The 60,948-nt window shown below is 55.8% G+C and overlaps 4 protein-coding genes and 2 long non-coding RNA genes across 10 annotated transcripts in view; 3 read left to right on the plus strand and 3 right to left on the minus strand.

Annotated features, from left to right (window-relative positions):
- The window catches only part of AEN (apoptosis enhancing nuclease), a 3,649-nt gene extending 1,375 nt beyond the window's left edge, over positions 1-2,274 (minus strand). The window contains exons 1-2 of one of the 3 annotated variants that reach the window (XM_038185176.2): positions 1,056-2,274; positions 100-707 (exon numbers count right to left, since the gene is read on the minus strand). In XM_038185176.2, the coding sequence (XP_038041104.1) occupies positions 100-707; positions 1,056-1,254 (807 nt within the window). In that variant the 5' untranslated portion in view covers positions 1,255-2,274. The remainder of the gene's footprint in view (positions 1-99; positions 708-1,055) is intronic. The other 2 variants (XM_072043333.1, XM_072043332.1) reach the window with 2 other exon arrangements.
- Positions 2,275-14,625: 12,351 nt separating this feature from the next.
- On the plus strand, positions 14,626-26,776 carry DET1 (DET1 partner of COP1 E3 ubiquitin ligase). Of its 2 annotated transcripts, XR_003499773.3 has the most exons (5): positions 14,626-15,961; positions 18,679-18,869; positions 20,496-20,687; positions 24,164-25,069; positions 25,157-26,776. XR_003499773.3 is itself a non-coding variant. In XM_005017114.4 (4 exons), exons 1-4 carry the CDS (start codon positions 14,879-14,881, stop codon positions 24,351-24,353), a joined length of 1,656 nt encoding a protein of 551 aa, XP_005017171.2. In that variant the 5' UTR covers positions 14,626-14,878; the 3' UTR covers positions 24,354-26,776. The 2 variants fall into 2 exon arrangements, 1 of the variants encoding a protein (XP_005017171.2); XM_005017114.4 differs by having other exon boundaries at positions 24,164-26,776.
- Positions 26,777-33,731: 6,955 nt separating this feature from the next.
- MRPS11 (mitochondrial ribosomal protein S11) lies at positions 33,732-37,491 on the minus strand. The gene is made up of 6 exons (XM_027466208.3): positions 37,334-37,491; positions 37,158-37,253; positions 36,946-37,035; positions 36,099-36,228; positions 34,553-34,618; positions 33,732-34,082 (listed from the first exon to the last, which is right to left on the minus strand). Exons 1-6 carry the CDS (start codon positions 37,384-37,386, stop codon positions 33,975-33,977), a joined length of 543 nt encoding a protein of 180 aa, XP_027322009.1. The 5' UTR covers positions 37,387-37,491; the 3' UTR covers positions 33,732-33,974.
- Positions 37,492-37,496: 5 nt separating this feature from the next.
- MRPL46 (mitochondrial ribosomal protein L46) lies at positions 37,497-39,925 on the plus strand. The gene is made up of 4 exons (XM_027466207.3): positions 37,497-37,673; positions 37,802-37,994; positions 38,631-38,804; positions 39,484-39,925. The coding sequence occupies exons 1-4, from the start codon at positions 37,497-37,499 to the stop codon at positions 39,732-39,734; spliced, it is 795 nt and encodes a 264-aa protein (XP_027322008.1). The 3' UTR covers positions 39,735-39,925.
- An 8,115-nt stretch (positions 39,926-48,040) lies between these two features.
- LOC110352230 (uncharacterized) lies at positions 48,041-51,949 on the minus strand. 2 transcript variants are annotated; one of them, XR_002400878.4, is made up of 4 exons: positions 51,342-51,949; positions 50,002-50,092; positions 48,770-48,963; positions 48,041-48,643 (listed from the first exon to the last, which is right to left on the minus strand). It is a non-coding gene; the product is annotated as an uncharacterized lncRNA (long non-coding RNA). The 2 variants fall into 2 exon arrangements; XR_003499798.3 differs by having other exon boundaries at positions 48,041-48,963; positions 51,342-51,947.
- A 277-nt stretch (positions 51,950-52,226) lies between these two features.
- LOC119718011 (uncharacterized) lies at positions 52,227-60,704 on the plus strand. Its single transcript, XR_005268589.2, has 4 exons — positions 52,227-52,315; positions 55,165-57,579; positions 58,670-59,035; positions 59,276-60,704. It is a non-coding gene; the product is annotated as an uncharacterized lncRNA (long non-coding RNA).
- Positions 60,705-60,948: the final 244 nt, after the last annotated feature.

The raw sequence follows: 60,948 nt of genomic DNA on the forward strand, positions 1-60,948 counted from the left end.
CCAACACCCTTCCCCTCCCCTTTTCGCCAACACACCGTGACCACGCACCCTCCCCAAGCTCATTTTTTGGCCACTGTAGGACCCCCCCCCATGGCTCACCTCGGCCTGGGCGGCCCTGAAGGGGATGGCGTTCCTCAGGTGCCCCTTGGTGACGCCGCTCCAGCGCGTGCGGTAGTCGACGACGGGCAGCTGGGGCCGCACGTACTTGTCGTAGATGACGTCCCCGTGGTAGCCCACCACGCTGCAGCGCGCCAGCTCGCTCTGCCGCCCCCGCGGGCCCGTGCCCACCATCTCGCAGTCGATGGCCACGTATTTGGTGGGGCGCAGGGGGGGCACCCCCGTGGGGGTGTCGGTGCCGGTGGCGTCCTCGGCGGTGCCATTTGGGGACGTGGCAGTGCCATTTGGGGTCTTGGCGGGGCCATTTAGGGACCTGGTGGTGCCATTTAGGGTCTTGGTGAGGCCATTTAAGGTCTTGGCGGTGCCATTTGGGGTCTTGGGCACCTTCCCGCAGCTTGGGGAGGTCTCGGGGAGCCCCCGGGGGGGTCTCAGCAGCCCCCTGTGCTCCAGCAGGGCCCGGCGCTCCAGGTAGCGCTGGTGCCTGCGGCTCCGCTTCTTGCTGCCGGGGGGGCCCTGGGCACCCTTGGGGGCGGGTGGGGGGGCTCTGGGGGGCGGCAGCGGCACCATCTGCCCCTTGCCCGGAGGCATGCCTGTAAGGGGGGGATATAAAGGGGGGGGTCAGTGAGCGCCCAGCAGCCCCCCCACACCCCAAATCCCCCCCCCCCAATCCCATACAGGCCGTGCGGGCAGGGGGTGGCGGCCACCGCCCGAAGCCCCCAGCCCCATTACCGACCCCAATGTGCCCCCCCTTAAAAAAATGCCCCCCCCCAAAAAAAAATTGCCCCCCCAAAAAACAATTTGCCCACCCAAAGAAACAACCTGCCCCCCCAGGACCCTGTCTGCCCACTGCCCGGCCCCATACCCCTGCCCCATACCCCTGCCCCCCCCCCATATACCCGGCCCCATACCCGGCCCCATTGCCCCCCCCCCTCACCCACCGCCTCCCCACGTGTCCGGCCCGGAAGGCGCCGCGCTCACATGCCCGGGCAAGTCCTGCGCTGGCCACGCCCCTCTGCGCTCCCATTGGCTGACAGGGAGGGGTGATTTGCATGCGGGGGGCGGGGCCGGTGACGTCAGGCGCGCCGGGGCGGTGCTGCGGGCGCCCTGGGTGTAGGGGGACCGGGTATAGGGGGACATGGGTTTAGGGTGACCCTGTTATAGGGTGACCCTGCTATAGGGCGACCCGGGTATGGGGTGACCCGGGTATGGGGTGTCCTGGGTGTAGGGTGACCTGGGTATGGGGCACCCCAGGTATGGGGCGACCCGGATATAGGATGGCCCAGATATAGGGTGATTTGGGTATAAGGGCACCCCAGCTATAGGGTGTCCCAGGTGTAAGGCTTCCTGGCTACAGGGTGATCCAGGTATGGGGTGTTCCAGTTATAGGGTGAACCAGGTATAGGGTGCCCTGGCTATACGGTATTCTGGCTATAGAATGCCTTGGCTATCAGTCATCCTGGCTATAGGGCGTCTTGGCTGTCAGGCATCCTGGCTATAGGGTGCCCTGGCTATAGGATGCCCTGGCTATAGGATGCCCTGGCTATAGGGTGCCCTGGCTATAGGGTGCCCTGGCTATAGGATGCCCTGGCTATAGGGTGCCCTGGCTATAGGGTGCCCTGGCTATCAGTCATCCTGGCTATAGGGTGCCCTGGCTATAGGGTGCCCTGGCTGTAGGGCGTCCTGGCTGTAGGGTGCCCTGGCTACCAGGCATCCTGGCTATAGAATGCCTTGGATATAAGGTGCCCCAGCTATAGGGTGCCCCAGCTATAGGGTGCCCCAGCTATAGGGTGGCCCAGGGATGAGGTGTCCCTGGCTGTAGGGTGTCCCGGCTATAGGATGCCCTAGCTATGGGGTGCTGCAGGTATGGAGCACCTCGGCTACTGGGCGTCCCATATATACGATGCTCTGGCTGTAGGATGTCCCGGTAATAGGATATCCCAGCTGTAGGATGTCCTGGTTATAGGATGTCCTGGCTGTAGGATGTCCATCTCCGGCTGGGGCAGATGGCACAGGGGGTTTCAGACCATCCCCTCATCGCTCCGCTCCGGAGGCTGACGGAAGCAACACCCAAGGTGATGAGAAGCGAGGGGCATTGGGCAGGGCCCTGGCCGCGTCCCCGTGTGCCTCCTCGCCGCTGCGGCCGTGCGCCCTAGGGCAGACTGTGACTTGTTGTGGGATGAGCCATACAACAACAAAATCACTAGTCTTCCACAGGGCGCCCAGCCTCGTCCTGTAGGACCCACGCCGGCTTCTCCGTGATGTAGGGACTCAGGGCGTGTGTCCCCCGTCCGTGCCCCCAGGAGCTTGCTGGGCCTGGTCAGGAGGAGATTCGAGTCACCCTACAAATTATATTTTTCCTCCCCAAACCCTCGGGGCTGGGCGATGGAGGTGGCTGCTGGCACCTCCCCTGGATCCCTCTCTGCTCCGGCAGCTTCCTTCCCAAACCCCACATTTCTCCCCCATGCCAGGCGCGAGGATGGAAGTGGGAAAAAAGTCAAAATGGCTTTAAAGGGGTCGACGTGAGGGCTGTGAGCTCCTCTCATCCCGCTAAGCTCTGAGCTCGGGGTCACCAGCAGGGACATCTCACGGCGCAAAAGGGGGCTGCTTCTGCTGGGGGGGGGGGGGAGAAACAAAGGGCACCGAGGGGGTTGTGCTGGGAAAGAGGTGCAAAAAAAGACCAGCGGATATGGGGGCAAATATAGGGCACTGCGGGAATCGGGGTCAGGGCCTGCAAACAGCGTGCGGGTGCGAGGGAGGTGTTGGGTGGGAGCTTTGTGGGATAAAGGCGAAGCAAAGCGAGGTGCCGCTCTATGCAGCCGTCCTCAGCCCCAGCCCCGTCCCTGTCCCCGTCCCCTGCCCCCAGAGCAGGGACCCTGGGGAAGGGCGAGGAGCCCAGTCCCTGCGCTGGGAGGCGGCGGTGGCCAATTAACGCGATCGTGGTGACGAATGCGGATCAGTAATTCCAGGTAATGTCCCCCGAGCGCCGCGTTGAGGCAAACAAAGCCGCCCGGCCCGGCCAGGACCCCCGCCAGCAGCAGCAGCCCGGCCCTGCTGTGCCTCCGAAATGCCTCATTTCCTGCTGCCAGCCGCTCCGTCCCCATTAACCTGTTCTGTTCCCGGCCCTGCGCAGGGGGGACATCACCCCCTGCCCGTGGGGACGGCGGGTGGGGAAGAGGAGCTCGGGGTCAGGTATCTCGGGGGAGGACGGGGTGATTGGGATGGGAAAGGGCATGAGTTGGTACCCAGGAGGACCTCGTTGGGGGTCTCCAGAGGGTCTCGGGCAGCTGGGTCCCAAGGAGAGCTTTCCTCACCCCTGCTTTATGCCCTCGGTGCTGTGCATTTCCCACACTGCCTCGTGCAAATCCCCCAAGAGACCACGTCCCTCCTAGGAAATCCCTCTCAGAAGGCACAAACCCACTGCCCTCCTCCTCCTCCACCACCCCTCGGGCACCTCCTGTCCCCCGTGCCTGCACCCCGACCCCTCCATCCCACGCAGACCTCCTCCTCCGCCACATCCCAACGGGTGCCACTGCTTTGGGGACACCTCTGGGGACAAGGAGCACAGGGACGGGCTGCTTGGGATGGGGACACGAGGCAGACCCTGGGGCAGGAGGCAGAGGGATGCTCCCCCCCCTAACCCCGCTCCTGGCTTCCTGGCTCGCCCCCAGGAGAGCAGCGAGCAATTACGGCCACGCCGAGGCTTCAATTATCGCTCTGTCGCGGCCTGGCTTGACGAGACGTTTTATTGCCAAACTTATTAAAAGTGAAACGTGCCGTTTCTGCGCGGCAATTTCCTGCCGGCGGCGATAAGCCGGGCTGTGCCCACCGCGTGGGGAGCGGCTGGGTGCACACACGGCCCCGGCGGGGGCGGCGAGACGGAGAGAGGTCCCAGCTCGTGTTAATTGCCACGGTTAATGAGATCTATTTGGGGCCTCAGTGCTGCCCCTGCGCTCCTAGGGGGGCCTCCGGTGGCTTCGTGCTCCTGGTGCCAGCAGCGGGGACGGGGTTGGGTCCCCCCTTTTCCACCCTCCCAGCTCTTCCTCCTCCTCCTTCCTCCCCAAAAACACCGAGTCCCACCCTGCTGGCTGTGCTCCCGGCTGGAAAAGCACCTGCCTGCCCTGAAACCTCCCATTTTCCTCTTGCTTTGCTCAAGGAGCTCCTCCTGGAGGGGGCACACCACCAAAAATCACCCCTGTGTCACCCAGGGCAGTCCCAGCACCCCTGCTGTGTCCCCCCCAGCCCCTCTCCCTGCGGGCTGCCCTCCCTAAAAACCCCTGGCAAACATCCTCTCCTTCTGCCAGAAACAAAATGTCCTCTCTAGGTGTGCTTTTCGCTTTAATTCCACCTTTCCAATATGCTCTGGATGGCAACTTCTCTTTAAAACAGAGCAGGTCAAAACAGATTTACAAAAATCCCGATTTTTATTTTTTATATTTATTTTTTATCACCCGGCCGAAGTCATTCATTGAATCCGACCTGGGTCCGCCTCACTTTTTTCCAATAACCACCTTGCCAGAAAGGCTCCTCCTGGCTCAGGGAGCAAAGCAAAGCGCACTCCAGGCTCCCCCATCCCCGGCTGCCACCGTTATGGATATTTTACCCCAATTTGCTCCCCGTGCTGCCATCCCCAGCCAGGGAGACCCCTCCAGGTCCCCCGTCCCTGTCCCCAGCCCCTTCCCTGCTGCCCGGCTCAGCCTCTCGCTGGGTGAGCTCCCTCCGTTGCCAGCCTGGGCCCTCGTTAATTTGTCCTGCGGCGTGTGTCGTGGGCTGACGTGTAATTAGAGCTCCTGAAGCCTGTCTCATGCTGTAATTGCCGTGACAGGGGCCACAGCATATCCGCTTGTTAATTAGTAAACCACAATATCCCGGGGGCTCGTTGAGAGCTGCCTTAATTGTATTTCAGCTGGAACAGAGGGATAATTACCCTGCGCTAGCACTGCCACTTTTTAATTCTTCGATAAATAAATAAATAAACACATGAAAGCCCCCAAATGGAGCTCCTCTTCCTCCTCCCCTCGGAGCACGCCGACCTGGGTTGGCTCCATCCTCCGAGGCGATGGTGTCCGAGCTTCCCCCACGAGGGGCTGGCTGTGTGTGGGCCAGAGGTCTCTGACCAACATTATTTTCCGTGCCAAAATTTGGAGGGATTCGGGCAACGGGATTCCTCAAAAAAAAAAAAATAAAAAAAAAATAAAAAAATAAAAAAGCATCCCTTCTGTCTGGGCAGGCACCGAGCTGAGGCTGCTGCTCGGGGTGTTGCTGTGTCCCCAGGCATCTGGTGCAGCCCCGTGTGCTTGTTGGGAAGGCTGTTTGCTGGGAAGCTTCTCCTGCCCGGTGTTTTTTATCCCCAACACGCTTGGAGCACCTCGAGCAGGACCTCAGCACGCTCGGCAGATCATCTTCTAACCTCCCAGAAGAGGAGACCTGCCTAAAAGCTTTTCCATCCTTCAACCTCCAGGATTTTGGGGAAGGTTAGCTTGGGAAGCGATGCTAGCCCACGACATCCATCCTTTTTCTTCTGCTTCTCCCCCAGCCGGCACAAAGAGCCCAGCCGCCATCAGCCCTGCGGATTCCTGCTGTTCAAAAAAATCCCATAATGGGCAACTGGCCTTCGGGAGACGCTCTGTGAATTGGTTTAAATAACAGGCCTGGCTCTCTCCTGGGAAGCCGCGTGGAGGTCAGCCTTGAAGAAAAGCTCGGTGCGGCGAGCTCCAAGCATTAGCCAGGAGAAATCACCGAAGCAAAGAGCCTTGAACGTAATTACAGCCTAAGAGCTACGGTGGGAGCTCAGCGACCTGAGCCCATCTCCCTTGGACTTGGGCGCAATCAACAGATTGACACTGCCGGGTCCTGGCGGCCAATTTTGGGGAGCCTGAAGGCCGGAGCAGGAGGAGCAGCAGCGCGGGTGCTTGCTCCAAAGGCTGGAGCTGGAAGAGGGTCTCAGATGCCATGAAGAAGCAGGTGGAGGCAAGCACCGGGATGCTCCGTGCGGAATTGAGGGCTCCTCCGAGGCTGAGCAGGAGGGGACGGAACCCTTTTGAAATTTGTAGGGTTTATCGCTCGGGGATGGGGGTGGGTAAACCTCTCCTTGGGGCAATCATTGTGCTGTGTGTGCGTGTGCTTGAGTGTGTGCTTGCACGTGGGTGGGCGATGCCATCTCCTCTGCTTGGAAACCCCTTTGTGTGGCAGGGGATGACAGGAGATGCGCTTGTCCTCAGCACGGGGGCCGGGGGATTTCCCCTGCTGGCATCTCAAGCCCGCTCCGTCATAAAACATGCTTCGAAAAATCCGTATTTGGGGGAAGAGCGACTTTTTCGTCGTTCCACGCGGCGCTGTGTGACTGCAAATAAATAGGAGGGCCCCCTTTGAAAACCTCCGAGAATGCCGGGTTGTATTTTTAAACCAATTTCCTTCGACTGTGTCAGGGCCTGTTTTGTGTTTGCTCGACAATTATGTGGCTAATGAGGACAGCCACAGCTACATTAGGCAGGATTAGGAGGAATAAGGCTACAAATGCTTCAGTGCTTAAGACAACCACTAACTAATGGGGGGTAGGAGGCCATGCCCCAGGAGCAGGCGGCTCCCGGCGGGGTTTTGCTGCCGTTTGGAAGGAGCCGGAGCGGGCACGGGGCAGGCTGCCATGGGGTGACGGCCACGAGGCCGTGACGACCCAGAAATATCAAGATGGAGAGCTCAGCTGCCATCGGAGCACACTTCTCTGCCAGTTCTTGCAGGGCTGGGATGTTGTTGTGCCGGGGTGCAGAGCAACGAGTCTCATCCTCAATCCCCTCTGCACTCAGAGAGCGTTGTCCAGTGGTGGAGCTGTCGGAGGGACAGCGCTGAACGCTCATCAACCAGCCCAAAAAAATGATTTCTGGGATCTTTCCTTCCCTGCCAGCACCATCAGGGATCACAGGCTCTGCAGAAGGGGCTGGGGATCAGCCTGGCCCTTGCTCTTCCTCCACTCTTTCTCTTCCCATCGTGGCTCATTCTCCAGCTGCTCCTTTTGGTCCCCATGTCAGTGTCGTGGCCCTGCAGTCTGTAGGGCCGTGCACAGCCAAGGAGAGGTGCCCGCAGCCCATGGGGACCCCACAGGGACCCCAGCCCATGGAGATGCCGGTTCCTGGGATCCCAGCTTGTCCCTACCATGTCCCCAACGAGGCCGCCGTGCCCACACCTGCAACCCGTGTACCTGGCAGAGGACGGCACGCGTGCTGAGGAGCCTCCCCCCAGCACAGGGACTGAATTGCACTCCGGATGACTAATTTGTGCCCTAATTGGTGTGGAAACGAACGCCAGAAAGCGCTGGAATACCGAGAATTGAAGCTCTCCATCTTGGCTTCCTTCAGGGAAACGGTCTTAATTAAGAGCCTGCCTTGCAAAGAGAGATAATTCCCAGCTCCGTGTGGCAATGGGAGCCCCACGGAGCCTGCAGCTGGGAGCAGCACCTCAGCGGGCCTGTGGGCTGGAGCGAAGCCTTGGCCAGCATGGGCCCCTCCATGCCCAGCACCCCACAGGACACCCCCGTGGCCCTGACGGCTCTTTTAGGGTCCTTCAGCCCCCAAAACCCCGCTTGTGCTCCCTCACAACCAGCCCCAGCAGCAGGAGAGGCCTCACCACTTGCAGGAGGCCCTTTTGGGGCCGGTGCTGACTCCACCAACAGCGTGGTCATACAAACTCCATGCCACCGGGGCCTTTCCCTGGTACATTTTTGTGGGATAAGCAGCTATTTCCCCACTCCCCATGGCCAGCAGCCCCAGAAACCCCCTTCCCCTTCCTGCCCCACGGCTCACAGAGCTGCCAGCCCCATCTCTGAGCTCGGCTGGCACCATGCGCCCCGGCCCCTTCCCCACGGCCGCAGCTGCTCCCATAGAAGTGGCTGTTGCCATGGTTTTCCCCAAGAAAACACGGCCCCCCCCGCTCCCCACCGCCTTAACCTTGTGACAGCAGCGACGAGGATGACGTGGAGAAAGGCCACTCGGCGTAGCCATGGCAACAATTAGCTTTTTCTTGTGGGTTTTTATTTTTTTATTATTATTTTTTTATTATTTTCGGGGGTGAGGGGAGCCAGGCAGACCCATGGCTTCCCCCCCTTGGTGTGGGGGCTGCCCCCAGCACACGCCTGCCCCATTCCCAAGCATCCCATATAGATGCCTGGCTCGGCCACGGGGATATCTGTGGGGTTTGTTTGTCTCGTTTGGCCGGGGCACACCTCGGGACACCAAGCAAACCCTAAATATCTCAATAGGGTTCTGCCAACCAGAGCAGGAGGTGAAGGTGGGGAGCTGGGGAAAGGCACCCCTGAGACCAGGAGGGGTGGGAGCCCCCCCAGCAGGGAGGAGGATGGAAAGGGGCTCATGGGGAGCTTGGGATCCGGGTGGGATTTTGGCCATCTGTATTCTGGCTGTGGGGTAAACCCTCCGCGAGGCTGCTCCCTGGGTGTACCGGAGTCACAGCTGCCGAGACTGCAGCGCCTAAAATAAGCGTTTGCCTGCTTTTTATTCCTCCGAGCCCGGCAGAGCCCACTCAGCTCCGGGAGCGGAGCCGGAGGCTATTCTTAGCCCTGCAGAGCCTCCCGGGAGGAGCGGGAGTCCCTGCGCCGAGCGGGGGCCGCCAGGTCCCATTCCCAACACCCCCAGAGCTGATCCCATCCCGAGGGTGCCCCCGGGACCCTCGCTGCTGGCCGAGGAGGGTTTGGGAAAGGAGCAGCAGCGGGGATGCTCCAGCACCGCTCTGAGCATCGCTGCAGGATTTGGCAGCACCGGGGAGCGGCTGCAATGCAGGAGGATTTTGGAGAGGTCGGCGTCCCGGCCGAGCTGGGCATCCCGCTGCTCCAGCCAGCATCCCAAGGGGACGAGGGCAGGGAATGGGGACAGGCAGGGATGAGGAGGGTGCTCGGGGCCGGGCGGGCGAGGGGGAGAAGCCCCGACTCCATAGCAACAGGTACTCGCCACGTAATGGAGTCCTTTCCGCCAGCCTGCTTCGCGTGGCCATAAATAATTCAATTTTCTCATTCACGCACATGAATGCTGCGGGCCGGGGCTCTGGGCGCGCTCAGCCTCCATCTGTCTGGGGGGGGGGGAAGGGGAAGGCAGGGCTGGATAATAGGCTCCAGCGTTTGTTTAAGGTGGATGAGTGTGGCCAGATGGCCCGGGGATGGCGAGGTGGGGACGGGGAGGAGGAGAGGGATGCTCGGGGCTCCGTCCTGTCCCCAGAGCCCCCAAGGTTTGGCCCCGTCCCCTGTGCTGAGCCCCTGGGGAGGAGAACAGGGGACAAGCTGTGCGGGGACAAGCTGTGGCACAGCCACATCAGCCTCTCTGCTGGCGACATGGATGTTGGGGCTGGAAGGGGGCTGGGGGAGTGCAGGTGCCCTGCTCTGCACCCTGCCTTTGGGGTTTCCCACTGCGGAGCTGCTGTAAGGCTCCAGACTGGTGAGACACTGAGGGAGCAGCTCCCAAAATAAGACCCTTTGGCTGGAGACCCCCGAGGCCATGCCACGGGCGCTGCTCCCCACACCCCACGCTGCCAGGCTGGGGTGTGCAGCCCCGAACCCTGCTGCAGGCACACCGCAACAGCCCCGCGGAGGGAGAGCCAGCCAGCACCTCGCTCCTGCAACCCCGAGACACCGACAGGATTTGTGGGGTGCAACTTCTGGGGTTTGTGGTCCCCCTTTTAGGCTTGGCTATGCTGAGCCCCCGGGGAGGCGAGCAGAGCCTGGGGAGGAAACGCATCGAGCCTCAGCTCTGCCTCTCTCGCGCCCAGCCGAGTGGCAGCAAGGTCCCCACCTCGCCTGCTGTGCTTGGCCCCATATGGAGGCACCATCTTGGGCTGCAGCCTACGGAGCAGGATTTAGGATGCCGCAAAAACAGGGGGCAAGAGAAGAGCCCGAGCCACGGCGTCGCTGTCTGCCACCAGCACCGAGTGGTTCCCCGTGGGAGTGAAGAGCGGCGTTTGCAGGCTGTGTTTGTAGGGCCGGGGAGCGCACCCAGCTTACACGGCGGTGCTGCTGAGCGCTGCCACGTATTTGGGTATGGCACGTGTGCATGGGTGCGTGTTTGGGTGCTCTCACGCACGCACACGCTCCCCTGGTCGCACCGGGAATGGGCTCTCGCAGGATTTTGGGGCGGCGAAAGCTCAGCGAGGCATCGGCATCCCCAGAGCAGCCGTCGTGGCCAGCCGCCACCCCACAACTTCTCCTGCCCATGGTATTTCCCTGCCCGCTCCGTGCCTGTCCAGACAGACCGCGGGTCTTTTCGGCTCGACTTCAGCCCCTCGCACATGTACTATGTCCTAATTAACCCCTAAAATTACCCCCTGCCCATGGCCGGGGGGGCAAGCAGAGGGTGCCTGGTGCATTTGCTCACGACTGCTCGGCTGCTGCAGGACCTGTGAGCTCCCAGGTGAGATTCCCGCCCACCCGACAATTTTTTTCGCCTCTTCCACTCCAAACCCAGGCCCAGCCCAAGCCCTCCACATCCTCTGCCAGGCTCCGGGCAGAAAGGCCCCACAGCCCCTTCCTTCGTACCCCAGCAGCAGCACGCGGAGAGCCCCGCAGCCGCCTCCTCTCCGCGCGGCCCCCTTGGCCGGGCAGTGGTTTTTACCCCGTTTCTCAAGGCTGGGCAACGCATCCACCACGCTCCTCATCCCCGGCTGCCTCGATACCTGCCCCCTGAAGGCTGCAGGGGCAGCCCAGGGTAGGACTAGCCGCAGGTTTTGCCCAGGTGCCACCCCTCCGAGGCCACCAACATGGGATCCAATGCAGCCCCTGTAGGGCTGCACCCCCCGGCACCCAGGGGAGAGGCGAACTGGGGGCGCAGGGACCCCCGAGGTGCCCAGGTGAGGAGTTTGCCGACTTGCACAGTCCCTGCTGGGGTGGGACATGCCCTTAGCCTCACCAGGAAGGAAGGTGCCCGTCCCCATGCGCACATCCCCACCCCGCTGTGCTTTCAGCTGCTCCCGGACCCTTTTTCCACCCCGCACATCCAAGCGGCGCCGACATCCGCAGCTGGAACGAGGGTACTTACCTGCTGGAAGGACAGCGGGACACAATGCCACCACCCTGGGGACCGGGCAGAGCCCGGGGGAGGACGCAGCCCCTCTGCCCCTGCTCCTTCACCGTGCCCGTGGCTCCCACAGCACCCACCGGCACCCGGCAAAGCCCTCGGGGCTCAGAGCCCCGGGTGCGTGGCACAGCGCCGGGGACAAGGAGATGCCCCCCGGGGGTGCCACAAAAGGAAGGTGGGTGCCTGGCCGAGGGGGTGAGAGCTGGGTGCCCGCAGGGGTGCTCGGGGAAAGCCAGCGTGGAGGCGAAGGGAGCCTGGTGCTGCCCAAAACACGGCATCCCGGCCCTTGGGGATAGCGGGGCTCTGCCACCCCGGGGTGCCCGCTGTCCCAGGGGTCGCCCTGTCTTCTGGAATAATCCCCGTGCCCTGCGGGGAGGCGAGGGGAGGGCAGGGAGGCGGTGGGAGCATCCTTAAGGCTGGATCCCACCGGGTTCCCGGGGGGCTGCGGGCTGGGGGTCCCGGCACAGCGCCCTGCCACCTCCCCTCGGTGGCACGGAGCGGCCCCTTTGTCAGAGCTGGGCCCAGCGGGTGGGGGGCTGCAGCGGGGTCTGGGGGGGCTGCCGGGGCCACGGAGCGCAGCCTTACCTTGGTGGGAGCTCTGTAGGGGCAGCAGCCCAGCCTCGGTGGCCCTAAAACCGAGCGGGAAGCGGCTCGGAGAGCAATGGCACAGGGGGAGCTGCGGTGGTGGAGGCGGTGGTGCGGGGATGGGTGGGATGTAATGGGATGGGTTATATGGGATGGGATGGGTTATATGGGATGGAATGGGATGGGATGGGATGGATGGGGTGGGGTGGGATGGATGGGGTGGATGGATGGATGGATGGATGGGGGGGGTGTGTGTGTGGGGGGTCTGGGGGCTGCGCGTCCCCCCGCTGCCAGGGGCGCAGACAATAGCCGGGGCTCCCGTCGCCGCCGCAGCCGGGCTCTTTAAAGCCCTCACAGCCCACAGGTGGCCCTGTCACCACCGTGGTCATCCATGACGTCATCGGGAGGGAGGGATGAAGAGGAGGAGGAGGAGGAGGAGGAGGAGGAGGGGGGGGGGGGGGGGGGGAGAAGGAGAGGCGCCATCCCCCTCCACAGCAAAAGTCCCCGGGCACCCATGGCAACTGCCTGCAAATGGCAGCGTGCCGCAAATGGGCACCCACGGGGGGGTGACGGGGGTGGCACCCCATAAGGGACCCTGCTTGGGGTCTGTCTGACCCCAAAAAGCCCCCCCTGGCACCATGCGGGCCCTGCGTCCCATCAGATGTGTGCCCAGATGCCCCTGGAAGGGGCTGCAGCCGTTCACGAAGTCTCCCCTCCAGGCCTGGGACAGAGCTAAACATCAAATTAAATTTTAATTTTTAGCTTGCAAAAAGAAAAAAAAAAAGAAAAAGTGGAGACCTCTGCTACCTGCCTGCCCTGGGCTCCCCCCATGCCCCCGCAGCACCCACCCCAAGCGGGGTGCCCATCGCTGGGGTGGGCAGGGAAAAAACCCCACAGAGGCGGCTCGTTTCCCAAGGAAAAGCAACGCCAGCAGGGATTTCTCCTGGAGGAGCCCCCCCAGCTCCCTCCCCCGGAGAAAACACCCCCGGGAGAGGTTTCCCCGGGATTAACACCAAGCCCCCGAGCGCCCTTCCCACTGGTCTCAGGTGCTGGTCCGCAGCTGTGCACATTTGGGAACGCAGATCTGGGAGCCTTGTGCTGGAGCAGGGCCGTTTGCACAAACTTTTGGGGTTTTCCCAGCCACCCCCATGCCCCAGGGTCTTCCCCTAAATGCCACCCCGACCAGCCAAGCGGGGGGCTCTGGGTTTGGTGCCCCCATGGCTCCCCGAGGTGAGGACGGTGACGGCCTCGTGTCCCCGTCCCCACCACGGCAGGAGCCCCGGTGCTGTGCCGAGCTGGGAGCGAGCACTGTTTTGGGGAAAAACCCCAAAAAAGCAGAGCAGCCACCCCAATCCCACCTCCTCCAAACCCTCCCCATACCCGAGCCCTTCTCCCAGCTCGGGGTGCCTGCCGGGGCCCACCCTACAGCCCCAGGAGTGGGGTTTGCCCCCAGCCTCGGCCAGGTGAGGCCTCATCAAACCCATCCCCGCTAATTAACGAGCCCGTCCCCGCCGGGGGAGCGTGCCGGCCGCGGGGAGGTTGCGGTGATGAAGTTATTAGCCCGGGGAGCGCTAATTGCTGCCATATTAATGGCCCTTTTGTCTGTCCAGCCGCCTCTCTCCATGTGCGGGTTGGGTTGTTTTCCTGCCAGCTGCCGTGCGGTTGGATGCTCCTTGGTATTTAGTGTGATCCTATTAAGGTGGAGCCCAATTAATTACATGATGGGGGGGGGGGGAGAGAGACAAAGGGAGGCACCGAGGCTGCTCAGGGCAGGATTTTATCGGGCCCCTGGTACTCAGCCCTAAAGGGCCCGGAGAGGGACCCTATGAGCCCCCAGCCCTTTTTCCCCAGCTGGTTACGGGGTGCAGGGGTTACAGATCCCCTACAACCTGTCGCAGGGGATAACCCTGCTTGGGGCGACGTCCCCAGGGTTTTGTGGGGATGTCACCGAGTGCTTTTTTGGGGTGAGGCGCCCCATTTCTGGCTGCGCTCGGGTGCCAGGTGAGGCCGGGTGTCCCCAGCTCCGTGGCACTAATGCCACCGCCTGGCCGCTGCTGTCCCCGTCCCCGAGCTTCTGCAGGGACCCCATTTGCTTGGGGACAAGCCCAGTTTATGGGATTGGGGGGGCACAACCCCAAAAAACACTGAGAAGCGGGAAATTGCATTGGCACATGGCAGGACACGTCAGTGCCACGTTGCATGGGGGGGAACACGGCCCCAGCACCCCCTGGAGCACCCTGTTTCCTGGTGAAGCTCACAGTGAGGGGACACCAAAAGGATCTCGGGGTCCCCTGAGCCCCCCTGGTGAAGGATGAGGGGTGTGGGGTGGGCACAGGGGGCTGCAGCTTTTGGGGGTGCGGGGTTAGAGGGGTGCAGGGCTAGAGGGGTATGTGGCTAGAGGGGTGCAGGGCTGCAGGGGTACATGGCTATTGGGGTTCGGGGCTATGGGGGTGCAGAGATATTGGGGTGCAGAGATATTGGGGTGCGGGGTTGTGGAGGTGCTTGGTTACTGGGGTGCAGGGCTTTTGGGATGCCAAGTTACGGGGATTCCAGGTTATCAGGGTGCTGGTTTATGGGGGTGCAGAGTTATGGGGGTGCCCCGTTATGGGGGTGCCGGGTTATGGGGTGCAGAGCTTTGGGGTTGCCCAGCCATGGGGGCGCTCCTCCCGCCTCCAGGGGGCGCTGTGCCTCCCCCTGCGGACGCTCTACCCCGCCCGGGCCTTTCTCACTGCTCCACCGACCGGAAGCGGAAGCGGGCAGCGGGGCCGTCGCCCTCCGGCCGCCGCCGTGGCGGAAAGATGGCGGCGGCCATAGAGTGAGCGGCGGCGGCGGGCCTGGCGGTGAGCGCGGCCTGAGGCGGGCCCGGGACCCCCGGGACCCCCCCCGGGACCTCCCCGGGACCCCCTGGGAACCCCCCGGGACCCTCCCGGTTCCCCCCGGTTCCCCCCAGACCCGCGGCCGGGCCCCGCTGCGCCCCCCCCGGGCCCCCCTCAGCCCCGGTCTCTCCTCAGCCCCCCCCCGGCCCTGTCCCTGTCCCCCCCCAGCCCCCCTCCCTCCACAGCCCCGTTGTGCCCCGGTTGGCGGCGGGGCGAGGATGCTGTAGGGCGCTGGCCATGGCCCATGAGGCCCCCACCATCCGGCCCCGCCGCATCCAGAACCAGAACGTCATCCACCGGCTGGAGCGGCGCCGCATCAGCTCGGGCAAAGCCGGCAGCCACTGGCACCAGGTGCGCGTCTTCCACCAGAACGTCTTCCCCAACTTCACCGTGGTCAACGTGGAGAAGCCGCCCTGCTTCCTGCGCAAGTTCTCCCCCGACGGCCGCTACTTCATCGCCTTCTCCTCCGACCAGACCTCCCTGGAGATCTACGAGTACCAGGGCTGCCAGGCGGCCGAGGACCTGCTGCAAGGCTACGAGGGGGAGATCCTGGCCAACGGCAACGACCAGCGGGCCGTCAACATCCGCGGGCGGCTCTTCGAGCGCTTTTTCGTCCTGCTGCACATCACCAACGTGGCCTCCAACGGGGAGCACCTCAACCGCGAGTGCAGCTTGTTCACCGACGACTGCCGCTACGTGATCGTGGGCTCGGCCGCCTACCTGCCCGAGGAGCCCCACCCGCCCTTCTTCGAGGTCTACCGCAACAGCGAGTCGGTCACCCCCAACCCCCGCTCCCCGCTGGAGGATTACTCCCTGCACATCATCGACCTCCACACGGGCAGGCTGTGCGACACGCGGACCTTCAAGTGCGACAAGGTCATCCTGTCGCACAACCAGGGGCTCTACCTCTACAAGAACATCCTGGCCATCCTCTCGGTGCAGCAGCAGACCATCCACGTCTTCCAGGTCACCCCCGAGGGGACTTTCATCGACGTGCGGACCATCGGGCGCTTCTGCTACGAGGACGACCTGCTCACCCTCTCCGCCGTGTACCCCGAGGTGCAGCGGGACACGCAGACGGGGATGGCGAACCCCTACAAGGAGCCCTTCATCAACTCCCTGAAGCACCGGCTGCTGGTGTACCTGTGGCGGAGGGCGGAGCAGGACGGCAGCGCCATAGCCAAGAGGAGGTTCTTCCAGTACTTCGACCAGCTGAGGCAGCTCCGCATGTGGAAGATGCAGCTGCTGGACGAGAACCACCTCTTCATCAAGTACACGAGCGAAGACGTGGTCACGCTGCGGGTGACGGATCCTTCGCAGGTACTGCCTGCCCCCTGCGGGCGCTGTGAGCTGCGCTCCTTACCTGAGCCTCTGAACGCTCCGTGCAGGAGCTGTTAGGACCCCGTTGCTTCGCTCTTTTGTGAACGTTTGACGCCTCTGGTATCAAATAACGTCGCTGTCTTTGGCTCTCGTGATTTCACTGCACCCTTCTCGACTCAAAGTGAGAGGGAGAAGATCTGAGGTGGTTTCTGAGTCCCATTTCTCCAGGGATTGTTCCCCGTGCTCGTGGATGCTCTTCCCCTCCCAAATCCCCAGCTGATTTTTTAGCTGTTATTTCATGTAATGTGCTTGTATTGCAGACTCTCCCCCTTTTCTCCTGTATTTTCCAGCATAGTTTTCAAACATAATGGTCTCCATTTTCCCCCAGTAGAATCACCTTCTCTGCTCTGCCTACGTACTTACTCTTTCGAGCTTCTACCAGAGACAGCATTTGTGATCTCTCCCAGTTGGGGTTGCAGCTCTTAAATCAAGCTCATGTCCCAGTTGCTTCTCCTTTCCTCTTAGTTCTGAAGAAGTCAGAGGAGGGCAAATGCAGCCCCGGCAGTGCCGAGGCCCTCCAGATGTTTCGCAGTCCTTTCCCCACTGCTAGCTCAGAAACCCAGTAACACTGAAACCGAGCCAGGTCTTTTACGTCTTACCATAGCCTGCTCCTTTAATTTGTGCTTTTTTTTTTTTGTTTGAAGGTATTTAGCGAGAAATCTTAAATCTCCACTGCTGATCTGTTCTCTAGGTCCTTTTTTTATTTCCACACCCGTCCCTCCCTCCCCATCTCTGCCGGTTCCAGCCGAGAGACACCAGCAGAAACGGGCGGTCGTTCTCTGCAAGGTCCCTCGGCCTCATTCACCCCAGAGAATGACTAAGAAGTCCTTCCTCTTTTTCCTCTTGAATTGTCCTCCACATTTTCCTCTTAAATTGTGCGTTTGTTTGGAGGGAGTTGTTCTGGGAGGGAATGGGTGAGGCTAAACCTCACCTCAGTGCTGGTTTGAGGCTCTCTGCTGTGCTCACCGAGGCTTTTGTGCCCGATTTGCTGCAGCGTGTCCTCCACTCACTTCACCTGAAGTTCCCTTTTAGATGGGAATTCGGGCTTGTTTGTGCCGTTTGTGTGTTTTCTGCTGAGGACAAAGCGTTTTATTTGTTGTTGCTTTCAGAAGCTAATTCCAGAAGTCGGCAGGCCCGACTGCATTTCGGCTCTTTATTAGGGCTTCCTGAGGAAAGCTCTAGTCACGGAATGCCTAAAGCTCCCGTTTGTCTTTCTTCTATCAGACAAGAACACAAATTTAATCTGATTTCAGGCTGCTCCTGTTCCAGGGAGGCTGAGGAAGTCGCTGTTGGAGCTTGTTTGTATTGCCAAGGTCTGCGCCGAGCCTCCCAAGATCTTTAATCGCGTGCTGTGGATCCGTAGCCTGGGGGCTGTTGTTCTAGGCTCGTGGTTTAGCCTTGCTGGGTGCTTCTTGCAGCGCTCAGCTCCTGCCCTGTGTGCTGTGAGGGTGCTGTGCCTGTCCCAGGTGCTGCTGAAATGCGGCGAGGGTGATTCCTGACGTTAAGGGCAGCCTGTTGGTGTCTCTGTGTTAAACTGGCAAAGGCACCTTTTTACTGCAGGACACCCCTTGCGATTTCCAAAGCTGTAACCAGTTTCTCCTCCTGCTGTCTCCTTGCGTTGTCTCTCTGTATTTCAGGAGGGCTTCCCTCTCCTCGGGCAGCAGTTCAGTGAGTAACCTCCTCCTGCAGCGCGTGGGGGCCGGATTGTGTGAGCAGGGCTCATTTTGGGCCTGTAAAACAAACAAACCTGGTGATATTTACGGACAGGTGGGGTGGGCACAGCGCCTGCTGTCATCGCTGGGCGTTGCTCGGGAGCGGGAGGCGAAGCCTTCACAAATTGCCTTTGTGAGCAGGAGAATTACCAGATACGTGCATGTACCGGGGGAATTAGTTACCTGAGAAGCAGGGGCAGGCCCTGAATTTGGGGTGCCGGGATCTCAGCCCTCTTCTATCCAAGAAATTAGCACCGTTGATGCCCAGGGGATGGGGATGTCCTCCCCTGGGTGCAGCTGGTACAAACGTCACATTCTCCCCCCCCGCCTCTGGCTCGTTCCTCCTGCAAAACGCTGCCCGTCTGCAGCACAGTGCCTGGGGCTTCTTGCACGGGAGCGCCGATGTTAAAAAGCTGTCATTAATGCCTCTCAGATTTTCATTTCTGTGCCAGCAGGGTACCTGGAGGGCACAACTCTGTCGGCAGTGCTGCGGCGCGCTGAAAAGGCTCATCTCTGTGTGGCGGCAGCGTTAAGAAGGGAGAAGCAAATCGTTTCTCTGCATAAAGGAAAAAAAAATAATTTGTTGCCGGCTAGCATGGGTTTGAGATCAGTTTGTCAGCAGGAATGGAAATTAAATTTGGCACTTCAGAGAGCATTTTGGAGTTGGTGGAGGGTAGAGAGAGAGAGAGAAATACCGACATCCAGTTTGAGGGGGAAAAACTGGAAGTCCATCCAGGTTTTTTTTTCCATGTGTAGTCACATCATAGTTAGCAGGTGGGTAATTTGGGACCTGCTGAGGCATTTGGGTAGCAGAAAGGATTACCGTGGGGCTGTGGGATTCTCCTGCACTGCAGAGAAATTTGGAGAGGGTCTGGGATGTCACCTGAGGAGCAGGAAGGGACATCTCTCCCCCGGGGTAACCGCTGCCTCTGCCTCTCTCCCCAGCCCTCGTTCTTCGTCGTGTACAACATGGTGAGCACCGAGGTCATCGCCGTGTTTGAGAACACGTCGGACGAGCTGCTGGAGCTGTTCGAGAACTTCTGCGACCTCTTCAGGAACGCCACCTTGCACAGCGAGGCGGTCCAGTTCCCCTGCTCGGCGTCCAGCAACAACTTTGCCAGGCAGATCCAGCGCCGGTGAGCCCCTGGGAGCATGCTTTATACCGTGTAGGCACGCGCTGCCCCCCGCCAGCTGAAGGCTAGTATCAAATAACAACGAGGACCCCGAGAAAAGCAGCTCCTTCAGGCCCTGAGGGGTGCAGGAGCCCGGCTGGGACGCGGTTCAGCTTGCAGCTTTGTGCAGCTGCTCTCGTATTTTGCAATATCTGTGCAGGAAGGAAAAGGCAGTGGCAATTCGGTGCTTAGAAGGGAAAGGAATTTTAAGGGCAAGATGTTGCTGGCGCTCCTCGAGCGGTAACTCTTCTGGAGGTTATTGAAGCGGTAGCTTCGAGCCCTGCAGATAAGGTTTTATCAAGATGCTACATCATTTATTTGGATGTATTTTGCCAAGTGCCCTTCTCTAAATTTAGTGTGCAGCAAACTGCGTTCTGTAACATCAGTAAACAGCTCGTGGTTCTCGTCAGACGCTGCTCGGGGGAAGGAAGCTGATCTGCCTAGAGCTGTAGTGAAAAGCGAGCAAAATACCAAAATAACCAAGGTTTCTAGAATGTGCTTTAACAGTCTGATGTGGTTTTAATGAGGCAGAGTGTGTTATTTCTTGTGGAATATGTTTTTATGTGACTCAGGGTGTTTTGTTCTTCTAGTGACTTGTTTGACATCATCCAAAGCACTTGGCAGTCACTAAGGGGGATGAAGCTTCGGCTGATTTTAGGTTCGTGTCCCATAAGTTAAAGGCAGTTGGCTGCCTGTAACTTTTTAGAGCTCCCTGTCGTGAATTCCATATTGCCTGGGGGGAAGAGAGAATGAGAGAGCTTACTGCAGGTACCTGCAGAACAATTCCTGCCTTGTGCTAAAATAAAGAGGAGAATCTGCTCATCCACGTGGCTCTAAGAGCCTGTAACAGGAGTGTTTAGCTTAAGCAGCAAAGTGTAACAGTGCTGTGGGCACAGCAAGCTGGCTTCTGGCTGTGTTTCTGGCCTAAGGGGAAGGTTTTCACTGTCCCTGGTGTCTGCCATTTGTGCAGCTGATCTGACTCTCCTTTGCTTGTGGAAAGTTCAAATTATATTTGGAAAGAGAAATCCAGCCTGCGTTAGTCTCTTCACCAGGAAGAACTTCCAGCACACTTGTTTCTGAAGAGCTTTATGCTTCTCTCCAAGGTTCTGCCTGGTCTCAGGTTTCTCCCTTTACGTGTTTCAAACACTGTGGCTAGAGAGAGGGGGATTCTTGAGTCAACCTTAAGGGCTCAACTGTTACTGTGCAACCCTCCGGCTTCTGCTGATGCTGTTTACAGGCTTCACGGTAAAACTTGGATTGACTGATAAGCTGCTAATCCACCTCCCCCTGGTTCTGATCCCGTTCATTTCCTGTGCTGTGGAGCAGCTGGGGCCAGGCCTTGTGGATAGGCACAGCCTCGTCCTTCTCGGTTTGGACTCTGAGAGCAGAAACAGTAACGGTGAGGGAGGAGGAAAAGGTCACCAGAACTGGCTGGTGGTTGAATCACCATGATGCACCATTCGAAGGGAACTGTCGTGGTTCTTACACTGCTGCCGTTCCTCTTTCTCTCTCGGTTTTCCACCTTAGTTTGTTTAAGCTGTGCCTCTCACCCGGGGCCTTTGTGAGTAAACCCTTCTTGTTCTGCTGCAGGTTCAAAGACACTATTGTGAACGCCAAGTACGGAGGGCACACAGAGGCTGTGCGGAGGCTGCTGGGCCAGCTCCCCATCAGCGCCCAGTCCTACAGCGGCAGCCCGTACCTCGACCTCTCCCTTTTCAGCTATGATGACAAGTGGGTGTCAGTCATGGAGCGTCCCAAGACCTGCGGCGATCACCCGATAAGGTACGGAACGGGCCAGGGAGATGTGTGCGAGGAGAGCAGTGTGGGAGTAGCTAAATCACCTCTGCTAAATCACCACCTGGTGACAAATTTGCAGGAAGACCGAGTAGATCAGTGCTTTTCTCTTTTGACATCCTTAGAGCAGAGCGTTTGTTTCAGTAGTCCCACAAAGTTTGGCATCTCTCCTTGTGATCTCTTACCTTGCCTGAGCCTTTTCCATACAAATGCTCTTGTTCCTCCTTTTATTGCAGCCCAACGTGGTTCTGGATGCCTGCCTTCCTGTGCTGGAGGGATTCCTTTTGAGCACGTAGGGTTAGCTGGTGAGGATCGGCTGGTTTGTCCTATGAATAAAATATCAGCCGGGTTAGGTGTTATTCATAATGCTTCTGGTATTGATTTTGCTATTTTCAGACTTGCCTTGTTTACGTTTCTCACACAGAAAGCTGCACTCCTCTTCGTGCTCCCCTTCTTTCTATGATCTATAGGAAATTAGTTTCTGTGGTGGGAGTTGAGCCAGGTGTAAGAGCTGTTCTGTGCCTCTTACGTCTGAGTCTTCAATGTTGGCAGCAGGAATAACTCCAGGCTGGAGAATGAGGAGGTTTGCAGTGCTTCTTGCAGAAACACCACGGCTGTTTCTTTTTGTTGGCTGCAGCCATGGCTGCAAGTAGTAGCGTTTAAAAATCCAGCATCTCTCTGGCCTGAAAGGCTCAAATCAAAGGGACTGAGTTCTCCAGGCAGAATAGTCCTTCCACTCAGAGTCCCACAAAAGGGAAATGAACCTGTGCTCTAAAAACAAAGAGAGCCTTCAATCTCCAAGTGCTTTGTCTAGCGATTGCCCACATGTTGGGGGCTCCGGCAGCCTAGGGAGACTGTTCTGGCCGCTTTCCCAACTTTATTTTCATCAAAACCGGGCTTCATGTCTCCCTGGCCCTGACTCAGGTGGCGGGGAACCTCTGATTATTCCTGCGCTCTCAATTCCCAAATTATGTATATTTAATTAATTTTCTTTTCCCCCTGCCTGTATGATTTGGCTTTGCTCTCCGGCTCCGTGCTATCTGCGGAGAGCCTGCCCTTTCCCCCTTGTCTGAGTTGGGAAAACTTGGGGAGCAGTGGTTGTCTGGCAGCGCCAACCTGCTTCCATCTCCTGCAGACAAAAGGGAGCGGAGCCGCAGTCATTTGCTGCAGTTACCGGCTTTGTAGTAAACAAAGCCAAGTGCCACCTTTCCTCCCTCCCCTGAGCAGAGCGGCGGTTCAGCGCCAGCCCTTTCAAAGCTCGGAGCTGTGCAGAGTCAATTAGGGCTTGAATAGGGTCTGAAAGCGGCGGGGCTGCTGGTTTTTGGGAAGTAAGTAGAAGGCAAGGCGCTAACCTTAACCATTCAGCAGCTGAAATCGTGCTGCTGCGTTTCTCACCTGCAAAACAAAGGGATTAATAAAGTCATGCAGCTGCCCGGTGAGGTTAGAGAGCTTGGAAATGAGGGGCGGTGGGATTTGTAATCTAAGCCCTGCGACTGGCTGAAGTGCAAAACCCTTCAGCAGCCAAGGGTGTTAGGATCAGTTGTGATCTGTAGGTCGTTTCCTAGCAGGATGGCCATGATGTGAAAGCCTCCACCCCTTTTACACACCGGTTTCAGCACCTCCGTGCGTGGTCTCCCTTTAATCCTTACTTTAATCCTTGCTGCCTCTCCGTGTCCTGGTAGGTTCAACCCTCATCTCCAGCTGCTCGAGAGACCAGTGGTGGTTTGCTCTCGGGAGGGCAGAGCTTTAGGTTCCCCATCCCTGCCATCTTCCAGTGTCTTTTCAGGAGGCTTGAAGAGACATTCAGTGGGTGAAATGGTGGGCCTTGGGAGGAAGAGGCTCTAATACAGCTTTACCTCTAGCGGGGGGTCTCTAAAATCCATCTGGATGGCTAAGAAGGAGCCATTTAACCAAAAAAAATTGGTCTGCAGATAAATCTTCCATTTTCATACAGTTTGAAAAGGCTGGTCTTGCTGTTTCTGTTGACATACAATTTTATATTGCAGTGCCTAATTTATCCCCAGAGTGAGAGCCCATGGAAATGGCCTCTGATTGCAGAGCACTTTTAAAAATAGATTTAAAAATACCAAACTGAACACATCTTTGAGATTACAGGGAGCTTCATCTTGAGTAGTAAATTATTGTGAATTGGGGAGAGAGAGGAGCAGACCAGGGACTGTGCTTTATTTAAAGAATGACCCTCCACATACCCAGCCTTGTGTAGGAGGGAAAGGGCTTTTTGAAAAGCCAAATACCAAGATTGTGACTCTCTTGCTGGGTTCTTGTGTGCAATTTTCAGGCAGGGCTGGCTAGCACTTCGATTCAGAGGAAGGGAGAGGAGAGTGGCCCTCCAGGAAGAACATGAGGATCTCAATAGGCTGTGCTGTTAAAACGTGGAGTGTGTCTGCTCCTGAAACAGCATCGCCTCTATCTGCCATCACCTGTTCTTTCCAGGCTGAAAGCAGAGTGCTTCGTATTGCTTGCTGGCATGGGGAGGAGGGGGGGAGAGAAATGTGCTCTAATATTAAAAGCATTCTCTGAGTTGAAACTAGAGGAAAAATGCAAAATACCCACATCCACAAAGCGCTGGTGGAAAAGGAAATGGCTGGGAGGCAAAATGGCAATTCTGTTCCCGTAACTGAAAAAGCAGAGAAAAAAAATGGTCTAAAGAACTGAAGCAGCTGCAGGGAGGATTTGAGCCCTGTCAGTTGGAGCTCAGCTGCCTGGTGAAGGTACCAAATCCCTGAAACCTCCACCGGAGTACTGGGGAGAGTGGGGTCAGCACAGAGTCTCCTGATCCCCCAGCACTGCAGAGTGATGGTGTAATGTCTGCTACACAGCGAGCCTGTGCTCGTGTGCAGAGAAGGTTCGAGAAAGGAAGAGCTTTTTAGACGAGTCTGTCTCATCAGTGCTTTGCCTCATGCCCTTGGCACTTGCTGAAGCTGTGTTCCTGAGCTCACCTGTTTGGGAACACAAAAGAGCTTCCTCGGACCCGCAGGCAGGTTTCTGGTGGCAGCAGCAGGACACGTCTCCTGTTTGCCTTTACCACAAGGCCTGGTGGATGCTGTCCACCTGGCACTTCCCACCCAGGCTATCCTGGCAAAGATTTTTTTGTTGGTGTTGGAGATCTAAAGGGACCTGCAGAGTTGTTTGAGATGGAAGGTGGAACCTCTCACCCCTGAGCAGGATTGGATCCTGCTAACTCCAGCTAACTGGTCAGCTAACCCCACCAAAACAAGGGCAGAGTTCTCTTGCTGATAGCACTAAAAGAAATCTTTGCAGACAGCGGGAGGCCAGCTGCCCCGGGAGGGGCTTTCCTCTGTAGCCAAGAGTCAGACCCCCAGCTGAGGACCTCTGCCTCTGAAGGATACCAGAGCCTGAACGAGGCTCCTGTCTCTGTGAAGAGTCCAGATGGCGAAGTCAATAGCCGGGAACAGCCCTAATTGACTTTTCCTTCCTTTCAGATTTTACGCTCGTGATTCTGGCCTCCTGAAGTTTGAGATCCAGGCGGGACTCCTGGGGCGACCCATCAACCACACGGTGCGGCGCCTGGTTGCGTTCACCTTCCACCCCTTTGAGCCCTTCGCCATCTCGGTGCAGCGCACCAACGCGGAGTACGTGGTGAACTTCCACATGAGGCACAGCTGCACGTAGCGGGGCGCGTGGCCAGGGCAGTGTTCTCCTCGGGTCTGGGCCTCTGCCACAGACACACCAAAGCCGGGCTCTGGCGCCTTCTAGGAAACCAAACCCTCGCTCGTCTCAAGAAACCTGACCCGGGAGCTCCTACCAGCCTGCATCCCTCAGCCTCAGCTGGGGGAAGGCAAGCAGCTGAAGGCCTGGGGATGTTTCTTCTGACTCTGCTCGCGCTGTGGCGTCCCCACCACGCTGAGCGCTGCTGCTGCTCCCTGCTCCTGTTGGTGAACAAAGCGTAGCTGAGATTCCTCGCGTGATTTCCCAGCGGCGTGTCTGTTTTCCCTCTGGTTGTGTGTCTGAGGATGGCGAGTCCGGAGCTTTGCAACGTGCTCCCTTCCTACCTTGTCAAGACAAACAGCCGGTCCTGCAGGGAATGGATGGGAGCCACGGGGAGGGTTAAAAATCCAGCTGCCTGTGTTTGGATCTTCATTGGTAATAGGGAAACGAAACCCTGTTCTCATCCACACAATCTACTCATGTGAGTTCAATATGCAAGAGGTTAGGAAACAAAAAAGGTGTGAGAAATCACCGGGATCGAGAGAGATGAGGCGTGCTCCTGACTCTTATGCAAGTCACTTAATTTTTGTGCCTTAGTAGCTGTAAAGCCCCTCAGTGGAAGGTGGTGTGTGAGCACCAGGAGGCCAGTGCAGCTGCTCGTGTCTGTAGCCTATGAAAAGGTGGGCACGGGAGGAAGGTGGGTGGCTGGGAGAGGTGTGGGGAGCAACGACGGCTCCTTGCTCACGTCGGAGGACTTCTTTCTGCAGAGCGTGGACAAATCCTGGTGGGCATCTGCAGGTTCTGCTGCTGAGGAGAGAGACCCAGCTGCTGGCACCTCCTGCGCGCTGGAGAACGGACCTGGAGAGTTAGTAGCATTTGGGTTCCCCCAGAAAGGAAGGAGGAGACCTGAATTACTGCGCGTTGCTGCAGGTTTGCAGTTGAGAGCTGCGTTTGTTGACTGAGGTTGCTCACCTCCCCCCGTGGGGTACGCTGTTCTCTGTGAGAACCCCTTTGGACATTGGCAGGCTTCAAAGCACAACCGGCTGGTGCGTGATGTTCAGCGTGCTGCTGACCGGACCGCTGCAATGTCTGTGCTGCCTCTAGAATAAGCTCCTGGGTGAAATATTTCCTGTCCTGTGAGCTGGAGGGGGTGCTGGGCTGCCCCCCTCTGTTAAAAATGGAATTTTTGTGGTTGTAGGTGAACATCTGGGTTTATGACTGTGTGCTGGAAGCACTGCAGCCATCCCATGGGAGGTATAGAGGGGGTTTTAGAAATCTGGTGCTTGTACGTGGGAGACCCCTGCTTTAGAGGGCCCTGTTGGTGTCATCTTTGGACCAAAACGGGCTGTGGGTGCTGTGGCCTGGCTCTTGGAATCAGCCGTCACTCTCGGTCTCATGGTATTTCTCTCCTCTCCTCGCCCCCCTAAACTTAATTCTAGGGCAAGACACTGTATTTCACTGCTCTTCTCCTGCTGTTTGCACTGTTGGTTTCTCAGGTCTGTCAGGAGCGACTTCAGGTCGGAAGACGGCTGGCAGAGGAGGCGCCAGGCCACGCATGCTTTGGGTCTGGGCTCCTCTCCACCTAATAACACTATTTGTCAAGGTCTTAGGTTTTTATCCTGCGATCTGTTCCTCAAACATTCAATTAAAGCTCCACATGGAGAATCATTTGCACACTGTAGACCATGGAATTACCTCCTTCCTGCACCCCTTCCACGTTTGTTCACATTTTCAGTATGAGGCTGTTCTTTCCCAAAGCTTTCAGCAGCTCCGTCCAAGACTGGGCTTACTCCTTGGTGTCACGGCCTGGGACGTCAGTGCTTGTTAAAATGGCTGTCAGATCTCCATTTAGATCTTTTTTTTAGGTGGTAAAAATGTAAAGCACTTCAGCATTTCTGCAGTAGGGGCTTTTGCCAGGGTCAGGCTATCCCGAGTGAAGCAGAGAGCGTGGCACAGCAGACGATGGATTATTGGACCTGGGGCTGAGAGACCAGAGGTCTGTTCTGAGCTCTGCTATTAAATTGTTCTGTCACTGGGGGCAAATCTATTCCTGTTCCAGCTGGTGTTTTCTTCTCTGTAAATGAGGCCAAAACCATATTTTAAGCTTTTGTAAAAAAACACTTTGAGATTCATGGATAAAAAGTGCTGGGTAAGTGCTAAGTATTTTCTTATTATGTTTGCAGACAAACCGATTGATTCATTCTGGGTACTAATTGCCTTGGAGTAGCGTTGCAGATCCTCTGGTTGTGGCTGCTGCATTTTATATCTACAACAGAGTTAATTTTATTACAGAAATGTGTTGGAAGAAAAGTCTCTCATGCTTGAAATTTTGATTCTTTATTTAAAAAAAAAAAAAGCGTGCGGTGGGGAGGGTGGGAGGCAAGGGGAGATATTTTCTACCTGATATTTTTCCTAGGCTAGGATGAAGATTTGTTAGCAACACAAGAAAAAATTGGAATAAACAGAATTTGCTTTAAGAGCCTGACTTACTGGTTTTGTTTTCCTAAAATCTCAGGGGTGTAGCCAAGAATTCCATGGCTGAGAAGGGCTGTGAGGGCCGTGCCTTGCAGTGTGCAGGCACACACTGACTGCTGGTTTGCTACCTCTTCTTGGCATCTGGAGTACTGGTGTGCTCAGGGTGTTGTTCCATGGGTATTTCTGTGGCTGCTGCAGATTTCTCAAATTCTTCTCTGTAGAAGCTAATGCTGGGGGAGGAATACTTGGCTTGCAGTTGTTTTTCTCCATTTTTTTATTGTATTACTAGCCTAATTGTACTCAGACTCTTCCTTTAGTCCATTTGTCTGGCCTTGTGGCCATTTGCTGCAGGTGCTCCACCATCAAGAGGTGAAAGTGGATCAACACAGCTCGCTTGGCAGAAGTCATCACCTACCCCTTGCTTTTAATTGGGTAAGGCACTCACATTTCCAGCTGCGTGTTGCTCCCAGCCATGAGGATCAGGGCTGGGAGCGTCTGAACGGTTCTCCCCAAAGTCTGGGAGCCCCCTGCAACCCGCTGCTGCTCTGTAGTGACCCAGCATCGTGCCTGTGGGTTCCTGTATCCGTCCGCATCGTGGTCTTGAGAGCTGCTTTCCTTTGAACCCGTCCTCCATTTCGTGTCTGCGCTCCTCCGATGCTTTCCTTTGGAGACCTTGAGCATGTCAGAAAGCTCTTGAGCCTGTGCCTTTTCAGAGCGGCACTAAGTGACAAGGAGATGCTTTGCTTGGAAACCACGTTTGGCAGGCACTGGAATCCCATCTTTTGTTACTTCTCGTGCTGCCTGCTTTCAAAAAAAAACAATATAAAAGCAGGACACTTGCGATATTTGTTATATAAACTGCATTAGGCAGCGAGCCGCAGAGATCCCGATGGAATCAAGCCGATATGTCCATTAGCAGCATGTCTCTGCTCCAGACTCCCCTCAGTTCACCTTCCAGCCCCGAGCGGCTGCCCCCTGATTTAGCTCCCTGGTGTTCTCTATTTATTTACCGACCCCTCCTTTTGCTCAGGTGCTGGCGTGCCTGTTACGCTTCCTTCCCTCGGTCTCTTGACCCAGCTGGAAGAATCACGCTGCTGATGCTTTAGTTCATACATTTCTCTTTATGTGTCTGTCCTGTTTCTGTCCCCTGTTCCTCTTCTGCCGTTTCTCCCTGCAGGATCTCTCAGGACTTTGAGAAGAGAGATGGCGATGGCTGGGAGGCAGCAGAACGGGTGGCCTGACAGCTTCCCTCTGTCTCTGAACCTTTATTAGAGAGCTGCATCCTGTGGGCACGCGGTGGGACAGGATTTTGGGGGCTTGCTTTTGCACTGCTCATAGCTGTTGGCATGCCGGCACACCTGTACCTTCCTGCCTTGTTAGCGTGGCTGGAAAAACTCTTCTGGCCAAACGCTTCTCATGAGAAGGGAACGGTGAAAGGGCTTTTATTATTTTTGCTGGCCCTTGGCTGCTGAGCAGGGGGTGGAGGGCACCGTGTGTACCTGTAGGCTTTTTGCAGGGGGAATTTTTTACCTTGTCTCTTTGTTTCCTCCCTCCCATGAGCCAAATCCTTTCCTTCTTGCCGTCTGTCCGGGGTTTTGCCATTTGGCCACCGAGGCAAAAAATCATACAGGAACAAGGTGATGGGAATTTGGGGATAACACTGCAAAGCCTCCGGTAGTTTCTTGCCACTGAATTCAGCCTCTGTAGAGCCAGGAGCATGTTGCTGGGCGCTGCTCGGAGGCGCAGTGTGGAGCGGTGCTGGATTAGGTGTTCCCGCTGCCCTTGGCCAGCACCGGGAGATTTCGGCGCTCGCCCTCCCGCCTCCGGCCCAGCGTCGCTACGGCAACGGGGAGAAACAGCCATCCGCATGGAAACGGCCTTGCTGCGCCCAGAATCGAGGGGAAAACGGGTCAAAAGGCGAGTTTGGAGGGGCGAGGGGCACCAGCAAGCCAGCCGCGGCTGGGTTGATTCCTGCCACGAGCCGCAGTGGCGCTGGGGACCCCTCCTGAAACAGCAGCATCGCCCCCGAGCAGCCCCGGCACGCTCCCAGCTCTCCAGCCTTGAAGGATGGCTTTCATTACCGCCGCACTGGTATTTTCAGCCCATCCTGAGGTCAGGGTAAGGCCCAGATCGGCCGTGCTGATAGCGGCGGCAGCGCGCAGCTGGGTCACCGTGGCAGCCCTGCCTTCAGCGCTGCCCAAATCCCCCCTTGGAAGGGAGAAGGGGCGGCTGGCGACCAAACGAGGTGTGCTGTAACACGGGGCCAACACGTGGCACGGCGATACTTGCCCTCTTGTAGGGATTTCTGTGCAAGGAGCTGGTTTTGGAGCATCTCCTGGTGCTGAGGCTTCCCTGCCGCATAGAAGAGCCCAGGGGCTGCCCCGTCTCTGTCCCTGTGCTGGTGCCGTTGGGTAGTGCTTGGCCCTGACAGCTCAGGAAATTGGACATTTACCTCTGCCGTGGATGCAGCAGGAGCACAATGAAAGGCAGCGCCCAGCTCCTGGCGAGGGGCAGCGTGGGGACCATTCCTGGCAATTAGGAGGGCGAGCTGCCTGCCCGCGGGCTGCTGCGCGGAGAGATTGGAGCCGTATTTTACCACCTCAGCCTGGGAGCTGCTGAAAAGGCGGCTGCTGAGAGGCCGGGGGGGAATGTGCATCTTTCTACTGCCCGGCTGCGTTTTATTTGTTAGCTGAAGTCCTGCGTGCGGTGGGAAAGCCGGTCTGCTCCTGCACAGAGGAGCAAGTGGAGGAAAAGGGGCTGAAAGCCGGAGTGTTTGGTGCTGTGGCTGCGAGTTTGGCTTTGCCAAGTGAACCATGAAGTGGTGAAGCACCGAGGATGGTGCTTCAGGAAGGTTTTGAGGGCTGTCGTTACTGCTTGGGGAGGCTTGGGAGTGGTCTGTAAATATGGTGCTGGGACAATTTTGGTGCTGTCTTTAAAGTGACTGAGTGCAGGCCCCGAGGAGCGCATCGTGCTGCAAGGGGGGCTCTGGGGGTGGCTGCTGGGGCTCCCTGGCGGCGGAGAGGTTTTGGTCCAGGTCCTGGCGCTGTGCGCAGCCTCGGGCAATCAGATGAGGGGTGTAGGAGGTGAGCTGTGAACTCCAAAGGAACAAAAAGACCCTGAGAAGTGGCAGGAGCAGAAGGGGAGCTGGGAGGGCACGGCAGAGGAGGTGTGAGTGGTTTCAAAAAAAAAAAAAAAAAAAAAAGAAAAAAATAAGGAAATAGGAGCAAGGCTTGGCTCCCCTCTGCAGCTCCCCGAGAGGACCCTTCACCGTCAGCCCGGGGACTTGGATGCTATTAGGCAGTTCATTAATAAAACCCCTGAGCGGTTCCCACCGCTGTTGAGCATCCGTTAATGCCTCTCGAGGGGAAAGGAGGACGGCGGAAAAGCACAAAAACAACCTGAGGGTCCTTGATCTCTGCTTGGTCTGAGAGGTCAGGGGCTGAGGCTGGAGGGGCAGCTGCGCGGGGACGCAGGGCGTGATTATTTGCCCAAGTCTGAGTGCCAAACACAGCCTGGCTTGAACCCTGAGTTCCCAGAGGCTCCCGAGGGGCGTTTTGGGGTTATAAACACCCAGCTGGGGACCTGCCTCGTGCAGATCTGCAGCCAGGTATTTGTGCACAGAGGGAAAGCGTAAGAACCCGTGCAGGTTCCCCTGGCAGATGGGCTGCGGTGAGCCACCCCTATGGCCACAGGTTTGTAGCGTTGTGGGGTCCGTCCCCTTCTCCTCGCCCGCTTGTGTACAGCCAGCCGTTAGAGGACACTGACATCGCTTAATTAATGGCTTAATTGAATCTCACAAAGGGATTGGAATTGGCTGCCTGACTCCTTGCCACTGAGGCTCATGGAGGAAATAGTAAATCAGCAGTTCAGCGGATAAAGCTATGCTCTAGCTAGCAAGCCCTTGCTGTGGGGGTTAGGGGAAGAGCTGCTCTGTCCCAAATAATACGCGTATGCTCTTAGGGATAAGTCTGGGGGCTGTTTCTTCCAAGCCACCAGGTGTCATCCGTGTCCAAGGGACAGGTAACTGAGTTAGACTCAGTCTCTAAGGCACTCGTTAAAGGGCAGACAGATCACAGCATCTTACCTGCTGGCCAGAATACTGTTTTGTGTTTCATCCCCTATGTGACGGGGAAAGGGCTGTGGGGTGTGTTAAAATAGAGGGCAAACACCCAGAAAGGCCACGGTTGAACCTGGATGAAGCTTTGCAGTCAGTAGCAGTTTCTTAGTTTGTTTTCAGGGTGGGATTAAAAAAAAAAACAAACCAAAACAACAGCAACAACAAAATTTTCTGAGAGTTAAGGAATCAAAGGTTAGGAGGAAAAGGAAGGAATGAAGAGAAGAATGTCCCAAAGCAATGGGGAAGCCCGAAGGGAGAGGATGTGACCCTAATGAGGGTGCTAACGCTGTGGCCACGCTACTCAAGTAATTGCTGCTCAGGAGGAATGAGCCAGTGGAACACGGTATTCCACCCAGGCGCCAAGAAAAGCAATTAAAACTGGTAAATGCCAGTGGCTGACTAAAACCAGGCCTTTAATTAATAGTTTCATCTGAAGAGTAAGGAAATCATTAAGTGCTATTGGTGTCTATTAATTCCCTGCTAGAGGAACAACAATGGAGGGTTTAAAGACTTCTTTCACCGTGCAGCGTGTGCAGGGAGGAGCAGCTGAGCCCTAGCACAAGGAAGGGAAGCTGGCTTTGTATAGCCGTGCGCTCCCACAGCACTGACAACTGCCCCAGAAACCCGGGGTTTGCTGCAGAATAACAGCTCAGAGCGAGCCTTGAGCTGGGACCTGGCTTTGGGCTGCTCCACCAGGGCAGGAGAAAAAGGGGGTGGAAAATCCAACCAGTGAAAAGCTGTAAAAATGAGGCACTGTGCTGGAGAGCTCAGGGAGGGTACGTGGAACTGGGGGGGTTGGAGGGCAAGTGTGGCTTGGTATTGTATAGATCCGGTCGCTGAAAAGAGTGAAAAGAGTGTTAACTCTTCTGGAAAGTGCAAAATAGATGTGACTCGGAGGAAGAAAATAGGGCTAGGTACCAGCAGCAGGCAGAGCGGACAGGCAGGTGAAACGTCCCGCTGTGTAAGCAGAGGTGGTGCATTGGTGGAGTTCATCCAACGCTCACAAAGGCTCAGAAGCCAGGGGTGTTCAGGAGCAGCCTTTATAAAGGGCACAGCCTTGATTCTAAGTCTGGATGAGCCAAAGATTTATTGTAGCTGCTATTTGACTCTTGAGTCATCCACCTACTCTTCCCTGAATTTCAACAGGACCACGGATCTCTTCCCAATCTTGTTTTTCAACCCCTTCCCTCGTATTGATCCAACACGGGCGCTTCCGCTGCGTCGCTGCCACAAGCAGCTGGTGGCAGAGCACGCTTGTGTTTGGATTTCTGCGTGTGCCCTGTGCCACGCTGCGCTGCCAAGCCTGCCAGCAGCTGGTGCTTCTTTGCCAGGGCTCAGCAGGAAGCAGGACGGCCTTGCTCTAAGGCACATCCGTGTTCGTGGCTGCCTCCCTCACCTGGCTGCCCGAAACACTCAGATTAAATGTGGTTTGTCGCAGACGTGGCCTATTCTCCTTAAAAAGAGTAGCATGAAGTCACCAGAAGCCCAGCCATGTTTTGGAGCAAGGGGGAAGCTCGTCTAGTCTGTCACACAGGTATAGAAGAACCTCTCTGCCTTGCTGTCAAACCTGTGACAGCTCAGGGAACTTCCCTGCGAGATAACCTCTCTGTTCAAATTCAGGCAGTCGGATTCATCCGAGTCTTATTTTATTCTCTTCTGTCAAATGCAACTCACCAGGCTCTCCTAAGCAGACTGATTTCTTTCAAAACCTGCTGCATGTCACTCAGCCCCATGAAGGAGGTTCACTGCCTCGTTGCCATGGTACCCTTTCTCTAAAGAGGAAGAGAATAGTTAATTATGCAATTTAAGAAACTAAGGAGGAGCGACAGAAAGAAAAATAATCGAAAGGAAGATTCTGGGTTTGTGATGAAACTGCTGGCTGCACCAAAACACCCCGTGTTTACAAGTGAAATGCGTGCCCAGTGTGTGCTGTGTATAGCCCAGGATTCTCTGGCAGGGAGGGGTTTCCCGTCGCTGCCCTGTGCTGGGCAGGGGGTTTCTGCCACCCAGGAAATCAAAGCTGTTGTCAGTCAGCGCTGTTACCTTCCCTGCTTAATCCTCCGGAGAGCCTCAAACATATTTGCTTGGCAGAAATTCTCTCTGGATGGAGCTGGGACAGCAATAACACATCACAGCCCTGTGACAAGCCCATGCTGCCTGTGGATATAGAGGCACGGTTCAAGCCGTAAGTGTTTTAAATCTCCTTGGCAGCATTTCATCGTTTCTCAAGCCTGCTCACCCCCTGCTTGCTTTCCCCAGGAGCTCCAGCAAATCCAGTTTGTGGGGCAGAACCAAAGGGGCTGTGAGCAGCAAAACTGGCACAACCACAGCCCCTTGGAAGAGCTGGCGTTTTCCCTTTGCCAGCTGCAGCTTAGCTGAAACACAGCAGCACACCTTGGCCAGTAAGGGATTCAGGCTGCGGTGCTCCACGCGGTGTGGATGGGGAGCAGCGCCTCCCGCATGCCACAGGGAGCTCTGCAAGCCAGGCGGAAAGGAAAGAGTTACTGCATCTGTTGCCAAATGTGTGCGGTGAGAGAAAGAGGGAAGGAAGATGGAGTGACCCCACACAGTTGTTTACTACAGCTGACTGCGAGGAGGGCTGATTCTGTACGTAGCTCGTGCTCCCCTTCCACCTAAGCAGAGCAGTAGTGGCACTGAGGGCTAGACGAGAGCCACACACTGTGGAGAGAGGAAGAGAGCAGCTGAGAGGCAATAATAATCCAAAATACTTCTGGGAACACAGCGGGAACGACTGTCGGAAGATCAACATTTTAATCAACAAACTTTGTACACAAGAGGCTTCCCACGAGGGGGTAGATGCACTCCTGCTTTTACCACCAGCTCATACCGCCTGACCTTCCACGGCCCGGGACTGTCTTCTTTGAGCTCCCCTCAGCAAACAATTCCCAGGAGGGGGCCTTTCCGGGCAATATTCAACCCAGTCCCTGTTGTGTGAGCTAGCATTGAATGCAGCGTGGCTCTTCCACTCCCTCTCACATTCGCCGGGCTTTCCGTGGGCGGCAGCCGTTGTGTGGAACCGGGGTGTTGTCGGTGATGGAGATGATCTCCAGGCCTCCCATGGTCAAACCCTTGATGGCAGCCTGCGGGGTGAGACAGCAGACGACACGCTGTTAGCAACACGCTGCAGAGCAAAAGGGGATAAAAAAGCTAAAGGAAAAATAGCTTGGGCCCCTGCCCAAAAAATCAGCTTCTTCCAATAGTTCTACTTTGTAATTATCCTATGGATAAGTAATTAGTATCAGAATATACAGTTTAAAACTATCTGCTTCCATTCTTTCATCAGATTTCCCATCAATTTTGCTACTTTAGTTGGAAGAAGATACCAATACAGCTTTTGTTCTGTCTCCAGAAGGAAATTATTCTAAAATTCTTATTATTCTCAGTTTTCTTTACTAGGCATATGAGTGATGAGTCCTTTATATCACCTTCTGAAAATAAATCCCACAACTTAATAGGTATTCTCATAAGACTAGCCCGAATTAAAAAAAAATAAAAATAAAAGGATGATGTCTGGGAAAGAAAAACTATATGAAAAGAAACTGACACCTACTTTGCGTCCTGGTCCCAGTCCTTTCACCATGACTCGTACGTGCAATACACCCTTCCCACGTGCTTTCTGAGGGGAGAAGAATTGGTTAGTATTCTCTTTGATGTATCTACTGCTGCTCTGGCTCCCCTGGAGCCTTTCATTTGCTTTTGACCCACTATCACAGTATTCTGTAACTAAAAATAAAAAGTAGATAGTAATGGATACAGAAGAGAATGATGGTGGTTATTGCACAAAGCCAGACAGTAGAAGAAAAGGAAGCCTGGATACAACTGTGGCAGTTTCAAGAAAACTTGTGTTAAGCTGTCAACTCCGTATACAGAGAAAGTGTCAAGATCAAACGATCTGTGACCCGAAGTCAGGACAGAAAATGACATAACCATGGATACCTGGCTAACAAAGAGTAACTCAAAGCTGTTTTCTCCTTCTCTAATGCAGTGACTTCTATCCTGCGATCAGTGGATTCCTTCTAGAGGGTAAATGAGAAAAGTGGGCAGGCTTTATACCTGCTGTGCAGGAGTCCACGCTTTCAGTGCAAAAATTTTAGGGACTTGCAAATTGAAAATGAAAAACACCTGCTGTAAAGCAGAGCAGTGCTGCCACCAAGTGGAGCTCTCCTGAATCTCTCGGTTTCCACATTGAAGTGCAATTAATCTCCTACAAACTTTAACAGGGATGGGAATACATCTGGCCAACCACAGCTATTGAGCTATTACGAGGCTCTGGTGAACAAAGATTAATAGTGAAAGTGTTCTTATATTCCTCTGAATCAACCATAACAAGCTGTTGACCAGCAGCAGCACAGAACACCTCTGACATTAAAGGTTCCATCTAATTGAGGATGAGGATTTTCAGTTTAACCTTGCCTCGTGTTGCTGTAACAGGGGCCATAACATTGCCAGCTTCATCTTTTCCTGCTAACTGGACGCCCACGTGTTTTTTTATGGAATTACTACAGCAAACTGTATACATCTGGCAACTACGTGCCTAGGGACATTGCTTTTTCTGACTAGAACTGCTGGTAGCAGCTCAGCTCTCCTGTGGCAGAGAGCAAATATAATACATTCAGCCAGTAATTACAGCCACTTCTCAATCCCCTGCAGTGCAAATTAAACTGCTGCTGTTTCAGGGGCTTTTATTTCCAAAATGGCTGAGGTACGTTCACTTCGAATAAAAGAGCTAGGAAACTGGAGCAAGGAAAGGAGAGGCTACAAGCTACGTTTCTCAGTCACAGCGTGCACAGCTAAGATCACCCTCTGGGCATTTCTCACCACTGTTTCAAACACATTTTGTCAGTGTGAAGATGCTCACTTTGTCAGATGAAGCTAGGGAAACTGTCAGCAAACAGCGTGCTGCTCGAGTGCTAAGGAGCAGAGGTCTGGAGTGCTGCTCACGAGTAAGGGACAAGCAATGTGAACAAGAAGCCCTACTTTCCCCCGAAAATAGCTGAAGTTACTGTACTTGTCCTCCACTCCCCTGTACCCAGGTAGCAGCAGGATGCAGTCAGGGACCCCCTCTGGGAGGGTGACAATACTCAGCGCAGACTCACTGTTGCTGCTGCTATGCCGGCTGTCTGTGCCGCGATGGCAGTTCCCTTCTTGGCATTCTGGAAGCCTTCAGTGCCGCAGGACGTACGGGCAAACGGCCTGTTGTCAAAGCCGACCACTTGGATGTGGGTGCTACGGAAAGAGAGGGGCAAAAGAAAGGAATAAGCTAGCAGATGATTTAATTCTCCAGTTTCTCCTCATTCTGCAAAGTTTCTCAAAACGTGTGGCTCACCACAGAGCTCATCTCCCCTCTCAAAGCCATCTGAATTCAACCTTCTCTTTCCAAGTATCTCAGTTATGGTCACCAGCTGCAGAGACCTGCCAGCAGTGAAGTTCAAGGTCATGCCTGGAGAACTGGAGATGGTAAAACCTTTCTGGGTGACCTGCTCCGCTAGCTATCCCTTGGGTACAGCTAACCCTGTCAGACCCACCTCTTACCGTGAGCATTTTACTTTTTCTACTTATTAAAAAAAAAAGCACAAAACACTTCTCGAACTCAATAGACGTTTAAGAGGCGGCACAATGTCACACTAGGGTTCACTAATGAAACACAATCATCTCTCATGGATAATACAATGACTTTTTCAACAGCTGCACAGTGCTAGAACTGAGGGCAGGTAGTACCCTGCCATTAAACCATCAGCATCTAATTATTCCTATCAGAACACAGCCAAGAAGTAATAATAATCTTATTAATGTTAAAGACATTATGAGAACAGTTATAGGTTTGCAGTCAGTAGTATTGTCCCCCCAGCCATGAACTTCCCTGACATTTTTCATTTAAATTGACCGGCCCAGGCACGTTATAAGCTTTCATTTCACAGGTACAGGGGAAGCCGCTTTGCTCACTTGTTGTACGTGGCCTTGACGTGCGCTATCGGGATCTCCTCGTAGGTCTTCCCATCCCACCTCATGGAGCTCCTCTGCAGGAGCAGAGAGCTGGGGAGATAAAATCAGATTGTCAGACACTCGCTCTTTGCATCCAGCCAGGTTTTACGCTGTATTCTCAGGCAATTTGGGCAGAAAGCCGGGCCGGGGGCTGCCCCTGCCCCAGGACTCACCTCAGGTCTCCGACGCTCTGCCCCTCCGCCTCCTGCGCGGGCTCCTTCGCGGCCACCTCCCGCTGCCTCCACACGCCGCCATGCAAACGGCGGGCACTGAGGGAGAAAAAAATAAAGCAAAACGTGAAAAAGGGAAATAAACCAAAACAAAACAACCCATCCCGGCCGCCCCTCACCCGCGGGCCGCCCCGAGCAGCCGTTGCCAGGCGACGGCGAGCGCCGCGCTCATGGCGGCCCGCGCGGCTGCCCTAAGATGGCGGCCGCCGCCTTGGCGCGAGGCAGGGCGGGAGGAAAGATGGCGGCGGGCGGGCGCGGGGCACTGTGGGGAAGGGGTGGGGGATGATGGCGGCGGCCGGCGGGGCTTTAGCGGGATGGGGGCGCTGGGTGAGTTCTGCTTCTGGAGCTGTAACGCCCCGGCCGTGGAGGCTGTTCGGGGCGCTGTGCTTGCTGAGGTTGCCCCGCATCACGCAGCCGCTTCGGAGGGAGGAGGAGGAGATGGCGGCGCTCATGGAGCAGGTAAAGCTGGGGGGGGAGAAGGAGGGGAGCCCCCCGCTGCTGCTCGGTGTGAGGCGTTTTGCCCCAAAACCCGGTCCCCTGGTGCTGGTGGGAGCTCCGAGCGGACACACCTCGTGCTGTTCCTCCAGATAGAGCTGGAGAGGAGCCGCTACTCCGACCACGAGGTCCGCAAGCTGGAGGAAGAGGAGCGGCTGCGGAGGAGGAAGGAGAGCTCGTACGACGACGATGAGGAGCCTGGAAAAACCGTCATCATGGCCCAGGACCTGGAGGACAAGTGGGAGCAGAAGTTGCTGCAGTTCAGCCCAGCCCCGAGGGTGACAGGTACCGGCTAAAGTCGTGTCTTGGCAGGGGGGAGCACCCTACATAAAACCACGCTCAGGTGTGTCTAACAGAGAAGGTACTTGCCAAGCTTCTTGTTTCTCAAAAAACTTGATGCTTTGGCAGCATGGCTAGTGTGTGAGGAATTAACTGGGTTATAAAGGAATCAGGGCTGCAGTGCTGTGAAGGTAGGCACGTTCACACAGCCTAGTGAGAGCAGAGTGGGGAACGCTTGTGTTGTTCCCAGGAAACTTCCAAGAAAAACCTTGAAAAATTTGGTTCCTGTGCTTGTCTGTCATTCTTACTGGGTCTCCAGCTTGACAGAAATTAAGCTGCTCGCTACAAATTCCCTTGAAAATGGAACAGGTAAGAGTATGTTTTAGCAGTGCCTTAGAGTACCTGTACTCAGGTAGAGTACATCTTAGCACTACACTTTTGCATTTTAGCACTTCTGAATCCTGCATCGGCTCCCAGAGTGACTGAGAATATTTCTGTGTAGATTTTTGCCTTGTTCCATGTACCTGCCCTCTGTGTGGTTTCTAGAAGGGTGTAAGTTGCAGAGAGAATCCTGCTGATCAGACCAGTGTGGCTGGGAGACTTTGTTTCTGACATACGTTGTTGTTTTTTTTTTTTGGGCAGATGCTGATAAAAAAGATGATCGGAAGTCTCTGAACAGGAAGCTGGACAGTAACCTGATGCTGCTGGTGAAGCAGAAGATTGGTAACCAGGAGCTGTGGCTCCTGCCTCAAGTGGAATGGCAACCTGGAGAGACTATGCGAAACACAGCTGAGCGAGCTATGGCTATGTTTTTGGGTATGTAGCTTGCTGTGTGCCTGCTTCTTGTTCCTCTTTGTCCCAGTCTTTTTTTTTTTTTTTTTTTTCCCCTTGTTCTACCTGAGGGATATTTGCCATCTGTGGTGAAATTGCCTCCCATCTGCTGGGAAGAGGTATTTCATAGCAGTGGGACTGTGCTCGAGTAATGGGGTTTCTGGCAAGATCCTGGGTGATCTGTGCCTTAACTGCACTCAGCTGTGCTGCAGTGTGAGGGGCTGCCAGCCAGCAGGCTGGGAGCTGGGCTCTCTGGCTGCCAGCTGCTGTGGTGCCAGGCCTGGCCCTTGCAGTCTGATGTTTGAGCAGCACCAGATGCCCCCTGGATGGTCTAAGCTTGCTCCAGGTGTGCAGCTTCCCCCTTCCCTTTTGTCATCCTGTAGCAGCTTCTGTGGCAGATGGATGATAGCAAACACGTGTGTCCTTCCTTTTTTGCATGAGTTGGCAGAGCTTGATGTTCTCTCTACCTCTCAGAGGGCTTGATGAACTTGGGACAAGTCACTTTTTCATGAGAAAAGACTTTAAATGGGCAGTATTTCTGCCAAGAAGAGGGAACAGTCAGTCTGAACCAGATATAAGGACCATCCTATGCTGTCTGTCTGTTATTACAGGAGTATGTAATTACTGTTGCTCTGTGTTCTTATATCTTGTTTTCTTTCTCCAGGAGATCACATTCAAGCCAAAATCCTGGGGAATGCACCACATGGGATTTACAAGTATAAATTCCCCAGGGCCATCAGGACTGAGGATAACGTGGGAGCCAAAGTGTTCTTCTACAAAGCCTTCCTCCAGAGCAGTGATTTGTCACAGGCAGAGCTGAAGAAAGATTATCTGTGGGTCACAAAGGATGAGTTGGGAGCTTACCTGAAGCCGGAATACCTGAAAAAAGTCAATCGATTCCTTCTGGACTTATAAATGATAAGCTGTGCTCCAGAACATGGGGAAGACATGGGATGTGACTCTGAGGAGGAGAAGAGCTGTTGCTTTGCGTGGCCTGTGTATATAGGATGTTAAATAGGGCTCTGGAGGATAAATTGCCTTTGCGTTACTTCCCACTTCTCTTCACCAGGCCTGTTCTAAATAAATATTAAAACTTATACTCTGAAGTGAAGCGCTCCTCAGGGAGTTCTTCTGGAAGTGCATGTTGTGATCTGTTCCTCTCCCAGGTGTGCAACTCCCAGGGGCTTTGGTACCCAGGAGGCTCGCTCTCCTCACCAGACCCCTGTCACAGTCTAGAGCTCAAATGGCTTCTTCTAAACAATGGCTAATGCTTGTCTCTGACGCCTGCTCTTCAGTAAGAGCAGCTGTGGGGAGTGATCTTTGTGTCCAGGTGGGAATAGCTGCTCTGAAGTGTAAGGGGGGAGTAGCCAGCTAGATATAATGGGAGACCTGGCAAGGGAGTGATTTTCTTTGGCGCCATCCCAGCCCCCTGAGGCTGTAGTTTTCTGGAGGATTGTTACGATGCCCAGGGGAGGATATGCACACTGCAGCATGCAGCAGAGCAGCAATCAGTTGCTTACCCAAGGATTAGCTTTTGCAGGCCTGGAGCAGCTCCACCAGCGTTTCCAGCAATGCCTTCATCTGTCTGGACATGGTGGCCAAGCTCCCTCTGTGATCCCCTGGAACCCCTTTAGCTTCTCCAGAGGTAATCAGCTCATTGGCACAGCTGGGCAGGAGGGCAGCAGTGTTTAACCTGTCCCCTGTGGGTGGAAGTTCCTCCAGCCAGGAACAAGCCTGGTACTGCAGAGAGGGGAGCTCATCGTGGATCACGGGCAGCAGGTGAGGGCTCACAAGGCTGGGCAGTTTCTGGGGAGCTGGAAGCTGGATTGTTCACATCTTAGTCATGTTTAATCAGCATTGAAGCTGCCTCTGGCCTTGGAGTCCATAACATAGTGGCCCTGGAGGGGGCAGATGCAGTGGGAAATGGCGGTAGCTCCTCAGATGAGTGCTGCTTTCCCACATACACTGAATCAGTCCTTTGGGGCCCGAAGCTGCAGTAACAGTGAAGGTGAGTAACACTCAAGCAGCAGCTCTTTGGGGCTGAAACGCTAATTTTCGCTTGCAAGGGGAGTGCTGCTCTAATGTTCCTGCTTCCTGAGAGCAGCCTTCAAGGTGGCTTTGAGTTCTGTCCCAGTGTGCAAGGCCAGCCCTGCTGCTAACCCAGCCCAGCCAGGTCTACCTCAGGTAGCCCAACGTGCTGCAATTTCTTTACAAGAAGAGCTATCCTGTGATTATATGGTGCTGGCTTGCCTCTCTGGGTCTGTTTTTATTTCTTGGGGTGCTTTTTCTGGTTGTAAATGTTGCTGTTTGGTAGTCAGATCGTGGGCTTGGAGCTGGTTGGACTTTGCACGGAATCAGCCTTCAGTGGCAGGGAGAGAGAGGAGGAGGAAATAGGTGTCGTTAATCATCTGGAGAGGGTTCGGCCTCCAGAGGTGGAACTGAGATTGCTATATATATTATATCAGTCCTTTGGGAGCTGCAGGCCTCAAATTAAAGCTGTCCTTAATCACTCCACAAGTCATTGGGGCATGGGGAGGGGTAGCACAGCAGCCTTCCATTTTCTAATGCTGGGCAGATGGAAGCTGCAGGCTTGCCATAAACTATAAACAAAACAAAACTTGGGTTCACCCTTGCAGACCTGGCAAAGGAGACTGCCTGCAGCAGAGAGCATTTGCAAAGAGGAAGTAAATGTGAAGCAAAATGTGTGCCTGCAAGCTGCAGGCTGCTGTCTGTGCTCAGCCCTGTGGAAAGGGAGACTCGTCTTCTCCGAGACTGAAAACGCCTGTGGAGGGGAGAGGTGAGTCTTTCCCCTCAGGCTGTGCCCCTCATAGCCTGGGGCTTTGGTGCAGATGGCCAAGGACTGGGCTTTTTCTCTGCCCCCTGATTTTAGGCTGTTGCTGGTGCAGTAGCACCCAGCTTCTGGGCAGAGCTTTGTGGGCAGGGGCTCAGGGCATGCCCCTTGCCGAGGTCTCTGCACCATTTCCCCTGCTAAAAGCAGGTTTTGTGCTGCTTGAGTGAGGCTTTGAGCTTATTTGAGCTTATATTTTGAGCATATGAGCTGGTGTTTAATCAGTCCTTTTTTGCTCTCAAAACAAGGAGCACAAAAGAGAGATAAAACTGTATGGAAAGCTTGGTGATGTTGAAACTCAGTTCTCTGGCTTGCTGGAGCAACAGATCTGTGGGCACTGTGTGTGCTGAGAGGTGCAGCACCCTCCAGCAACGGAGAGGCCAGAATCTTCAGCCTCTTTTATGTTTGATCTTTTTCCTCAGGCTCAGGCCTTTGTTCGTACAGGCTTCAGGTGCATAACAAACTGGGCCTTCTCTGGAAACTGACATTATTGCTTTCTCAGCACCTAAACCAGGAATCTCTGCTCCCAGCCTGCATGGGAACTGTGCTTTTTTTTTTTTTCCTTCTAGTATTTGTTCTATTTAAGGACCCTCAGCAAGGTGCTGTGAACAATCCCAGATCCTCTCATTTGGGTACCTTTGCTCGCTTCTTGTTCTGTGTGACCTGCTCCTCTTCCCCATGGCAGAGCAGAACATCCTGCAGGCTGCACCGCCTGGGGAAGGAGCTGGAGGGTGCTGACAGCCAGCCTGCAGAGACTTTCTGCTGCTCCAAGCCGTGCTCAGCACAGAACACTTCCCTTCGTGAAGGTGGTGCACGAAAGCCAGCTCGTTCCCCCCTCAACGAGCAAGGATGCGTGCCATTTAGATGCCTTTTCCCTCACGCAGTGCCGCCCAGCAGCCATTGCTAAAACAAACATAAGGATCAATTGCAGCCTAAAACCCCTGCATCTGAGTTATTGCTTCAGCCACCATGTTAGAAGAGAGAGATTAAAGCTTTCCATGTGACAAATGGGATGCTAGCGCTCCCCTCCAGCCATGGAGAGATAACAAGTCCTAATAAAACCACTTCTCAGCTTCGCAGGTACAGGTTTCTGCTGTTTCCCCTACAAAATGCCTTCTTTAGCTGATACCCTGCCCTGTCTGGGGTTTGGTGGTCTCTGTGCAGAGCCCTGTGTGCCTGTGTAGTGCTGTAGTGCTCACAACCCCATGCTGCCCATGTAACAGGCAGCTGGTAGCATTTGTTCCTCCTCCTGGCTGGCTCCAGGCGACCAAAAACTTCAATATTTGGAAGATAAATGCATGTGGAACCAGGAGGGGCTGATGGCCGTGGTCTGCACTGCTTCAGGGAAGCTGTCCCAGTGCAGAGCCCCGTCCAGCTGGGATGAGGGTGGGTGGGTGGGAACTGGGCTGTACCCATGGGCTCACCCCTGTCCTGTCCCTGAGGATGAGGGGTCTTGTGGCTGGCTCCCCAGCAGCATGGGTCACCTGCTTTTGTTCTGTCCAAGCTCTGTTTTTGAGTTGAAAGGGATCTGAAAGGGATCTGTCTCTGTGGGGGGAGTTTTTTGGCAGTCCCTGGGGTTTCTGTGAGCGCCGTGTGCTTACAGAAGCAGCGCAGAGCGTTCTGCTCAGGGCAGCCCAGGTGCCCTGCAGAAAATGCTGTGGGAAATCAGGTCGAGGCAGGTCACCAGTGACAGGATCGGATCAGCTCTCACCCTTCTGTTTTGAGGACACCTTTTCCCTCCCGTGTCTGGAAGGACACTGAGCAGGGACAGGCAGAGGTAAGGACGGGCGTAAAAGGAGGAGAGCTGCTGGGAAACTGGGGCTCGGGGAAAACAGCCCCAGAAGCTTTGCTGTTAATACCCAATCCTCAGCACCAAGCCCTCCGAAAGCAGAGCTGGGAATTGGTGAGGTCAGCACAAAACGCTGACAGCAGGAAGCTCCTTCAGGTTGTTCTAGACACAGCTTTGCTGTCAAGGCTGCTTTTCCCCAACAGATTGTGGGGGGTTATAAAATCCTTTGGCAGGACTTCATAGGCAGGGCTTGGAGACCCAAGGGCATTTCTCAGTTGAAATATGACGGGGTGTTCAGCAACATTAAAACGAGGCTTCTTCAAAAGCCAGGTGAGGCAATAACGCCTTTACACGGGGCGTGCAAGGCTTTGGGGCTCAGCAGAGCCTGCTCCAGAAACAAGAAGGGTGCTAGCAGGAGCTGGCCACTTGCACAGCTACAGCAAACACCCCATCTTGTAATTAACGGAGGCAAAAATTAAGGAAAATTGTCCCAGGTAACAGTTTGCAACTGAAGGCTGATTCCTGCTGGCTGGGCTGCTGCCTGCCCGTGCTGCCCGTCCCCTTCTTGCTCACCCTCATCTATCACAGCAGTTATGCACATCACCCTTCTCCTTGCAGGTTTTCCCCTCCCAGATGTTTTTCCTCTGCATTCAGCCTGTGGGGGAAAGTGAATTATTGGGGAAAGGAACCAGGTGTAATCCAGGTTTAATGGGCGCACAGAAAAAGCACACCGGGCTGGGAGGGAGGCTCGGCCGGCGTCCTGCTCTGCAGGCAAAGAGAAATTTATCTGTGTGTGTGTGTGTGTGTATCTGGCTTCGTGATCTGTGAGCTCTTAATAATGGGTTTGGTGACCTGCCGGCAGCGTGCTCCCTCTGCAGAGCTTTCCCCAGTCCCCGGTTAATGTAACGGGTCACAAATCCCATTTGCTTTTGAATTCCGAGTAATCCTCTCGCTAATGTCCCCTGGCGCTTTGGGAAGCGTTGGAGGTGCTCAGAGCCCCGTGCTCACCAGTGAACCTCCTTCTGTGTGCCCGTGAGGCCCTGTTCTGCCCTGCCTGGCTCTTCCAGGTGAGCTGTGCAGCCCCTCAGTGTTGGACACCCCCGTGTGCCCCTGCCCAGCAGCAATTGTCTCCCGAGCCGTGGTTTGTCCTTTGTACGTGGTGTCACCTCCCCGTGCTCCAGGCTGTTTGCCCCTCTTTTCCCTGAGGGTTTCCATCAGGATCTGGGTGGATTCCCAAGCCCTCACCCTGACATAAAGTGAGGAGCATGGTGGGGACTCCCTGTGTGGGGCCCCAAACCCAGATGTCCCTGCCACCAATTTAAGAACTAAATTCCACTGAGGATGCAGTTCGGGTGTTGCTGCCTGTGAAATGGCTCGGTGCTGGGCACTAGATGGCAGGCAGCGACTGGGAAATCCCATCCGTGGAGCTTTCCTTCCCTTCCCTTCCCCCTTAAAATCTTCTATTCCAGCTCCTGTTCTCCAGAGTGGGAGCCTGAAGGCTGCTGTGGGGACCGCCAGTTCCTAACCACTGTGCCCAGGCTTGGTGGCTTGTGCCTCGAAGGGTCCCCAGGACCAGCAGGGGGTTGTGTGTGCTCCACGGAGGCTTGACAAGTAACCAGGGGCTCAAAGGAGCCTTGAGAGCAGGGAAAAGAGGCAGGGAGCAGGCAGGCTGGGTTTGGTGATGGAGGATGCTTGGGGTTGCAGGTGGGTTGGGGGCATGAGGGGGATGGACCTGTATGGGGTAGAGAGAGGGACAAAAAGTGGTGGTGGGTGTTGGGTGCAGGCAGGCAGAAGTCAGCAGCTCCTCTGGCCACTTCCCAGGGCTCGGTTGTGCAGGGGTCACTTTAGAGAGGGCGTTGGACAAGGCTTCACCTGGCTGAGCTTTCGGGGCTTTATCCCCAGCCCTACAAAGCCCCCGTGGTGCTGGGCACCTGCGTGTCCCCTCCAGGCACGGTGCCACAGCCCCCGTGCTGGGTGTTGTAGGTCCCTGTAAGCACCTTCCAACAAAAAGGGGATTAGCTATAGCTTGTTAGAGGCCTCGCAGGGAGGGAGAATAAGGCTCTTTGCTCTGAAATGTTCTCTTCCCCGGGATTACAAGATAATGCATATGAAACGACATTAGCTCAGCCAGGTTTATGGATTATTTGAAAATCAAATTCTTTTAATCTCATCCACCATCTGGCAGCGCCGTGGCAGCCAGCTTGCTGCTGCTTCCACCCTGGCTGTGTCACAGCGAGGGGACACCAGCGGCCCTGGCCACCTCTGAGCATCCTGGCGCCGGGGCCAGCCCTTGTCCTGATCCCTTTCTGATGGCATGGAGGTGACAAATCCCAGCAGCCACCTCCGAGGATGCTGGTGTTCCTCTGTGCCGTGGGTCCCTGGGGAGAGGGGACGAGGTTGGTGACACCCCTGACATCCAGGGGGCAGCCAGCCCCTGCTGCAGTTTTCGGAGGCGAAGGCAGCCAGGCTGCAGAGCAGCTCAGCTCTCGTGTTTTTGTCATGAGCTGCTTTGCCCTCTTCGCTGAGCCTCAGCAGGACCCATCCATCTTCTCCCCTCTCCTCTGGAACGCTTCTGCACCTACTACCAAGGAGCTTGCTAATCTCAGTACCCATTTAACACGAATAAAAAGCCTTCTGGGACAGTAGGTCACGGTTATGCAATTTAGCTCGAGTCGAGAAAGGGCCTTTATAGCTATGAATATATGAATACTTAAAGCACACATATATATAACATCAGTTAACAGCGGGACACGGAAGCATAACATATACACAGCGCCGGGCTGACGCTTTGCTCCTTGGCTCCCTCCAGCAGGCTGGGGCTGCTCTGCCTGCCAGCTCCAGCTCCTCGGGGCTGGGGTCGCGATTTCGTGGTGCTGTCGGCTCAGAGAGTGGCCGTGGAGGACACGGGGATTGTGCTGCAGCCACCCCAAGGTGGGCATGGGGTGTGAGAGGGGAGGTTGTGAGCCCTGTGCCCGCAGGTGAGGGCTGGCAGCAGCGGTTTGCTGCTGGGGTTTGTGTGCCCTGAGGACAGCCGCCTTCAATAAAAAGGGAAAAGCAAACAGTAATAAGAAAAAAAAACAGGGTTTTGAAGAAAAGAAAGCATCTTTTCTGTAGGTAACTAATTACACAATCAAAGCATTGTCTGTGTCATTAGGATTCCTTGTTTTTTCGGTGTATTGTGGTTTTAATTAAACAAAGCCTTAGATTGTTTCTTTTTTTTTTTTTATCCTCCTTTGTAACAAAATCTTTTTTTTTTTTTTTTTTTATTAGTGCCAAAGAATAAATTAATTATGTAATTAGTGACTATTACTTTGTCATTCCTAGGAGGATTATTTCCAGCGTGTGTGTGTGTGTGTAGTGGCTGGGGAGTGGTGATGAGAAGATGTTTGGCACCAAGACTCCCTGGAAGCTAACGAGAGGAGCGTGGAAAGACTCTGCCAGGCTGGCTGGGGGAGCCCCCCAAGCCCTGATGGCACCCCCTTGCTTATCCACACTCCTGTGAGTAATGGCGGTTTGGTTTGGTGCAGAAATCCCTCTAGAAGACATCCTCAGGCTCTCCAGAGAGGGAGCAGTGCCTTGTTCCAGGTGTCCCTGCTGGTGACGTTCAGCGGGCACCACTACATCTGTCACTGTATGGGACAGGGGTTGGCACGGCTCCCTGTCCCCTATCATCTGTAGGGCACCCAGCAGGTTCCAGACAGGAAAAAAAGGAATTTAGCGTGCAGCGAGTGACGGGGCCTTAACAGATCTGCACTTATGATCTGGGGAAAAAAGAATGGGAATTACAGGCTTATGGGGGATTAGCAAGCATGAGTGCCCCTTTCTGCGTGTACAGCTCCCTTTTAAATCCGTTGTGCCACTACCCCGATGGAGATTGACACCACTGCAGCAGCGATATCAGCGTGTTGCTGCTGATTAGGAGACCCAGCAGCCCTGAGGGGCTCTCCTGGTGGCCTCCTGCCCTGTTTGCAGCTCGGGGTTCAGCTGTGAAACCACCCTAATTTCAGGCAGCACCGACCCCCAGTGGGACAGACACCCCAGGAGCTCTGCCCCCCTCCTGGAGGGTTTTCATCGCCTCCTGAAGTGCTTAAATTGAGGCTTGAAGCGTTCCAGCTGCCCTCTCCTGGGGAGTTGAAAGCAGCAGAAGGGAAAGGGATGCTGGAGGATCCTCAGGTGGCCCTGCAGCGAGCTGTAGTGCTGGAGAGAGAGCTGGGGCTGCTCGGATGGCTCCTGGATATATCTGCAGGTGGCCTTCAGCTGTGCCCCAAACCGTGTGCTTCTGGTCCCAGCTAGGGCAGGAAAAGCTCCTGGTACAGGCGGTGTCTGAACCAGGACAAATGGACGAGACACATTCCCAGCCCTGGGCACAGCCAGCTCCTTCCATGGGGTCCCCTCCGTGCCACCTCATTTTCACCTGGGGGCTGATTTGGGCCAGAAAACCTAGCTTCTCCCACCAGCCTGGTGCTCGGATCCCAGCGCATGCTGGAGACCCTACAAAAACAACTCCATGAGCACCGACGTGGCCCTACAGGCCCTGCCTTCACTCGTGGGCAGGATTCCCCCTGGGAACAGTACCTGGGGAAATCGGGTTTGCCATGGGTGTTGGCCTGCTGATGCAAAAACCCTCCTTAGGTGAAGGAGAGAAGCAGAGCAGAGAGCTAGACGGGCTGGTGAGAGCAAGCTCCAGGTGCTGAGAGCCCAGCTGCCGTGATTAATGGCACTTCTCAGCAGAAGGTGCTCGAAACTGATGTTTTCTGGAGAAAAGAGAGTGAGATCTCTGCAATAAACTAGGGAGACGTTTTATTTTTTTTTTAAATTTTTAAAGGTGTTTCAGCTGATGCAAGCAGTTGCACCTTCCCAGGTGTCTCTCCCTGCTTGAAACCCTTAAAAGAAGAAAAACTGGTGAGAAAAATTGCTGTTTGGGTCAAGAGACAGCCAGACTGGGGCATCGTGCAAGTGGGGCAGCACCACCCCTGCTCCCCGTGTGCCCTCCGAGCTTCCCCCAGCCTCTGGGATGAGAAAAGCTCAGATATTCCCCCATCACCGCCCTGACCCGAGGGGGGCAGCCTGGAAATCAGGCAGGACACGCGTCCCTGGGTGCTTTGAGATGACCCAAAAAGCAAACCTGGTACCGCAACAGAGAGCTCTCCCAGCAGGCAGTGTTTCAAGGGTTGAACCGGAGCTGGGCTGTAACGATGTAAAAAAAAAAAAAAAAAAAAAATATTAAGGCAGGCTTTTGATGCTCCAGCTAGATCTTAAAAGGGTTTCACGTTTCCTAGAGCAGAAGCACCAGAGTGCTCTGCATCTGTTTACTATGCAGAAGGGTCAGGAACGGCTCTTCTCCCTCCAGGGTCCCCGCAGCTTCGCTAGCAGAATTAAAAGGCACACGCAGAGCTCCAGCAACGGGTGAGGAAGGGAGGAGAGGGGAGGAAGAGAAGAGAAGAGCCTTCTGTTTCATCCCACCTGCTCCGTGATGGGGACTTGCCCCGGAGAGTCGCAGGAAAATCCTGTGTAAATGGAACATAAATGTTTTATGAATTCAGCCCTGGTGGAGTAAATTAAAGGGTCATTAATGGCCTCATTAAAGAGCTTTGCACTTTGTTCTGAATTATGAAAGCTATCGTGCAACGTTAAAACTAAATGGAGTTTTGGTCGGGGTTTTTAAACTCTTTAACTAGTTCTCTCTCCCCCTCTGCCTCTCTCTATTCTTCTCTCGCCTTCATTTTTTCCTTGTGATGAGAGATGTCTTTCGAGGGAGCCGCCTGTAGTGCTACAAACTCCATTTCAATTATAAATCTCCTTACGCTCCGCTAATTGCCCAGGATTTTTCTCGAGAGCTGCCTGAGGTTAACGCTGATGAAGAAAGAGCCCTCTTGTCTCGAGCTGGGGCCTCCCTCCTGCCTCTGGCGAGGCGTCAAGCTGGGAATCACCTCCAGTGGCACCCGAAGGGGATGTGGTGGGGGACAACAGCGGATTTTGCTCTGACTTTTCCTTGGTTTGCAGCCGGCTGGGGAGAAGCCCCAGGCAGCACCCACCCCAGGGCAGTGCTGGAGCCCAGCTCCTCCATCCTGCTCCTCTCCATCTAACAGCGCTCACCCCTGACACCCAGTAAGGACACGTTTTGTGTGATTTTAGGTGTTGGTGTGGCTGGGTGTTAGCAGACAGAGGGTTTTGGATGGGGCAGAGGTGCAATGCCCTGGCCAGCCCAGCCAAGGGGACTGGGTGATGGGGGCCAGACCCTGCCTTTACACCAGGGTAAGGGAAGAGCACACGGGGCAGCCTCACCAAGCAGATAAAATCCCCATCCCAGAGCTGCCATCAGCAGCTGGTGGTGGTGGGCGCAGCACCACGGCACAGCCAGCCCTCCCCTCCCCTCCCCAGGCTCCCCCCAAGGCTCGTTTCTTTGACTTATCGACTTCCCTCGCCCTCTGCGAATTCTTCACGCAGCTACACAACAAATTAAACCCCTTATTAACTAATTAAGCTATTTATCCAACCAGGCAGGAAAGAGAGGAGAGGTTGTTATTATTTCTATTTTTACATACCTGCCAGAGGCGCACGTGCCCGAGCCACGCGTGGCGGACGGGTCCAGCTGCAGGGTCCCCGCTGCTGCCCAGTGCCTTTACCAACAAAACCCTTTGGAGAGAAAACGTGATAATTTTTTATTTTTTTTTTTCTGCTTAATTTTCACACCTGGGAGCTATTTGAGTGTCTTGAAGGGCCTCATTGACTTTTGGGGCTCCAGCAGTGGGTTTGCTGCGTGGAAATTTGTGGGGTGCTCTTGAGGAGCATCCCTGGTGGCTCCGGCATCCTTGCAGCCCCCGTGTCCCCAAAAGTGCCATCTGTCCCCTGCAGGGACCCCTCCGCAGCCCGGTGTCACCGTCCCCAGGGTGTAAGGGTTGGATGGAGCTCGGGGAAGAGATTCTTGCAGGGTCGGGCCCCGGGAAGGTTTGGGGTGAGCACTGCGATGGGAGCGCCTGCAGAGTGTGCTGTGGCTTCAGGGATGCTGCGAGAGCCGGGCATGGGATTTTAGGGGTTTGCCGTGAAAAATCCCTGCTGGTGGCACGGCAGAGGGATGCTGGGGAGCCGGAGCTGGTCTGCACGGGGGGAGGATGTGAAAGTGGAGGGGGCTTGAAGGGGGATGGCTGCAGGAGCAGCCGAAGAGCCCCAGAACTGCTTTGCTCTGCTGCTCGCAGGGAGGTGACCGATAGGGACCGAGGGAAGGGGTGGGTGTGGGTGGGGAGGGAATTTAGGAAATGATTTCATCCTAGGGTCGATTTCCTCGGGGAAAGGGGAGGCAGGACGGCACCAAAACACCCCCCAGGCAGCTGTGGCTGCGGCTGGCTGGTGAAGGGATGGAGCTGGAGAAGCCTTTGGCCATGCAAAGCCCCAGCAGGAACACGCGGGGCAGGGCACGGCCAGCCCACACCTGAAAAAGAAATCTTTCCCCTCGGATACACGGCCACACGCTTATTCCTCTAACAGCTAACTGAGTCAGCAGGAGCAAACCTAGCTCAACTGGTGTCTCAATCCGAGCAAATAGGGAAAGGCTGCCAAACCTGAGAATAAAACCCGCAGTGATCTCAGACATCTCCCTCCTGTATGGTACAAGGGAGCAGAGCAGCGTTCAGCCAAGGCGCTGGTGCGGGGGGATCAGAGCATCCCAGGGACAGCCCCGAGCTGTGCCACGGGCAGTGAGCAAAGCTGGGTGAGCAAATCGTGCCAGCTGTGATGGGCACTGCCAGACGGGGGCATGGAGGTGGCTTCGGAGCTGCCCTGGGGACAGGCAGGGGGTGGCACTCCTGGCTCCGTGCCGATAGCGTCCAGGCAGAAGCTGGAGGAAAAATATGGGGTTGTCCCGCATCAGGATGCTCCTCCTGTGTACCTGTGTGATTCCTGGAGCTGGAACTCCACCTGGGGTTCCCTGGCTGCTCCCACCCAGCTGCTGGTGCCCACAAACCGAGCCTGGTGTCCCCAAACCAAGCCTGGTGCCCATCCAGCCCCAGGTAGTGCTGAGCCCCTGCCGGCTTCCCAGTGTCAGCAGCCAGGCAAGAGGGATTAAACGGAGTGAGGACAGGCAGCGTGCCTGACTGTTTTCCTAGAAGAAGGCATTCAGCAAGCTCAGCTGAGCTATAAATACCCCGTAACCTCCACTACGTGCTGGGGAGCGGGCAGGGGGGGCTTTTCTCCCTGTAAACAGACGCGGAGCAAAGAGAGCCGCGGGGAACAAAAGCTACCCAAGGACTGGAGGCGAGCGCCGCGGCTCGCTTCGGCTCCAAGGCGTTGCAGCATTTCTCGGGCAGCCTGTGGCCACGGCCAGATGCTTCGGGAGCCTGTCTGGAACCCAGGCTTCGGACTTTGTGTTCCCAGATGCTGGGGGCTGAGGCATTGCAGTTGATCCTCCTTGTTTTCTAAAGGCTTAACAAAGCAAGTTAAGCAACCTGAGAACAAAACAAAACCGTTCGAGTCAGGATGGAATGAAGTTTTTGGGTTTTTTTTTTTTGAGCTGCAAAGTTTTCAGCTTTGCATGGGGCTGAGGGTTGGATCCCACCAAGGTGGCTGAGGGCACTGTTCAGGGAGCAAGGGGGACACAGGTCCCTCTCCTTTAGATGTGCTTTGCTCAGGAAAAGCCTAAAAGTGTTCCCCATGCTCTTTTTTTTTTTTTTTGCCATACAAACCCCAGAACAGCAAAAGGGAGGGGACAGAAGCATTGTTCCCCGGCTGCGTTAGGAACAGTTTGGTCTCGTTACAGCCTGCTCTCACCTGCTACTAATTTTCCTCTGGTTGCGAGGGCCCGGGATTGTTTGTTTGTTTGTTTGGCTGAGCGGAGAGGGAAGAAGAGCTGCTGGATGTCACTCGGTGCGGGGAAATGACGGCGAGCTGGCGGGGGCACGCGGGGTAACGGGTGCTGGTGGGGACAGGGAGGGAGCTGCAGCACCGAGACCCTGCCTGGGGTTTTACTGATGCACAGGAGGCTGGAGGGGCTGCAAGGGGGTGCAATGGGGCAGTGGGTGTCCCCAGTGCCTCTGGTTTTGTGCTGGGGGTGAGCTCTGAAACCAGCTCCTGAGCTGGCCCTGCCTGGTGGCTCAGGGCTGGGTGTCTGTCTCGCCAGGAGCTGCAGGACGGACAGACACCCGAGTGTGAGGCTTGCAGTCCTGAGGCAGCAGCAAGATGCCAAAATGCTGCTCCCATCCCATCACCGGGACACAGGGGCTGCTGATTTATGGGGCTGTGATGGGGAAATGGGAAAGCACAGGTGCACGGGGAAATCCTGTTGAGCGCTGGGGCTGGGAATGCCCGACACCAAATCTCCATCCTCTGAGCCCATTTGTTCCCCTCCATCACCCTCCTTCCTGCCCCTGCACCCCATGGGGCCCTGCCGAGGTGTGCTGGAGCTGCAGGGTGCAGGGGCTGCACGTCCCCAGCTGGGGATGGAGGTGGCTGTGGGGCTGTGCCCAAGGAGCTGCGGGGCTGCGGGACGTCTCCGCGCCTCTCCTGCTGGCCCTGCGAGCGCAGCACATGGGAGCTGTCTCGCGTTATTGTGACAAGCAATTATGGTGATGTGAGCTGCTAAAAAAAATGACTTTATTAGGCAAAAATGGCCTGTAAACATCCCGGAACAAGCAGGGCTGTTTAAACAGCTCCAGATTTTGCGGGAAGGTGGCTGCTCTCCTCCTGCTCCTGCGCCGCGCCCCGGCGGCGATGTGGCACCGCGGTGGCACAGGGCACAGGGCTGGCACAGCACTGCCCGAGCCTCCTCCTGGATGAGTGTTAATAAACCCACAGCGCCGGGGCTGCCTTAGCGCTGCCTCTAATTGGAGCCATAAAGTTAAACTCGGCCACTTAGGGTTCTGCTGGGAGCTGGGGCTTCCATTTGCAGGCTCCCCCGCGCAGAGGAAGGGCGCTGCGCTGGCTAATAGGTGTTAAATCGGAGCATCACTTTTTAATAAGCCTCTTAATGGCATGACGCGGCTCCTTGGCAGCTTTGGGATGCCTCCATTATGAAACCCCTGTGCCAGGGGGAGCCAGGGAAGGTGGAAGCGGTGCCAGGGCTGCCATCTCCACGGGATAATGCAGGGGCGATGAGCAGAGCCCAGGGGCGCACCCGGGTCCTGCGTTTTCTTCTTTGGGACCATCCTCTTCACCATCAGGACCATCCTCTTCGTCACGGTGCTGCTGAGGTGCCTTGCCTAGGGTGAAGGTCCTCGCTGCCCCTCGTCCTGCGTGCATCACCACCACCAGATTCCAGATCTCACCTTCGTCACCCCCTGGGGTGCCCCCTAAAAGTGCTGGCTGACTGCATCCAGGGCCATATTCCTCCCTCACTTCAAAAGCTGCATAATTAATGGATAATAATAATAAAAAAAAATATCCAAACCCTTCATTCTCCCCATTCCAAAGGGGCTCCTCTCCCCCCGCTGCCCCGCGTGGCTGCTGACCCCGAGGGGACAGCATGGACGGGACCAGGAGCTGCCCTGCAGAACCCAGCTAACTGGAACCAGGAGGGGAGCCTCCGGGCGGCTTCCACGTGGGTACTGCTTACAGAAAGGGCTGGGCTCCCAAGAAACAGGCACTATTTTTATCTAATCCCTCTGCTTTAATAACAGGGAGTTGGAGGGGGCTCGTTATTAGTAATTCAGAGGAGGGCGGATAAGAGTCCCCGATGATTTCTGCAGTCACGTGCTGCCCCGCTGCCGCTCCTGCCTTGGCTTCTCCCACCAGGAGGGGTGGGAGGGGGGTGCTCGACACATCCTGATGGTGCTGTGCTCGCCCAGAGCATGGGATGTGCTTCGCACGTGTCCTCCGGGCACACTGAGGTTTTGCTACAGGCACCCACAAGTAGGAAGCACTTGTTCAAAGTCAGGTCCCTACAATGCTGGGGATGGGATGGGATGGGATGGGGTGGGGTGGGGTGGGGTGGGATGGGACAGGTTGGGATTGATAGGATGGAATGGGATAGGTTGGGATGGATGGGGTGGGGTGGGGTGGGATGGGATGGATGGGATGGGACAGGTTGGGATTGATAGGATGGGATGGGATAGGTTGGGATGGATGGGATGGGATAGGGTGGGATGGGGTGGGATGGGGTGGGATGGGATGAGATGAGATAGGATCAGATTAGATGGAATCAGATGGGATGTGATGGGACAGGACTTTCTGTATTCAGTACTGATGGGCGGGGGGGATTTGTCACTTCCAGACCAGGCAAATTTGAGGCCAAAGCTGTGGAAGGGAATGGATGCAATTTTTGTCAGTTCCATCCGCGCCGGCGAATGCAGATCATGAATTACACACCCGCCAGATGACAGGCTGACATTTTAGCTCCAAACATTCTCCTATAATTAGAGAATCTAATGCAATACAGGGAATGGCTCCATTTTACACACACATTATCGTAATGCCTTTAAATAAGATAATTGATTATGCCTCTGCATAAGAAAGTAAAATATTCGGTGTAATTAAAACCGACATTCAGATTTTGGCATGCTGACAGGTGAGGCCATGTGTCATTTTATAAATCCTTAAAGTGATATTCACACCCACATTTGAGTTCTTGAAGTTTGGGGAGAAGAAGAAAAGAAACCCTCGCTGCCGAGTTGTTTTTTCATCCTGAGTTCAAATGTGTTTTGAAGAGGGATTTCTTTCTTTTTCTTTTTCTTTTTCTTTTTTTTTTTCATTCCTTCTGCTCTCATTTGTCTTCATTTCAGCCTCATACCTCCAGCTGACACAAACCTGTGCTCACACCGCCGGGAGCAGGGCTGTTGGTGGATGCTGTCCGAGCAGGGAACCTGGCCAGCAGCAGAGCCCTGCGAGCAGTCCCTGCACAGCACCGCTGAGCTGCAGGCGGTGTCTGCTCCGTCTTCGATGCCCAAACCACTGCCTGGTGCTGAGGGGCTCAGCCTGGAACAGAGACCTGCCTGTAGGACCTGACAAAGGGTTTTGCCAGGAGCCCTGAGACCCTTGGGGTGGTCAAGGAGCCTGCCCCGATGTGATGGATGGAGGCGTGGGGCAGCCCAGGATGGGGCGTTCCCGGGAATCCAATTTTTGTGTCTGGAGGTGCCAAAAATGCTCAGGACCCTCTAAGAAACCTGCTGCCTGGGGCTCCAGCAGCTGCTGATGGTTTATGGCACTGATCCCCACTGCTGTGGGCTCACGCCTCCTGTGGTCACCGGGCTGGTGATGGGGTGTGAGGTTTCGGGGGATTTTTTGGGTCTTGAGAAATTCTCTGAGTCTGCGCAGATGTTGACCTGCTGCTTCAATTTTTGCTGACTGCTGCACCTGGGAACTTTGCAAACAGAGGCCTGGACACTTGCAGCATACCCAAACCATCCCAGGGCGTCTCTGGTGAGAGCTGGGCAGAGTCCAGGCAAAGAATGTCTGCGCCCTGTGCTCTGCATCCATCCCTGTCCCATCTAAGGGGGATAAAAAGGAGCTGACAAAAAGGAGCACCAAGGCTGTGAGCACTGAACCTGCCTCCAGTCAGTGATGGGGACTTGGTGCAACCCGCTCAGGTGGCACCAGGCAGCACGCTGCTTCTTTCCAGCCAAGCAGACCTGCTAAAGGCTGTCCTCTGCAGCCAGCCTCACCTGCCAGGGACCTCAGGGACCTCCCCCCCGGACTCTCAGTGACAGCCTTTCCTATCGTACCCACCACCCCAGCTGCCTCTCCATCCCCTTCCATAACCCCATCCCCATCCCTAACCACATCCCCATCCCTAACCCCATCCCCATCCCCTTCCAGCCCCCCTGGTGCCCCGAAATCCAGGCTGACCATCTGGGCAGGGCTCAGGAGGAGGAGGAGGAGGGGCAGGCAGCTCTGTCTGCTCCGCTCGCATTAGCAGACGGCTCTGGCTTTCTCCCCCTCTCTCTAGGCCATTACCGCAGGCTCGCGGGGCTGCGGTTGGCAGCGCGGGGCGCCGGAGCCCGCTGGGACGCCGGCCCTGCAGCCTTCCTCCGCTCTTAAGTGGGCTTGTAAAGAAAAACCACCCCCCTGTGCCTGGAAAACAGAGCCGTGTTAAAGCCGGCTTGTTTAAACGCAGCGCACGGCCTTCCCTTGGCAGGGTGGCGAGGGCGAGGGCAAAGGGTCTCGCTCCTGGATGTCCCGGGAGCAGGGGGGTGGCTGTAGCTGGGGATCTGGTACCCATCCTGCAGCCAAAACCTGAGATCATCTTGGCTGCGGTCACCCCAGGGAGCAAGGGTGGCTCTGGCTGCGGTCCTGCAGCCCCCAGGAGCCACCTCCAAGGTCCCCACGGGAGCACAGGTAAATGGCACACAGGCACCCGAGGCTGGATGGGCCACTGCAGGTGAGAGAAAACCTCAGTGCGGTGAGGTTTTCCTTGGCTGGATGGGAATTTGTGTGGATCTGGCTTTCTGGGGCTGCCTCCTGCACCCCTCAGCATCCCGCATCCCTCGGCACCCGGAGTCCCCCAAGGCACTGCCCTGTGTGGGGACTGGGGCTGGAGGGACAGCTGGGGCAGGGAAAGGTCCCTGAGGTGCCTGCCCAGGGCAGTTCCTTTCCTTGAGCAGCCCACCAAAGGGACACGGGGCAGTGCGGGGCCACCCCGCTGTCTCCTCCTTACCCTCAGCCATTCTCCCTGACCCCCCACTCCCCCTTTCTCACCTGATCCCAATAAAACCACGAGCAGCATGCTCTTCCCAGTGCTCCCCTGCTCCCACCTTCTCCAGGTTCACCCCGCTCACGACGACCACCCCGTGAACCACGTTCCCTTTCCAAGCACCACCTGGACATCCCCAAGCCTTGCTGCACCCTGCTACCAGCACGCTGCCCCCGGGCTGTCCCCCCCCGAGCCCCCACGCAGGTTCCCCAGCCCGTCTCACGCTCCGGCTCCAGCTCTCCCCCCTTTCCTCCGCCTGCGCCCGCTCCTCACCCTCGCACACCCCCGCGGGATGATGCACGCCGCGGAGGAGCGTGCGCGAGCGGCATTAGTCACCGCTCCCGTGGGAGGGAGGGAGGAAGGCTGCGAGCAGAGGAGGAGGAGGAGGAGGAGGAAGAGGAGCGCAGCCACAACGCGGAGAGAGGCCATGGCCACCCCTGGTCCCTCTTTTTTTGGGGGGGGGCGAAATGGTGGCAGTGGGCTCGGGGAGGCTGCTGGGGTGGTGGAGGTGGGGGCACCGCTGGCACGATGGGGGGCTGCGGGGAGGGAAGGTGCCGGGCATGTGGATGGGGTTGGGGAGGGAGAGAAGGAGGAGTGCAGGAGGATTTTGGTTTGCCAGGGAGCTGTGGTGCTCCTGGGCAGCGTTTTGGGGGAGGAGGAGCCAGGTGCAGGGGGATAAAGCTGGGGATGAGCAGGGCAGGGGACAGCAAAGCACCCCAGGCGGTTTGGCTGAGCGGTGGCTGGGGTGCGGGTGAGGAAGCAGGGCAGGAGGGGAAATGGGCATCCACAAGGTGGGTGAGAGCTCTTGGGGGGGGGCTCAGAGCAAAGGGACGCCCCCCTCTGAGCAGTTTCCAAGAGGTGGGAAGGAGACAGCCTGGCCAGCCTCCCTGCACTCTGTGGAGTCCTGTGGGACTTTTCTGCTTTTCCTTGCTGTCCTGGCACCCTGCAGCCCGTGCATGGGCTCACACCCCCTTGCCTGCTCCAGGCTCTTCTGGGGGCTGAGGAAAGGTCTCCCTGGAGCTGCCCTCTGGGGGACTGCTCCCCAAAGCCTCTCCCTGCCCAGCCTGGGGCCTTTGCACGTTCCTTGGCGGAGAGGCGCAGGGCTCAGCTCTGGGACGAGCTCTGCTCACCCTTCCTGTCTGCAGCTCCCAGTCCCGCGGAGTGTGTGGGCAGCAGACCAGAGGAGAGGGCACCACAGGAGCCTGCTGGTGCTGTCTCCTTCCTTACAGCCAGCCCAGCCTGGCTGCCTCTGAACGGCAGCGCAGGGAGCAGGTGGAAGCACAAACCTCTCTGCCTCTCCTCCCCTCTCCGCCACCCGCACTTGTCCCTGCCACCCCTCTCCTTGCCCAGGGGTTTTGTGTGCAAGGCAGGAGCACACCGTGCACAAGGACAGGACCTAGTGAGCATCCCTCTTCCCCGAGCTGCTGCTTCTCAGCTGTCCTTGTGCCACACACCTGGGTCTGCTCCGTGTGTGCCACACACGTCCCTGTGGCTGCACCTGAGCCTGTTTCAGCCTTGCCCAGCACACACAAGGTACTGTGCACACCACTCCATATTTTACCTTTTTACCATATCCCAACCCTCTCCTGTGCTTACAGCTCTTTCACCATCAGGCTGCCGTGACTGTGCTTTCCCCACGGACCACGAAGGGACTAAAAAGATCATCCAGACTGGGGCAAAACAACACATTTGGGCACTAAGTGGTGCACCCAGCTCCAGCCCTGCCCTTCTCCCGACAGGGGCTGAGTTGCCAGCCTTGGGCTGGGGTCCTCAATCCCATCCGTGCTCCCTGCTCCTTGGACTTGCCAGCAGAAGATGAGCATCAGGCTTTCCGTAGGGGCTGCTGGTTTATCTGTGGGCACCGGCACACCGATGCGCTGCTCATGAATCACAACATCTCTTATGCACCAACTTCTTCGAAATGCAAAGCTCTCCCTTGGTATTTCGGCCCAAAGTGAAGCCGGGTAGGTAGAGAAGAGATGGGTGGGAAGCTGCGCAAGGTGATGTTTCCACCTGGTGTCTGGCACGGTGATTGCATCAGCATTAATTGCAGCGGAACCTGCTGCCCTTTAACGCAGCTCGGCACACGTCGTGTCCTCAGCCTTCCTGCCTCGGGCTGGCTCTGGCTCTGAAACAGTCTCTTGCATACATTTGAAACAGTTTGTAATTAACAATCACATTGTTTTCCTTTTGAATGTCAACAGAGAGAGAGGAAACAGAGAGATGGAGAGCTGCGATGCCGATACGACTGGGGATTGTTTTGCTTTCGCGAAATGATTTTTCCCATTTCGCAGCAAATTCGGTGCTGATGAGCCCGAAGGCTTCGCTCACCCATGTGGCACGAAGCCTGGGGAGCAGGCAGACATCTGGAAAAATGCTCTGCTGTACCTGTGGGGAGGCAGGAAATTTGCTCTCGGCTGCCCCGCTCCCTTTGCCCCATCTTCTTGGTGCTCACACAGAAATTCCTGGCACCGTGAATAGGACCTGATGGAAAAACCTGCAGAAAGGGATGAGGAAAAACGGGGCTTTCTGGGCTCTGCCACAGGTTCCTGAGCTACCCAGCGTGTTGGAGCAGAGGGGGCTTCATTTGGAGCCTTGGCTCGGCAGACAAGAAGCAGATTACAAACTTCTTCAGTCCTGGAGCAGAGCTGGGATGGGAGGATTGCTCCCTCCATCTGTTCTTCTCATAGACAATCTGCCTTCGAAAGCCACCGCCGCATAAATCTGGAGAAAGTGTAAATGCAGGAGCACCTGAATATTGTTTAACAGATGGGGACACACATTTTTCAGGCGGAGATTTCCCTTCCATCACCCCACTTATTTTAGAGGTGTTTTTCAGGACCGTCCCGTGACTGCCTGGCACTGAGCTGGCGTCCCAGCCTCCGGTCTGCGGCCACTCGAGTTAATTTTCAGCAGCAAACTTTGCTGTGTGAACACTCTCGTGACATTTCTGAAACTTGCTTTCATCTCTTTCGGTGCCTCCTTCCCTTCCAACTAAATTCCCGTTTCTCATCAAATGTTTCTGGAGGATCGTTGGCAGGGAGCAAAGCCGTGCTCTGCCCTGGGTATAAGTCGGCTCGAGGAGCTCATCCGTGCTCCTGCAATTCATTCTGAAACCCTCAAACAAACGCAGTTAAACACAAAGCCAAGTTTTGCACCCTGTGAATGCCTCTGCCCACATGAACTTCTCTCCGTCTCTGTGCAGGCAGCCCGGGAGCTGCCCTCCTGGTGCCGGCGCTCCCTTCTTGCACCCTTCATCGCCGACAATCCAGCACCTTTTGTCCAGCGCCGTTCAGCTGCACCAACCCGAGGGCCACTACAAACTTCCAGACAGAAGCAGAGCCGCAGACTGCTGAGTGGCAGGAAGGAAATTGCTTTGCTTGCAACCTTTTCACAGCTCCGCAGGCTGGGACCCCCAGGACTCGCGGACTGCGGAGAGGTGCGCACGGAGCCGGCGTCCCCTAACATCCCTGGTGGGAGCAGGTCAGCGTTTTCAGGCATTTCATGTGGATACAGGAGGGAACAAGGAGCTGCTGGAATTGCAGCGGGTGTTTGGATACTCTTGATGGACGGGGTGCTGTTCCCTCACGGTGAGCCTGAGGTTGCCAGCCCGGCTCCTTCTCCTCCTGTCAAGCACAGGGGCACAGCGATGCCGTGGCGCTGACCCCTGATGCTCAGAGCTCGGGAGCCTTGTCTCCAAATTCAAACAATGACATTAAATCCTGTTTTCTTTTCCCTTGCCTTCTGGCTCTGGAACTAGTAGGTTGTGCTCAAATACCACTCACAGCTTTTATTTATTCTCCCCCCCAGCCACAAGAATTAGAACTTTTCTTTCTTTCTTTTTTTTTTTTTTTTGTTTTTTCTTTCTCCATGTAAA

The sequence above is a fragment of the Anas platyrhynchos genome, chromosome 11, assembly GCF_047663525.1.
Source record: "Anas platyrhynchos isolate ZD024472 breed Pekin duck chromosome 11, IASCAAS_PekinDuck_T2T, whole genome shotgun sequence".
Classification (NCBI taxonomy): Eukaryota; Metazoa; Chordata; class Aves; order Anseriformes; family Anatidae; genus Anas; species Anas platyrhynchos.

Coding starts and splice junctions, on each gene's coding strand:
- DET1 (XM_005017114.4), top strand. CDS start 14,879: ATGGCCCATGAGGCCCCCACCATCCGGCCCCGCCGCATCCAGAACCAG. Junction 15,962..18,678: donor GGGTGACGGATCCTTCGCAG/GTACTGCCTGCC, acceptor CTCTCTCCCCAG/CCCTCGTTCTTCGTCGTGTA. Junction 20,688..24,163: donor TGCGGCGATCACCCGATAAG/GTACGGAACGGG, acceptor CCTTCCTTTCAG/ATTTTACGCTCGTGATTCTG.
- MRPS11 (XM_027466208.3), bottom strand. CDS start 37,386: ATGAGCGCGGCGCTCGCCGTCGCCTGGCAACGGCTGCTCGGGGCGGCC. Junction 37,036..37,157: donor CAGAGCGTCGGAGACCTGAG/GTGAGTCCTGGG, acceptor TTATCTCCCCAG/CTCTCTGCTCCTGCAGAGGA. Junction 36,229..36,945: donor GTCAAGGCCACGTACAACAA/GTGAGCAAAGCG, acceptor CTCTTTCCGTAG/CACCCACATCCAAGTGGTCG.
- MRPL46 (XM_027466207.3), top strand. CDS start 37,497: ATGATGGCGGCGGCCGGCGGGGCTTTAGCGGGATGGGGGCGCTGGGTG. Junction 37,995..38,630: donor CCCAGCCCCGAGGGTGACAG/GTACCGGCTAAA, acceptor TTTTTTGGGCAG/ATGCTGATAAAAAAGATGAT. Junction 38,805..39,483: donor AGCTATGGCTATGTTTTTGG/GTATGTAGCTTG, acceptor TTCTTTCTCCAG/GAGATCACATTCAAGCCAAA.